This window comes from Terrapene carolina, unplaced genomic scaffold (assembly GCF_002925995.2).
Source record: "Terrapene carolina triunguis isolate 2854851 unplaced genomic scaffold, T_m_triunguis-2.0 Scaffold141, whole genome shotgun sequence".
In the NCBI taxonomy this organism is placed as follows: Eukaryota; Metazoa; Chordata; order Testudines; family Emydidae; genus Terrapene; species Terrapene triunguis.
In genome coordinates this window covers 4,855,286-4,927,374 of record NW_020664492.1, presented here as the reverse complement: position 1 = coordinate 4,927,374, position 72,089 = coordinate 4,855,286, and the positions used below count along the sequence as shown (strand labels likewise).

General features: G+C 42.3%; 1 protein-coding gene across 1 annotated transcript; it reads left to right on the top strand.

Moving 5' to 3' along the window:
• The first annotated feature begins 12,768 nt into the window (after positions 1 to 12,768).
• On the top strand, positions 12,769 to 67,033 carry LOC113406802 (receptor-type tyrosine-protein kinase FLT3-like). Its single transcript, XM_026653546.1, has 23 exons — positions 12,769 to 12,927; positions 19,750 to 19,955; positions 21,172 to 21,287; positions 26,902 to 27,019; positions 28,089 to 28,249; positions 30,175 to 30,314; positions 30,397 to 30,547; positions 33,869 to 34,037; positions 37,979 to 38,085; positions 40,837 to 40,948; positions 43,716 to 43,894; positions 46,196 to 46,302; positions 46,396 to 46,528; positions 46,619 to 46,723; positions 48,799 to 48,909; positions 50,948 to 51,101; positions 51,656 to 51,741; positions 53,679 to 53,803; positions 55,186 to 55,308; positions 61,599 to 61,710; positions 61,791 to 61,890; positions 63,628 to 63,733; positions 66,899 to 67,033. Exons 1-23 carry the CDS (start codon positions 12,769 to 12,771, stop codon positions 67,031 to 67,033), a joined length of 3,015 nt encoding a protein of 1,004 aa, XP_026509331.1.
• The last annotated feature ends 5,056 nt before the right edge of the window (positions 67,034 to 72,089 follow it).

Below are 72,089 nucleotides of genomic sequence, written 5' to 3'. Positions count from 1 at the left end.
CCAACTGAAAAAAAGCCTAAGCAAATGCAAAGAACTATATTGGTTGAAAGAAAATAAATGAAGTTTCAATACACTGTTTTGAGGAATGAAACTGCCAATCTTTTTGTTTAATTCTGTTTTTGTTCAGAACACAGCAGCCTATTTATTCAGTAGCATAATGATATCACCGCATGCTCTGCTCTTTTCACGGGCTTCCTGTTAAATCCTGATTCAGATTCAAAGTTTCAGTGCTCATCTGCAAAGCTCTCTATGGGATTGTTCCAATTTACCTCAAGAACTACTTCACTCTACGGGCTTGTCTACATTTCAAAAGTTGATCATGTTTGAACAGGATTGTAATCAATTGAGTTAAATGACACGGGGTTGCCCATGACAGACTTGTCAGTGTACACCAGAAAAAATCATGCTCACTGTCATGTCAACTAACCATGATTAATTATCATGATTTAAACCCTGGTGCCAATATAGTGCTGAACATGATTTATCCCGGCCTACAGTGACTGGCAAAGTTGTGGTCAGCAGCATCATACTCATGTCATCTAGCTTGATTATTTACAATATTGTTCAAACACAATATAATTCTGTTATGTAGAAAAAATCCTAATATGAAGGTATCCTCTGTGACAGCTATATTCCTCTGGAACAATGGAGCTATTTAAATAACATTACAGTGATGGGTGTGGTATAAGAACCAAGACAGATGGGTAGTTAAATGGATCTGAGAAGAAAATACAAAGGAGCCACATACAAGCATGGCCATGCATTGGTGGAGAGAGGGGGCATTAGAGGTATATTGCCACTGGGGGAGGTATATTGCCACTGTTAATGATATCATGTGCACCGCTCTCTGAAGCTGTGCAGCCACACTGGCTTGAGTTTAAGACAAGGGGGGCAATGGACCCTTCCTCGCCATCCCTCTGGGTGGCTTGCACCTCAAGAGACAGGAGGAGCAGTCCCTGTGCTCAGAAAGCAGAGCCAATAATTGTACCTGGTCATTCTATAGGAGACCATCTCAGTACTGCCAACTCAAAAGATCAAAAAATATGAGCTGGACCACCTCATGAGATCAAAACTCATGAATCAGGCCCCAAAAGATCATGAGATTGGCTGCACAAATTATTTTGGGGAAGTTCTATGGTCTGTGTGATCATCTAGTCTGACCTGTAGTACAACAGTCCCTTCTGCCCATGGAATCTATGAATAATTGGGTCATCAGTATAGCCAACTCTGATAGGATATTTGGTATTTTTCTTAAAGCCCCAGCCTGACTCCTGATTTTTGAATGTTTGAGGTTGCCAGTACTGTGTCATTACTGGAAAAGTTTGAAACTTCACACCCATGTATTTTCACTGCAGACCTATTAGTTTTCCCAGTAACTAGATTGTAACTAAACTGCATGAGCCTTTGCCTCCCACATATACTTCCATTAAGTGTGTTACTGGACCAAAGACTTTTTTTTGGCCATTCCTTGTAACCACCTTCCTCTAACTACTCTGCTTCTGTACTCTTTATGGGTGCAGGTTGTGCTGGAAAGAATCTTTAGTGTAATTCCAGTCTATTGGTAGGCTTATGTAGGCAGCCTTGAAAGAGTGTCTGCATTACTAAGAGGATCCATATTAATCTACATACAGCAAAACTACATTTTAAAATGTTACTTAGGTTGCAAGGTCAAGCACTGAAAAGTTAGAAAATGCCAGATCTAGGGTTGCCCATGCAGCCTTAATTCCGCCCCCTTGTGCATTCACCCTGTGCGCTGAATGGGGCAAGGGTCCTGTGGAAAAAATAGTATGTGGGCATGACTGCACCATAGTGTATCTGCAACAGAGTTCTTTTCTTTCCCCAGTAAAGTGACTGCTGCTGCTTTGGCAGTGATGTGAGCCTGGCACTTTGGAACGTTTGTGTGTTCAGTTATTATTTTGGCAAGTTGCCAAATTTTTCCTGAAGGACACAAACAAGGAATGGGAAAGGGCAATTTTTAACAGTTTGTGTCTCAGCAAAAGATAAATAGAATTCCATGGGACAAAGAAAAGACACTTTGTTAACCCGAGGGCATTCCCCCTGCTGACTACCAAACCTGTTGCAAACAATGGCAGTATTAGAGCTTCTCAAAAAAAAAGGTCACATAAAAACATAAGAAAGGCCATACTGGATCAGACCAATGGCCCATCTAGCTCGTATCCTGTCTTCAGACAGTGGCCAATGTTAGGTGCTTCAGAGGGAATGAACAGACCAGGGCAATTATTGATTTTGATCCATCCCCTGTTGTCCACTCCAAGCTTCTGACAGTCCAACGCTAGGGACACCCAAAGCATGAGGTTGCATCCCTGATCATCTTGGCTAATAGCCATTGATGGACCTATCCTCCATGAACTTACCTAGTTCTTTTTTTAAACCAGTTATAGTTTTGGCCTTCACAACATTCCCTGACAATGAGTTCCTCAGTTTGACTATGTGAAGAAGTACTTCCTTTTGTTTGATTTAAACCCACTTCTTATTAGTTTCATTGGGTGACCCCTGGTTCTTGTGTTATATATTGTGTTATATATTGAGTGGTAACAGCTAATTTAGACTTCATCATTTTGTAGGTATATTGTTGGAGTTATGTTTTCCAATGTGCATTACTTTGCATTTATCAACATTGAATTTCATCTGCCATTTTGTTACCCAGTCACCCAGTTTTGTCAGCTCCCTCTGTAACTCCTTGCAATCTGTTTTGTACTTAAGTATTCTGAGTAATTTTGTATCCTCTCCAAATTTTGCCACCTCACTATTTACCCCTTTTTCCAGATCATTTATGAATATGTTGAATAGGACTGGTCCCAGTACAGATCCCTGGGGGACACCACTATTTATCTCTCTCCATTCTGAAAACTGACCATTTATTCCTACCCTTTGTTTCCTGTCTTTTAAGCAGTTACTGATCCATAAGAGGACCTTCCCTCTTACCCCAAGACAGCTTACTTTGCTTAAGAGCATTTGGTGAGGGACCCTGTCAAAGGCTTTCTGAAAGTACACTAGATACACTGAATTACCCTTCTCCATATGTTTGTTGACCCCCTCAAAGAATTCTAGTAGCTTGGTGAGGCATGATTTCCCTTTACAAAAGCTGTGTTGACTCTTCCCCAACAAATCGCATTCATCTATGTATCTGATAATTCTGTTCTTTACTATAGTTTCAACCAGTTTGCCTAGTACTGAAGTTAGTTTTACTGGCCTGTAATTGCCAGGGTCACCTCTGGAGCCTTTTTAAAAAATTGGTATAATGTTAGCTATCCTCCAGTCATCTGGTACAGAAGCTGATTTAAGTGATAGTTTACATATCACAATTAGTAGTTCTGCAATTTTATATTTGAGTTCTTTCATCTGCTCCTGGTAAGAATCCTTTATAATGGAAAATGTTAGATAATTTAAATATAGGAGTCACCACCACCATCACCTATATTATCATACTGAAAACAGCAAAAACAATTGCTGCAGGCTAGCAACTGATACAGAAAGTAGAATAGAGAAGTCTTGTGTCCTAACACCTTGAATAATATTTTATGGTCAATGAACCAGAAACAGTGTGCTATTCCTGAAATTCACATTTAGTGAGTACTCATGTAATATTGTTATTCCTAACATTAAACTTAAGGCTGCTTTATCTGTGTATAACATTTCAGTTTTTGTCAGGTGGCCCCGGGATTCGAAGTGCCAGATGGCCGTCTGTGAGATCATGGCTGTCACATCAAAGGCACTTTATTAATTATTATTTTATTGACAAGAATCTATACAAACATTCAGATTTATAAGAACATAAGAAAGGCCGTACCGGGTCAGACCAAAGGTCCATCTAGCCCAGTATCCTATCTGCCAACAGTGGCCAATGCCAGGTGCTCCAGAGGGAGTGAACCTAACAGGCAATGATCAAGTGATCTCTCTCCTGCCATCCATCTCCACCCTCTGACAGACAGAGGCTAGGGACACCATTCCTTACCCGTCCTGGCTAGTAGCCATTAATGGACTTAACCACCATGAATTTATCCAGTTCTCTTTTAAACTCTGTTATAGTCCTAGCCTTCACAACCTCCTCAGGTAAGGAGTTCCACAAGTTGACTGTGCGCTGCGTGAAGAAAAACTTCCTTTTATTTGTTTTAAACCTGCTGCCTATTAATTTCATTTGATGACCCCTAGTTCTTGTATTATGGCAATAAGTAAATAACTTTTCCTTATCCACTTTCTCCACATCACTCACGATTTTATATACCTCTATCATATCCCCCCTTAGTCTCCTCTTTTCCAAGCTGAAGAGTCCTAGCCTCTTTAATCTCTCCTCATATGGGACCCGTTCCAAACCGTTAATCATTTTAGTTGCCCTTTTCTGAACCTTTTCTAGTGCCAGTATATCTTTTTTGAGATGAGGAGACCACATCTGTACACAGTATTCGAGATGAGGGCGTACCATCGATTTATATAAGGGCAATAATATATTCTCAGTCTTATTCTCTATCCCCTTTTTAATGATTCCTAACATCCTGTTTGCTTTTTTGACCGCCTCTGCACACTGCGTGGACATTTTCAGAGAACTATCCATGATGACTCCAAGATCTTTTTCCTGACTTGTTGTAGGTAAATTAGCCCCCATCATATTGTATGTATAGTTGGGGTTATTTTTTCCAATGTGCATTACTTTACATTTATCCACATTAAATTTCATTTGCCATTTTGTTGCCCAATCACTTAGTTTTGTGAGATCTTTTTGAAGTTCTTCACAGTCTGATTTGGACTTAACTATCTTTAGCAGTTTAGTATCATCTGCAAACTTTGCCACCTCACTGTTTACCCCTTTCTCCAGATCATTTATGAATAAGTTGAATAGGATCGGTCCGAGGACTGACACTTGGGGGACACCACTAGTTACCCCTCTCCATTCTGAGAATTTACCATTAATTCCTACCCTTTGTTCCCTGTCTTTTAACCAGTTCTCAATCCATGAAAGGACCTTCCCTTTTATCCCATGGCAGCTTAATTTACATAAGAGCCTTTGGTGAGGGACCTTGTCAAAGGCTTTCTGGAAATCTAAGCACACTATGTCCACTGGATCCCTCTTGTCCACATGTTTGTTGACCCCTTCAAAGAATTCTAATAGATTAGTAAGACACCATTTCCCTTTACAGAAACCATGTTGACTATTGCTCAACAGTTTATGTTTTTCTATGTGTCGGACAATTTTATTCTTAACTATTGTTTCGACTAATTTGCCCGGTACAGACGTTAGACTTACCAGTCTGTAATTGCCGGGATCACCTCTAGAGCCCTTTTTAAATATTGGCGTTTCATTAGCTAACTTCCAGTCTTTGGGTACAGAAGCCGATTTAAAGGACAGGTTACAAACCTTAGTTAACAGTTCCACAACTTCACATTTGAGTTCTTTCAGAACTCTTGGGTGAATGCCATCTGGTCCCGGTGACTTGTTAAGTTTATCAATTAATTCCAAAACCTCCTCTCGTGACACTTCAATCCGTAGTACCATCTTCTGGAAAATGTATATCAAACCTAACTAGATAAAATTCTTTCCTCCTGCTACCACTGAAAAAAACAAATCCTATGTTTCAGGGGCATTATTGTATATCTAAGCAAGATCTGATGTCACTTTATAATCCACAATCTCTGTTTTAGTTACATATAAACATAAGGTGCATTCCTCACATTGTGAATAGGAACATTAGTGTAAATGATTAATTCTCTGTAACTTGAAGTCTTTAAACCATGATTTGAGGTCTTCAGTAACGCAGCCAGAGGTTAGGGGTCTATTTCAGGAGTGGGTGGGTGAGGTTCTGTGGCCTGCAATGTGCAGGAAGTCAGACTAGATGATCACAATGTTCCCTTCTGACCTATGAGTCTATGACGCTATTACCTTTTCATTCTCTAGAAAGCGTGAGTTTCGTGGCTGTTCTTTCTGGATATAACACTGGTGTAGTTTGCAAACTTCAGAATGACTTTGTCTGGGAATATAATAATTTTGCCTCTGTTACTTTAGCTAAACCCACTCCTGGTTTGAAAATAAAATCTAACATATAATTCTAGTGGATCAACAATCTGCTTAATGCTTAACTAGCAGAAAAGTAACTTCTCAATTCAATATCTGCTCCAAAAAGCAGGGTCTTTGCCCTGGATATTAGCAGTTAAATTTGCTACCTGGTACTTGACTTTTAGCAGCATTTTTCAAGGTATGTACTTTCAGAACCACATTGCAGGATTGCAATTTAAATGTTGGGTGAAATCCTGACTCCACTGAAATCAATGAAAGTTTACCATGGACTTCAATGAGACTAGGATTTCACTCTCTGCATTTATTCTTACAGTTTTGAAGGGAAATGAATAAATAAATAACACAGGCATAGCTTCTGGGACACTGTTTTATTTCCATTCTGTTCTTTATACCATTACAATTCAGCTTTACCAGGTATGATTATCCTTACTCAGGATTCTTTACACAAAGTTCCAGATGAGTGTTTTCTCTCTCTACAGTTCCTACTCTGGGATATTGGGAGTGTGAATGACTAGCGGAAAGTGATCCATTATCCGGTATTGTAGTTGCCAGATATCACAATGCCAAACTACGAACAGTGTAGGCAGGGCCGGCCCACAACATTTTGGCACCTGAGGCGGGGAGCTCAAATGACGCCCCCTTGCCTGCTCGCTTGGGCCAAAACTTTGAAAGGTCTCAATTCTGCCTTCTTCCTGTTCTGCTCCTCTCATGGTACTGCTCTGCTACCTTCCCCAATAAAAGAGAACTAACAACTTAAAATGCCTTTTTCAAAAATTTTAAGTAACGCTTAACTTTCAAACACCTGAACAGCAAATGTAACTTTTCTTGTCTGCATCATAAACACTGACATTTTTATCTGTTTGAATAATCAAAGTGGTGCTTTCCGTGCCGCCTTGGTTGCAAAGATTTGAACTGCTTCCTGAAGGTCCACAGTCTGGGCCAGCTCATGCTCTATTGAGATGGTTGCAAGGCCGACCGGCCTCTCCTGTGTCATTGTGGAGCATAGATGTGTTTTTATTAACTTCAGCTTGGAGAAGCTGCGTTCTCCACTGGCAACTGTTACAGGAAGTGTTAGAAGTATGCGCAGAGCAACAAAAGCATTTGGAAAGAGGGTGGTCATCTTATTTGTGCACATATATTTCAGAACAGCCTTTGGAGTTGATCTTGCTGAAATGTGTCTTGAAAGGGCTTTCAGTTCATCACCTAAATCACTCACATCAATATCGCGCATGTCATCATGTGTCAACACTGTCTCTAGTGCCCTGCATTGCTGGTGTAGGTCTTCTTCAGGTATAGTGAGAAGTTTTGGAATATCATACAACATCCCAAATATACTGCTGTGTTCCTTGAGCTGCATGAAACATTCTTCAACTGACTGTATTGCACAATCTAGCAACTGGTTAAAGAATTCAACTTTGAATTGTTGTTTGGGGTCTCTTATGGGATTATCCCGTGCCTTGTAATCAAAATGTCTTCTTCTTCAGTGACTCTTGTATTCTTGAATGGGTGGTAAAATAGCTTCAGTGTGAAGTTCCTCTGCCAACTTCTGTGCACTCTTCAGAACGTTTTGAAATGCCTCATCTGACCAGTAAGACTGTAGGTATGACTTTGCTTTGTCCAGTTGTTCCATTGCTCCCGATATATCAAGGTCAACATTTATTTCAAACAGTAAGTCATGCCACAACACTAAGCCACACAGAAATTTGAAGTTATGTATGTTTCTGGTGATTCCATTTCCCTCTGCCACTGTTCTCCCACAAACAGTTCCTGTCATAGCATTATCCTCCATAATGGCAACTATGGCATCATCTATCTTCCCAATTTGGTGTTTGATAGGCTTTATCGCCTCCACTCAACTTTCCCATCGTGTGGCACTCAGTGGTTTCAGTGTCAGAGAGAATGTTCCCAGATGTTGCTTCAAAATTTGCCATTGATGAGTTGATGCAGAGAAAAATACATAGATGCTTTGAATTACATTAAAAAATTCAGCAGCCTCACTAGAAGCTGATGCTGCATCACTGACCACTAACTTCAATGAATGAGAACAGCATGGGACAAAAAAAGCTCGAGGGTTTAACTCTTGGATCCGTGTCTGCACTCCTCTGTTCTTTCCTCTCATGTTGGCACCATTATCGTAGCCCTGACCTCTCATGTCAGCTATCTCAATTCCTGTATCTCCCAGCTTTTTAAGAAGCACATTTGTCATACCAGCTCCTGTAGTATCATCAATGTGAATGGCCATTGTTTGGATTAGAAATCTGGAACAAGAAAGTGATTGGAAGGATGGATGGATTGAGCATTTGGGGTCAGATTCCCAGCTAGTATAAACTGGTGTAGCTCCCTTGAAGTCAATGAAGCTATGTTGGTTTATGCTGAGGATCCAGCTTTAGGTCTTCAACAGGTCTGTAAGGAGGATCCCTGATATGAAATGAAAAGAAAGAACATGCAAAAAACAAGTACAGCGCAAGGATGATAGAGAGGAATTTTGCAGAAACTGCCAATGAGAGGATCCTGAAATAGCAAGGCACCTGAGGAAGTTATACAGGCATCACATTTCCAAGATAGATGAACATAAGTTATCACATGAAGCTACCAGCATGACCAAACAAAATTTATGAGCATGTAAATGAAAATGACAAAATTATAAATTCCCATTAATGTCTTTGAGAGGCACAACAAAAATCAGCTTTTATCACGGACGTAGGGCTCTATGAATTCACGGTGTTACCTTTTGGTCTGGTAAATGCGGGGGCCACCTTCCAGAGACTGGTCAACAGAGTGTTAAATGGCTTGCAGCATTATGCTAGGGCATATATAGATGACATTGCTGTATTCAGCAACACCTGGGGTGACCACAGAGAGCACCTGGAAGTCGTGCTATCAAAGCTCAAAGAGGCTGGGCTAACTGTGAAGCCCTCCAAGTGCAAGATAGGGGCAGCCAAAGTCCCTTATCTGGGGCACTGGGTAGGGGGGGGTAAAATATCCCCCGACCCTCTTAAGGTGGAAGCCATCGTGAAATGGCCTGTACCCCAGACTAAAAGGCAAGTCCAATCCTTCATAGGCTTGGCAAACTATTACAGGAGGTTTGTGGTGGGGTTCAGTGACGTTGTGTCCCCAATCACGGACTTATGCAAAAAGCATCAACCTAATAAGGTCATTTGGTCAGAGGCATGCCAAAAAGGCTTCAACAAGGTAAAAGCACTCCTGTCCGCAAAGCCTGTGCTGGCCAGCCCTGACTTCGAAAAGCCTTTTGAGTTGTGCACTGACGCGTCAGACACAGGGTTGGGTGCTGTGCTGATGCAGACAGGGGAAGACAGTAAGAAGCATCCCATTGCCTTCCTGAGCAAAAAACTGTCCCCGGCCGAACAGAATTACTCTGTTATAGAGAAGGAATGCTATGCCATTGTGTGGGCCGTCAAACAATTAAGACCTTACCTTTTTAATAGGAGGTTCAGAATTCTAACTGACCATTCACCTTTAGTATGGCTTCACCGAACTAAGGGCACCAACTCCAAACTGCTACGCTGGAGCCTGGTCCTACAGGAGTTTGACATGGAGATTACTCATATTAAAGGAAAGGAGAACTGGGTAGCAGATGCCCTGTCTAGAAAAGAGGAACTTTAGGTATACTGCCTCCGCCATGGACAGTGTCCAAGTCTCTGGCAGTAAGTTCAGGGGGAGGGTGTGACAGCGTACCCCATAAGGCTTTATGGGGAGGGGGTGCTTATAAATGTATGTATGACATAACTGGAATACGTTTTGTGCTGCCTGTGCCAGGTAACATATCTCCGTAAAGGTTATGGTCTACTATATCTATTCATCCTATTTGTACATATATATATCATTTTCTACTTGAGGTTAAGAATATGGGCTGTATGCTTGCTTGGTTTCTAAGTAAGCTTTGGGAGGCATTTGGTCAGCTTCTTTAGGAAGGAATTCGCCAGGTTAAGTACCTGATCAGGGAACAATGCATCTTGGAATGCTCCAATCCACATAAGAAGTCTTCCTGGAGACATGCAAGATTCCATGTGGGCAATGGCTTCAGCCTGTAAAGACTGAGTCATGCAGGGACATGTGACTTGCCCAGGTGACTCCAGAACTCCATCTTGGAGCTGGACTTTGCATAGGAGGGAGGAGGGGGGTCTCCTCCCACAAGAGAGAGTCTATTTAACTCTGGGAGAGACCCCTCCATTTTGTCTTCAGCTGGCTAAAGAAGGAGCCTCTCCAACCCCCCAGGATGCTTGAAGGAAACTGAAACAAAAGACAGTAACTACAGGGGTGTGAGAGATTGCTGGACCCAGGCTAAAGGGAGATTAGTCTGTAAAAGGGAGCATTCTGGAACTGGTGAGGAAATTATTTGTATTTAGTTTGATTAGGCATAGATTTGCGCATTTTATTTTATTTTGCTTGTGACTTACTTTGTTCTGTCTGTTACTACTTTGAACCACTTAAATCCTACTGTCTGTATTTAATAAAATCACTTTTTATTTAGTAATTTACTCAGCGTATGTATTAATACCTGGGGGAGCAAACAGCTGTGCATATCTCTCTATCAGTGTTATAGAGGGTGAACAATTTATGAGTTTGCCCTGCATAAGCTTTATGCAGGGTAAAACGGATTTATCTGGGTTTAGACCCCATTGGGAGTTGGGCATCTGAGTGCTAAAGACAAGCACACTCCTGTGAGCTGTTTTTGGGTAAACTTGCAGTTTTGGGACAAGTGATTCAGACCCTGAGTCTGTGTTGGAGCCAGACAGGAGTGGCTGGCTCAGCAAGACAGGGTGCTGGAGCCCTAAGCTGGCAGGGAAAACAGAAGCAGGGGTAGTCTTGGCACATCGGGTGGCAGCTCCCAAGGGGGTTTCTGTGATCCAACCCGTCACAGTCTTATCTAAACCTGTGGTTCTCAAACCGAGATACGCGTATCCCAGAGGGTACGCAGAGGTCTTCCAGGGGATACATCAACTCCTCTAGATATTTGCCTAGTTTTACAACAGGCTACATAAAAAGCAATAATGCAGTCAGTACAAACTAAAATTTCATACAGACAATGACTTGTTTGTACTGTTCTATATACTAAACACTGAAATGTAAGTACAATATTTATATTACAATTGATTTATTTGATAATTGTATGGTAAAAACGAGAAAGGAAGCCATTTTTCAGTAATAGTGTGCTGTGACACTTTTGTATTTTTATGTCTGGTTTTGTAAGCAAGTAGTTTTTAAGTGAGGTGAAACTTGGGGTATGCAATCCAAATCAGACTCCTGAAAGGGGTACATAGTCTGGAAAGGTTGAGAACCACTGATCTAAACTGTCTTTCACTATCTGCAATTTTGGTGCCTCCATCACCTGCCTTGATATTCTGTTTCACTGCTCAGTTATTCTTGCTGTGACTGCATTTTCCTAATATCTAGCCTAAATTTTTCCTTCTTTAACTTCAGACTCTTGCTTCAAGTCCAACCACCTTAAGAATCAATGTAAACAATGTGGCAGAGGCTTTTTAAGTGTTTTAAAGAACAGTTCTATGATGTTATTTTGGGATCCCGTGCTTATTTATACAGTTGAGGGCCAGCTTGAAGAGCTTATCAAAATCACACACAGATCACTCCTCTGAGTTAGTTCCTTATTTTTACTTCTCTTTTTCTTTTTTCTGTGCATGCTTAGGGCTTGGGTTACTGTATTACACCTATAGGGCTAGAGTGTGTTTTTTTTTTAAGCCATGGCCCTTCATGGGGCTAGTGCGGAGCCACGCCACAACACACCCTCAAGAGCACGAAAGAGATTGTACCTCACAGCAAGCAGAATCTTTCTGGTGTTGCTCCTTGGGCACATGGAGAGTATAATTTGCTCGATCCATTGGGATGTTAACCCTTAGTGCCCTTGCCAGACTCCACGGGCCACTGTGAGGTTGGGGAGGGGAAATCCAGGGCCTTACCTCCTTCTTGCCATTCCCTGCCTCTTTTCCAGCATCCTGCTCCCCAGGAAAAGCAGAAGCAATGGTCCCTTTGCTCCCCAGAATGCAGGGAGCACAGGGACAGCTACTAGGAGTGTGTGTGTAAGTGGGGGAAGCTTCTTACTCTCCCATCTGCCTTGGCATGGTTGCCCAGAGGTTGCTCACAAACTGGGACATAATGTTGCTTATGATCATTTTATCCTATCTTTAAGATTATAAGTAGAAATGTAAATCATAAAGAGTAAGGAAATTCCTCACGTTCTATGTAGGGCTAAGTACTGCCCTGGCTAGTGCAGCAGGAATGAGAATTGCCGGGCAGGATTCTATGGGTGAGCTGGGAGTGGGATGAGGACGTGTTTGGGGCTGCACTTTGCTGCTGCTCTGATCAGAAGCACCCTGGGTTCCTGGGTGACAGATGAATCATCTTGGTGACAACAGGCAAGTTGAAACATTAGCTGGCAGCTGAGAGATTCTGACCTGATGCTGCTGAGGCATACGCAGCATGACCCTTTAAGAGATTCTGACACATAAGAGAACTAGAAGATGTAGCACATGGTTTGTAATGGGTTTTTTATTTTGCATTTATTTTTATTCTAAAGCACTCTCCAGGATCCATAGGAGGCAGTCATGCAGTCACCCAGTTTGCAAGTATAAAATCAGATTGTGCAAGTGCACGTATGTACATGGACTTTTGCCTCCTTTTTTGAAAAAATCTCTCTCTGTAGGTTTTATTGCATTCTATTTTCATTAAAATCATGATTATCCCCATCCCCACGTAGAAACATGACTGTATTTGTTTTCCATTTTGGTTTTGCAGTTCTTGCGATTACAGCAATGACTTTCACTTCTGCAACAAGCCAACATATATCAGAGATTACATGCATGTTAATCAACCAGCAGAGTAAAGATTTAAGAACACTGGAGTCATCAGTATTTCTGGAGGTAAGCTAACAGTGAATGAATAGCCAACCACAAAAAATAAAAATAAAAAAAAATAGCCTCATCCGAGATTAGGAAAAATAATAGTAGAGAAGGAAGCTTTGAAATCCATGCTGAGTTTAATATTTTTGAACTAGAAATAAGATAAATATCTAAAACGGAACGTTTGATCAATACTATGAGATTGTCTCACATAATTTGGCCTAAATTATTCACCTCTGAGTATATTTTGAAATGTATAAAGAAAAGGAAGTGTACGATTAGAAAGACAAATAATTTGGACATGGACTACAGCATCAAAGATGGATGTGTGGATCAAAGATCAATTTTCCCTTCCAGTGCTGAATTATTGGAGGGCTTGAAGGTCAACAACAGACCCTGTGCAACTGAAACCTGCTATTTCTTTTAGAGACTTAATTACAGAGACAATCCTATACAATCTTTTAATTCTTGGACAAATAAATGGATAGTTCTGCCACACCCAGAAGTAAATTAAGAAGAAGGTCCATGATTTTCCAGTGCTGGGTACCAAAAACGGAACACTCAAAATTGCAGCAACATGTTCTTCTGAATGCAAGAACATGAAGACTGTCCACCTCCTCTTGTCACAGAAAAATCAGATAGCACACATTTTTATGAAGATTCCTAAGGGTTTCTATGGGATGGTAATCCCATTTCTGTAATTGTATGTTCTCATCTGTATAATGGTGCTTTCTACAATATTCCACCAGTATTCACGTTCTGCTGCTTATGTCACATACTTTTCCATATCAGTCAGCTAATTGTTAATGTGATAATCCCATTTAGTAAATTCAAGTTTTGTAGGGCTGGACTGTGCCATTGTATTTCGATGAGCAGAGTAAGGGGGTTTCTCTAGCTACTCCCCAAATGGGCAGGGAAGTGGAAGAGATGGGCAGGCATTTGGATGGAAACTTGGCTTCTCCCCCTGTTCCCCTCCATCCCTCAGTGGGAAGAGTAACTGGCCAGGCAAAATGGAAGGAAATAACATACACCCTTTCATGTGCTGCAGTGAGTTATTTACTTTCACACACACCCACCCCCCACCCCCACGCCAAGCAGAAAGAAATCTCGGGGCTGCTCTTAGAATGGAGTAGTTACATGCCACCCTTTTACTCAGGCTGAGCCTAAAGGTTCAACTATTCTTCACTGGCTTTCAGAACCAGCATAGAATATTTATTTTTCCATTTGAGGTTCTCCTTTAGCCAGTGCTTAATTTGTGCCGGGGCTTGCCAGGGCTAAGCATCGGCACCTCTAGGCTTGGCAGTTCATAGCCCTGGCACCTCTGGGCTTGCTGCATCAGTTATGAATGTAAAAACATTGCTTGAGCCCTGGCACCTAATTGCTTGAGCCTCAGCACCTCTTTCATTATAAATTAAGCACTGCCTTTACTGATAGACAAAAGTGAGTAAATGCATGATAAAGAAGGTCATGGTGTATATAGTCTGTTCCTTGGTACAGTACAAAGCATGGAACAGAACTCCAGCAATATACAGAATGACACACAGCATGGTGCTAAGAGATTTCCTTACCTTGGGTTTGCAGTAGAGGCCTGAAGGAAAAGGATGGTCTTGCAGTTCTTTTATCCATGGAAATACCTAAAGGTAGGTGAAATCTGGAGTGAAAGCTTGAGTGATGTGATCTTAGGCCTGGACTACACTACAAAGTTAGGTCGAAGTAAGCCCCTTGTGTTGACCTAGTTGTTGTGCATGTGTCTACACTTAAATTTGTCTCCCACCGATGTAAGTGCCACATTACAGGAATGCAGTAACACCACCTTCACCAGAAGCACTGAGCCATGGTTGACGTACTGAGGATGGCGTAGCACGAATGTAGACACTGTGTTACCTATGTAGAGCCTAACAGTCCCCAGTAGCTTTCCCACACTGCCCGACACTGCCCACTCTGGTCACAATTGTGAAATTTACTGCCCCAGGGTCACAGAGACCACAAGGCCCCCCGCCTTTAAAACCCTGTGAAGTTTTGAAATGCTTTCTCCTGATTGTCCAGCACGGCGAGCACACCTAGTAGCTCTCCATTGTTGTGCACGGCTGCCCAGCTGGCCATGCTGGCTACACATGGCAGACGTGCTCCTGCCTAGAGTAGACAGGAGATATTGGATCGCCTGGGCCTGTGGAGAAAAGAGGCTGTGCAAGCACTGCTACAGAAACATGGACATGTATGAGAAGATTGCACGGGGGATGCTGGAGAAGGGGGATGACAGGGATCAGCAGCAGTGCCACTTGAAAGCCAAGGAACTGTGTCAGGCATATCAGAAGTCCAGGGATACCAACAGTCATTCTGGTGCCGAGTCACAGACCTACCACTTTTACAAAGAGCTGCATGCTATACTTGGCAGAGACCCCACTACTGCCCCACACACCACCATAAATACCTCCAAGAAGTCCAAGTCACAGGACCCTGGCATGAACAGTGAGGACAAGGAGGAGGTGGAGGAGGAAGAGGAGGATGGGGGACGTGCAACCGGGGAGTTCAGCTATGCTCAGAGCCAGGACCTGTTTGAGACTCTACCGCAATCCAGTCAGTCCTAGCAGTCGAGCTTGGGCGAGCCTGATGCCGAGGCAGATCCTCGGGTAGGTGTGTACATTTATTTCCCATTACCGTGATGGTACCCACAACTTAACAGGACACAGCTATCGACTTTTCATGAATTTACTTGTACTAGAAGAGGTAGCGGTACAACTGAGAGAGGCAGCGCATGATTCTTGCATTTGGGGAGGCTGGGCACAAGTGCCAGAAGCTCCCTAGAAGTGGGAGGGGCCACCGGCACCTGGACTGTAGCCCCACTCACCGCTCTGCTCCGAGGTCCGGCCCACACTCCACCCCCACTTTGCTCTGAGGCCCTGCTCGGCCTCTTCCCCAGAGCCCCTGCCCCTACTCCACCTCTTCCTGCCCCCGTTCCGCCACTTCCCTCAGGGCCTCGCCCCCACTCTGCTTCTTCCCCCGAGTTCCCCTTCCCCCGCCTGCTGCTTGCTCCTCTCCGGCCCCTCCCCAAGTCCCCTGCCGCTTGCTCCTTTCTGCCCTCTCTTGCCTTAAGGGCAAGTGACAGGGAGAGAGGCGGAGCAAGGGTGGGAAGAGGCGGAGTGAGGATGATACCTCGGGGGGAAGAGGCACAACGCCGGAGGGGCCACGGGGGAAGAGGCCGAGCAGGAGTGGGGCCTCGGGGCAGAGCGCAGGATGGGCCACAGTCCGGATGCCGGTGGCCCTCCACTTCTTGGGAGCTTTTAGCAGCGGCACTCCAAAGGTGGCGGGCTGACGCACCTCCAAAGGGGGTGCTTCTTATACTGGCATTTCTCCCAAGCCCCTTATACCCACCACTCAGTGGTAGCATTGTTATCTGCTTTTTATTCCCCTCCAGAGTTAACCAAGGGGGTGGTGTGTGTGCATGCAGAGCAGTTTGTTTAGGTACAGAGAGATGGCCCTTGCATTCTCCTGAGAGATCTCGATGAAACTTTCATGGAGGTATTCTCAGTCCTCTACCAAAGGTTTCTAGGGATGGCAGCCTTATTTCTTCCTCCCCGATAAGACACTTTCCCACACCAGTCAGCGATAACTTCAGCAGGCACTATTGCAATACACAGGCTAGCGGAAAATGGGCAGCAGCTGTGCTCTCTGTGCCTTTGTTACCCTCAGGGGTGAGATATCAGCTAAAATCACCACCGCCTGTGGAAAATGGTGGCAGTATTCAGTGCCAGTGCCCTATACTCATAGTTTCATGCAACTAAGCACTTTTCCCTCTTCATTTCCCTCACTCTTGGTGGACCCTTGTGCTCTGCAAAAGCAATCCCAAGCAGAAGTGTCAATAAGCCTGTCTTGTTTCAAGCTTTAGGGGAGCAAGGGAAGGGAGTTCTGAATCTTAACCTTCACTTTACATTGTGACTGTACTGACAGTGTTTACCTCTTTTATCTGCAGCTCCTGCCATTGCCATTGCGGCTTTGAGGAATTCCCCACACACACCTGCAGAATGATTGAGCTAGATAAGGAGAAAGAAGAGGACATGGGATGACATGTTCAGTGAAATCCTGCAAGCCAGTGCTGCATCAGACTGTGAGCAAAAGGTCTAGAGGGTGAACATGGTAGACAGCCTGAGGAAGGAAAGTGTGGACAGGAGAAAGGTCCAGGAATCCCAGCAGGAAAAGGAGAGGGAGATGCACGAGGATATAATGGGGCTTCTCCAGCAACAAAGGCAGATGCTGCAGACTCTTGTGGACTTAGAAGTTCAAAAATCACAGGCTCAACTCCCTTCGCAGCCTATGAAAAACTCCATTACAGCACCTCCCTACAGTCCCCTCAACATTCCATGTGGCTTCACGGGCTGCTGCCCTATCCATACCACTCCATCCAGCGGGACATGAGGGACAACCACCGCTTCACATACACTGACCTGTGAAAGCCACAGTTGCTGTATGTGTAGGTAAAATGGACATGAATGTTCATTCCCTTGTTAAGCTCTGTTCCATTATTTTATTAAGTTTTTAATGTATTTGCTTTTACATTGCACAGATTTTTCTTTTCCCTGGTTTTGTTACTGAATAAAATACTATTATCTGGAAAATAATTCATCTTTATTAGTGCTCAACATATGCTGCTGAGCGCCCAGCAGTTTTGAAAGCACCCACTTCCTTGTTACTGTACAGTGTGACCCGACTCATAGGATCAGTAATAAACACAGTGTACTAATCAGTGTACTGTCAAATTAATAGGTGCATTGTCAGTGTTATATTCACAGATGTACATCAAGCACCACACAATTCCTAACAGGCCCCAAAACATAAGGGCCAGGTAGAGCACAGTACACCACAATGTATTATTGTGGCTCACTGTTAAAGTGCTCTTTCAAAGCCGCCCTGATCTATATAGCTCCGTGTTGAGCTCTTCTAATAGCCCTCATATCTTTCTGTTCAAACTCAGCAGACAGTTGTTCCACCTCTGCCCTCCACTCTGGCGGCAACTTTCCCCCCTTTGCTTCATAAATATTATGCAGGTCACATCAGGCAGCTATAACCATTGAGATGTTTTTTTCACTGAGATCCAATCTTGTGAGTAAACAACGCTAGTGTCCCTTCAGTCTACCAAAAGCTCATTCAATTGTCATTCTGCACCTGCTGAGCTGGTAGTTGAATTGTTCTTTGGTGCTGTCAAGGTGGCCATTGTACGTCTTCATGAACCAGGGGAGCGAGGTACAGGCTGGATCCCCCAGGATCACTATTTGCATTTCAATATTGCCAGTGGTAATCTGTTGGTCGGGAAAGAAAGTCCCTGCTTGTAGCTTCCTAAATAGTCCTGTGTTCTTAAAGATGCAAGCATCATGCACCTTCTCTGACCAGCCAACACTGATGTCAGTGAAGCATCCTTGGTGATCCACCAGCGCTTACATAACCATAGAAAAGTAGCCCTTTCTGTTGATGTATTCTGTGGCAAGGTGGTCTGGTGCCAAAAATACGTGTTGAATATGTGGGAACCCCATTACTACAAATCCATCCACTATGTTTTAAACATTGCCAAGAGTCACAGTCCTGCATAGCAGAAGAAGATTGAATGACCCTCCACACTTGCATGACAATGGCCCCCATAGTGGATTTTCCAACTCAAAATGATTTCCCACTGACCAGTAGCAATCTGGCACTGCAAGTTTCCACAGCGTGATCACCACTTGCTTCTCCGTGGTCAGTGCAGCTCCCATTCAGGTGCTCCTGCGCTGGAAGGCTGGGGCAAGCTTGGCACACAGATCCGGGAATGTAGCCTTGCACATCCACAAGTTCTGCAGCCGCTGCTCATCATCCGAAACCTGCATCACGATGCGATCCCACCAGTCAGTGCTCATTTCTTGGGCCCAGTAGCCAAGATTCCACAATCTGCAGCTGCTCCACGAACACCACCAATAACCTTGAATTGGCTCTCGCTCTCTGGCCTCCAAGAAATCGTCATGTTCTATGCTGATTCAGTTCTTCTTACGGCTCTGCAAATACTGAAGGATCATGCATCTTGTGCTTGCAATGCTTATGACAATACTGCAGAGCTGTGCAGGCTCCATGCTTCCATCAGAGATGAAGGACAGTGTGGAGGGCCACACAGGTTCATTGGACTTTTAAAAAAAGACACAAAAAATATGGGATATAGATGACAGAATATGGGATATAGCAGACAGTTGCATGCTGGGACGTTGACCCTTTGCTCCCAGTCAGCCCTGCACAACTCATTTCTGCCCCACCATGCAGTGCCAAAACATCCCAAAAGAGTGCACTGGATGGTGGCGGTTTGCACACTGGAATACCTGCCCATGGTGCACTGCGCTGTGCATCGACACAAGCACTCCTGGGGAATATGTTCAGCACTTATGCAAGGATCCAAGTGTTTCGCACACACGCATGATAAGCTCTGGCAGCTTTATGCCAATGTGACTTGCGTGAACCAAAGCTTGTAGTGTAGACATGGCCTTAATCATTAGGAGAAAGTAGCACATTACTGACTGAACTGCTACTAACTATACTGTCAGCCCAGAAAGCAAAACTTGTTAGTATAGCGCAAATCTTCCTGCATTTGTTCATTCAGTAGAATTAAACATATTTGATGAGCTAAATTGAAGAGGGAAACAAGAATGAAAGTATAGTATTAAGATTACTTTTGTTTATAATTACTATGCATATATATGTGTTATCAATAGGCATAGGCATATTTTTAATAGAGTGAAGTCTTTTAATAGGTGAACTTCCTTTTTAAATGTTTAAATCTGAAAAATCCAGTTACCACCATTAGACATAGCAATCTGTTTTATTGCAATGCAGATGCCTAGTATTTCGGAAGATCTTGGTTGTGATTTGAGTTCTCAAAGCACAGAGAATGTCTATGAAACAGCAAAAAGTGTGGAAGTTGACGTGCTAGGAGACATTGAATTAAAAGTGATCATGAATATTTCAGAGACCATTTCATGCCTTTGGGTCTTCAAAGAGAACCAAGCTGACTGCAAACCCTCACTGGACTCAGAAAACCGGTAGGTAAAGGGCTGTACTGAATCAAAAAACCTAAATGGGATACTTTCATTAGAGCATGCAGATGGAATATTTTCCATATGAGAAGGCTTATTTATCATTTCTTTTCACATTATTTGTTATATTCCTAAACCTATCTATCTTAATTATTATCACCACTAAACTGCATGTTGATAAATTGCTGTTTATGCACTAGGAAAGCAATGAATGCTGGCTTTATAGTTTACAATATAGTGATTCTTTGCATTTGTATAGCACGTTATATCTGAGGATTTCAACAGACTTTACAAACATTCATCAATTCAAGCATCACAGTGCTCAAGTCAAGGAAACCAAGGCACAAAAAGGTTAATGCAATGCCTTGCCCAAGGTTACACTGCAGTTCAGCATCAGAGCCTAGAATACCACCCTAATTCTCTTGACTGTGTTCTAGCCACAAGTCCATACTTCCACCCAGAGAGCTGAGAATAGCTGGGGTAGGACCAGAGGCCTAGTGTAGATGATTCCCTTGCAGGGTGAAACCCATGGGATGGCCTCTTGGTGAGGAAATCTCCATGGGAATCCTGTTGCATGGGCCCCGATTCAGGAAAGTACTTGAGCACATAGTCTATCCCTACTCAGGACAGTACTTAAGCAGAACTTTGAATCCCACTTGGGATGAGTGCTTAAGTGCTGTCCTGAATAGGGATGATTACATGAAACAGGACCATTGTCTATGAAAGCACTTTGGAGATTGAATGTAGTGCATGTGTGTTAAGTACCACTAGCCTAGAATTCTGTTTGCGTGGGTTAAGTGTAAGGCCAGTGCATTCTTCAGCCCACTACCCTCGATCTCAGGGGTTCTCAACTTTTTACTTTCTGAGCCTCCCCCCTCCCTCTCCCAACATGCTATATAAACTCCACGGCCACCTGTGCCTGCATATAAAAGCCAGGGCCTGCTTTAGGGGGTAGCAAGCAGGGCAACTGCATGGGGCCCCAGGGCGCCCCCCCCCACTCCCGAAGCTAAGCTGCTCGGGCTTCAGCTTTAGCCCCGGGAGGCAGGGCTTAGGGCAGCGTGGCTTTGGCTTTCTGCTCTGGACCCCGGTGACTCTAATGCCAGCCCTGCTTGGCGGACCCCCTGAAACTTGCTCACGGCCCCCCAGGGGGCCTCAGACCACTGGTTCAGAACTGCTGCTCTATCTGACATGAATGTTCTCTAATGTATTTTCTGTTTTACAGATCTGTTGTTTCGCTGGCCTTTTCAAAAATAAAAGAAACTCAAGCTGGAAAATACACCCTTGCAGTTCAAAGTGAAAACAATAACTACACAGTAATGTTTACAGTTCTCGTAAGGAGTAAGTATGTGTCAAAGCAAGGGGCTCAGTCTATCCATAGCTTGAGAAGGGGGAGGCTGAAGCCTGTACATGACCAAGCCCTCTCTAAGCAGTGAAACTCTGTCAGTTCTATGAGACTTCCATGAGACTTCTCCCTTCCTCAATTGTCTCTCCTCCCTCTCTTTCAGTTCTTGTATTGTGGGCTATTTTCCTTGTCACTTATTTCATGTATGGCTGCCTCATTTCCCTTGGTTCATTGTGAAGGTTAAAATGGTTCTGAGTCACTACGTGTTGTTAAAGATGACATGCAAAAGATTGTTTTTAAATGGGGCTTGGGCTCATTTCTCATTCTTTGTAATGTATTACGCACACACACACACGCACACACGGACATGCACATGCACAAACACAAAACAAACTATATTAAAAGAACATTATTAAGATTGCAAAATCAAGCACTCAAAAGTTAGGAAATGCCAGTTTGAAAGTTACCTGTATAACCTTAATTTGCCCCCCCCCCCCTTGTGCAAATGCATTACGGTACAGTCCTTAATTACATGATCCCCTGCCTCATTCAGTGCCCAGGATGGATGGTGCTCACTTAATGAACAGCTATTCAGTATTTGCTATCCTCATTGCAAAAGTGGCCCCATGCTTTATTTATACTATTCAAATTCTGCTCTGAATCTAGAATTACTAATTTCCTCATGGGCTTTTCTGTCTTGCTCATCACTATAGTATCTGAGAGAGTAACAAGTGTTAATTTATTTTCACAACACCCCAGTGAAGTGGGGGAGTATTATCCCCATTTCACAGATGGGGAACTGAGGCACAGAAAGATCAAGATCAAAAGCATCCACTAATTTTGGGTGCCTAATTTGAGAAACCTACAACCTGATTTTTCAGAGTTCTTAACATTACATAGTGCTTTACGTGTTCAAAACAGAACTCCCACTGATTTCAATTGTAGCTGTGAGTGCTCCATACTTTGCAGGATCTCAAGTTGGGCACCTAGAAACACACAATTAGTGACCACCTGTGAAAAGTTTGGTGACTGGTGAGTCACTTAAGTGACTTGCCCTAGTCTCACCAGGCTCCTTGTCTCAATCTACTCCTTTCCCTACTAGGGTGGGCTCTTGACCCGCTTTATTTTCAGATCAGATTCTTTCCTCCTCTGTGCTTCCTGGGTGCCAGCAGAGGGATCACTGAGAGAACCAGAGAGACAGGTTCCCTGCTCTCATTTTCAGTACCTTGAGCACCTGGCAGGAGCCATTACAGGGAAAGAGTGGCTTCACCCCTGTAACCCTGGCTTGCAGCATGCTCAGTCACTCTGTGAGAATGGTCCATGTGTACTCACAAGGAGCTGTGAGAGGCTGAAGCGTACTCAGTGAAGACAGAATCTTCAGAGATTTTAACTGTAAACTCTAGTCTCCACTGAGCTTGTGTGAACTGTGATTTTTTATAGGGTTATAACTTGGCCAAATGTGGGTAGATTTTCAGAGGAGTGGCAAAAGGCACATCCCTGGCAAACCTGCCAAATTTCAAGTCTAAGCTCCCAAGCATCAGGGCACTAGAGCTTTTTTAAAAAAAGTCTTTTTTTTTTTTAAATGGACAAAACAGTGTATATTTCCCTAGCCTCGTTCTTAGAAATGACTGAACTGTTTGGCTGAAATTAAAAAATCAGCCTTGGGCTGAATTCTCCCTTTGGCATAAAAAACTCTCCTGTCAACATAGCACTGTGCGCACTAGAGCTTATGTCTGTGTAACTTATGTTGCTCAGAAGGGTGGAATATTCACACCCCTGAGCGACATAGGTTTTGCCAACATAGGCAGTAGTGTAGACAGCCTTATAAACAACAGGGTCTTATAATAGGTAGTGTCAGGCAACCTTTATAATAGGTGGCACTAACAGCCCTGTCTATAATAAAGAGGATCTAACAGGTTTTGTTGTTATTTTGTTTTTAAGATTTTTTCTGCTTGTTTTTTGTCATAGAAATAGCAGGAATATCAACTCAATTCTTCCCTAGTTTTGTTGTAGGAATTTTGTTGTAATTTCACTTGTTCTCCAGTCATCAGAGTTTTCCACGCTAAACAGAACCTACCTTTCTAAAATTAAAATAATGCAGATAAAAAAACATTTTAAAAACAATCTTATACAGATTATAAAGACACAAGCAAACAACAACAAAATGCACAAACCCAATTTTTCCCTTTGCAAGTTGCCTTTAAGATACCTAAAGTATGAATCAGGAGCAACTGTCAGTCTTCTCATCAGAAATTTTAACTTCATAATCACAGTTGAATTTAAAACAAAATCAGTGTTTTCAGTTTTAAGTGAAGTCATCATCAGTCTTGGTCAGGGCCGGCTCCAGGCACCAGCCCACCAAGCTTGTGCTTGGGGCGGCATCTGGAGGGGGGCGGCGCGGCGCTCCGGCCGCCGGGGAGAGCGGGGCCACGGCCGGGCTTGCCGCCCTCCCCCCGGCGCTCTGGCCGCCTTCCCCCCCGGCGCCCTCCCCCCGGCCGCCGGGGGGAGAGCGGAGTCCCCGCCGGGGCTCGCTGCCCTCCTCCCAGGGCTCCGGCCGCCCTCCCCCCCCCCCCCCCCGGGGGGGGGGGGGGGGAGGGTGGCCGGAGGCTTTTTTGCCTGGGGCGGCAAAAAAGCCAGAGCCGGCCCTGGTCTTGGTGCAATAAACTTTCAAGCATAGTCCAAATTGGGAAGCTGGCGGGCTCAGGGGATTGGTAATGGTTTATGGAACTTTACATCTCTAGGTTACAGATTTATGGTGGTGAAGTCATTAATGACATTTCCACTGTGTATATGAAATGAGTTGGTTAGAAGTAGCACTCCTGAGTAGTAGTCTCAGTAGATTCTTCAAGGGTTTAATGCAAATAGATTCAGAAGCTGATTTTCAGAGGTATGAGAACTCATAGCTCCAGTTGAATTGAATGAAAGCTACAGGTGTTCAACACCTCTGAAAATCAGGCCCTAGATTACCCTCTGATTCCTACAGGCAGTTCCTTGAAGTCAGGGAGATGACACATTTACCAGGTCAAGGTTGAAGAGCTTATACAATGAGGACCTTAGACAAACAGTTCTTTACTTTCCTCAAGCATTAAAATCACTTGAAAAAAATATTATAACAAACAAAATGACATAATATATAATGAACTGAGCAAAACAATTTGGCTTAGTGTTGTTAACAGCCTAAATATGAGGTATGGCAAAGCTCAAATATCCAAAGACCAAATTTTGTTCTTGAATGCCTGTGCATTGCTCTCATTGAAGTTATTGCTGTTGTTGGGAGTATGGGTATCTGAGGGTAGATTTTTTGCCTTCTGGTTTCATCTTGTACTTTGTTTATGCGTAATACAATCAGCCTTCTCAGTCTGACACCTGCTGTCATAACAAGAAATGTTGACTGGCTACTGCTTACATACATGTCTAAATCAGTGTTGGATTCTTACCTCAGGAAGTCTGTCAAGATTATTTAAAGTGACAGACTTGTTTGTTTTATACATCTATAACTCAGACATAAAATATATATATAAAAAAAAGAACAAGGAGTACTTGTGGCACCTTAGAGATTAACAAATTTATTTGGACATAAGCTTTCATGGGCTAAAATCCACTTCATCAGATGCATGGAGTGGAAAATACAGTAGGATTTACATATATGTATATGTACACAGAGAACATGAAAAGATGGGGGTTCCCAAACCAGCTCTAATGAGACAAATCAATTAAAGTGGGCTATTATCAGCAGGAGTAAAAAAAACTTTTGTAGTGGTAATCAGGATGGCCCATTTCAGTTGACAAGAAGGTGTGAGTAACAGTAGGGGGGGAAATTAGTATGGGGAAATAGTTTTTAGTTTGTATAATGACCCATCCACTCCCAGTCTTTATTTAGGCCTAATTTGATGGTGTCCAGTTTGCAAATTAATTCCAGTTCTGCAGTTTCTCGTTGGAGTCTGTTTTTGAAGTTTTGTTGTTGAAGAATTGCCACTTTGAGGTCTGTTATTGAGTGACCAGAGAGACTGAAGTGTTCTCCGACTAGTTTTTGAATGTTATAATTCTTGACATCTGATTTGTGTCCATTTATTCTTTTGCGTAGAGGCTGTCCGGTTTGGTCAATGTACATGGCAGAGGGGCATTGCTGGCACATGATGGTATATATCACATTGGTAGATGTGCAGATGAACAAGCCCCTGAAGGTGTGGCTGATGTGATTACGTCCTATGATGGTGTCCCTTGAATAGATATGTGGACAGAGTTGGCAACAGGGTTTGTTGCAAGGATAGGTTCCTGGGTTAGTGTTTCTGTTGTGTGGTGTGTGATTGCTGGTGAGTATTTGCTTCAGGTTGGGGGGCTGACTGTAAGCGAGGACTGGCCTGTCTCCCAAGGTCTGTGAGAGTGAGGGATCGTCCTTCAGGATAGGTTATAGATCCTTGATGATGTGCTGGAGAGGTTTTAGTTGGGGGCTGAAGGTGACGGCTAGTGGCGTTCTATTACTTTCTTTGTTGGGCTTGTCCTATAGTAGGTGACTTCTGGGTACTCTTCTGGCTCTGTCAATCTGTTTCTTCACTTCAGTAGGTGGGTACTGTAGTTTTAAGAACGCTTGATAGAGATCCTGTAGGTGTTTGTTTCTGTCTGAGGGACTGGAGCAAATGCGGTTGTATCTTAGAGCTTGGCTGTAGACAATGGATCGTGTGATGTGGTCTGGATGAAAGCTGGAGGCATGTAGGTAAGTATAGCAGTCAGTAGGTTTCCGGTATAAGGTGGTGTTTATGTGACCATCTCTTATTAGCACGGTAGTGTCCAGGAAGTGGATCTCTTGTGTGGACTGGTCCAGGCTGAGATTGATGGTGGGATGGAAATCATTGAAATCCTGGTGGAATTCCTCAAGGGCTTCTTTTCCATGGGTTCAGATGATGAAGATGTCATCAGTGTAGCGCAAGTAGAGTAGGGGTGTTAGGGGATGAGAGCTGAGGAAGTGTTGTTCTAAGTCAGCCATAAAAATGTTGGCATACTGTGGAGCCATATGGGTACCCATAGCAGTGCCGCTGACTTGAAGGTATACATTGTCCCCAAATGTGAAATAGTTGTGGGTGAGGACAAAGTCACAAAGTTCAGCCACCAGGTTTGCTGTGACATTATCAGGGATACTGTTCCTGATGGCTTGTAGTCCATCTTTGAGTGGAATGTTGGTGTAGAGGGCTTCTACATCCATAGTGGCTAGGATGGTGTTTTCTGGAAGATCACCAATGTATTGTAGTTTCCTCAGGAAGTCAGTGGTGTCTCGAAGATAGCTGGGAGTGCTGGTAGCATAGGGCCTGAGGAGAGAGTCAATAAAGCCAGGCAATCCTGCTGTCAGGATGCCAATGCCTGAGACGATGGGGTGTCCAGGATTTCCAGGTTTATGGATGTTAGGTAGCAGGTAGAATACCCCTGGTCGGGATTCAGGGGGTCTGTCTGTGTAGATTTGTTCCTGTGCTTTTTCAGGGAGTTTCTTGAGCAGATGGTGTAGTTTCTTTTGGTAACCATCAGTGGGTTCACAAGTGTTAAAAGTGTCCTACACATTAGAAAGATGGATACAAAATATTGCAGCATGTCTGAAAATATTTGCATTACTTTTAATAGGTAAACCAAGGAAGCCCTATTTTGTAAAAAGTGAAAACTTGGCCATTATAAACTGCACATCCGAAAGCTACCCTACACCAGATATTGAATGGTTATTTTGCAGAACACCTGATGACAGGTATGGTGCATATAATGCTACCTTTTTTTGTTTACTGAATTTTAAGGTGCAAGTCTTGATGTCTTCCTAAGCCAACAGACTTTATACAGCATGATGTATTTATTTTTGATGTGATTGAACCTGAACAACTGAAGGAGAACTGTGGAGTCAGATTTTCAAAGGAGAATGTAATGAATGCTCCCATAAAATTTAACACACACACAGTGTCCTCAAAAAACTACATGCAAAAATTGAGTGCATGAGTGCAATGGGTGAATTCGCATTTTTGTATTAGCTGTAGTGTATTCTTGGAAAATTGGGCCAATGTATACTTTTGGAAACTTTAGGCACCCTAGTCTGAAAATTTTGGCCCAAGTCCAAGCATTTTCACTTGACATAGCTAATGAGTTAAATATATTTCTAACCCCATAGCCCTCTATTTTCCATTTCCCTAAAACCTAGCTATTTTGAGAATGAGTGGGGATTAAAGGTGGGAAGGGTGTCATCAGAAATTTTCTATCTAAATTTGCCTTTCCTTGTAGCTTTAAGTTTTATGTATGATAAGTGGTTCTATTGGCAACATGAATATGTTCCAAGAAACATATCAGGTCACGAGTAAGTAAATTCAACCTTCAGTATGTTGTCATACAGAGTGCACATGTAACAGTGTGGATCTCTGTCCCTCTCGAGTGCCTGGACCACACAGGGATTTATGAGCCTTCAGCAGCCTTCAGATTACCAGTACTGTGTCTTCTAGCTGAAGAAGTAGAGGCTTATAGTCCAACATCCTGGGTTCAGTGCAGTCCCAGAGATGTAGGGTGAAATCCTGGGCTCATTGAGTTTTGCCATTAACTTCAAAGGAGCCAGAATTTCACTCATAATATTACAAATGTTTACACCTACCAGTATAAGCACGAATAGTGTATTCAGGTAATATCAGCTCATTCGGTTTATAATTTCCCTAGCTCCATTGCCCTTGTGTTTTGTTTTATAATCTCCACATTTTCTAGTTCCTTTTATTCAACTACAAAATATTCCAGTTTCCTTACTATTGTTCGTATTCAGTAAATAAATGTATGTGTAATTACAGTTGCATCCATACAAATCGTAAAGACAGTAAAAGAAATGGGAAAGTATATGGAGTACAAGAGGTGCCACGCGGATATTCAGCAAATAAGTTATTTCAGACAGACATACGGTGCTGCGCAACTAATGAGCTGGGCAGAGAATGCACCAAGCTGTATACAATAGGTAACATAGCTATAAGATTTATTTAAATAGGGGCCTAATCCTGCCATTGATGTTAATTGCAACTATTCACTTCAGTAAGGTTTGCAAGACTGGGCTGTAAATTTGTCATCACTGGAATAAATATGTTTAGAGGCACATTACTAGGCAAAACTAATGTAATGCTGCTATATTTCTGTCTCATATTTATCTCCTAAATTCTAATGCTTATTTATAGTTAGGGCCCTACCAAATTCACAGTCCATTTTGGTCAATCTCATGGTCATAGGATTTTAAAAATAATAAATTTCACTATTTCAGCTATTTAAATCTCAGATTTCACAGTATTATAATTGTAGGGGTCCTAACCCAAAAAGGAGTTGTGGGGTGGTCACAAGGATACTGTAGGGGGGGTTGCGGTACTGCTACCCTTACTTCTGCGTTGCTGCTGGCGGCAGTGTTGCCTTCAGAGCTGGGCAGCTGGAGAGCAGTGGCTGCTGGCAGGGAGCCCAGCTCTGAAGGCAGAGCCATCGCCAGCAGCAGCGCAGAAGTAAGGATGGCATGGTATGGTGTTGCACCCTTACTTCTGCACTGCTTCTGGCTGGGCGCTGCCTTCAGAGCTGGGCACCTGGCCAACAGCCACTGCTGTCTGGCCATCCAGCTCTGAAGGCAGCACAGAAATAAGGGTGGCAATACCACGACCCCCCTAAACATGGGCGTCGGGTATAATAGGCCAGGGCACGCTGCCACCAGACACCCGATTGCAGGTTTGGCAGGTGAAGTTTTTGCTTTATTATGCCTCATGCAGGTTCCGGGGCAGCTGAGAAGGTGGTATGTGCTATTCAGCTTCCCAGGTTCATCAGTAGTCTCCCTGGACTCCAGAAAGATTGCTGATGAAGTCAGGAAGCTAAGTAGCAGATACCGCCTCCTCAGCCACCCCGGAACCTGCATGGGGCATAATGAAAGCACAGGTTCTTCTTCAGGAAGAGACACTGCGTTTTTTTCCGGGTGGCTTGGGGCCTGGGGAGGTGCGGCTGCGGCTGGCCCGGGGCTCCTCCAGGCAAGTGGGGGAGAGGGGACGACTTGGGCCTCATCTGGGTGGGGGGGGGCCTCAGGGCTCTTCCAGGCAGATGGGGGTGGGACATGTAGCTCCGGTTATAGGGGGGACAAGGGGTCTTGGGGCTCCAGCTGCAGGGGGTGGGGGGCTTGGGGCTCCAGCCGGGGGGGCGGGGGCAGAAGGGGTGGAGCTGGGGGCTAGCCTCCCTGAAGGGGGGCTCCACCCGCTACCCATGCCCCTAAAATAACCTTGCAATCCCCTTGCAATTCTCTTTTGGGTCAGGACCCCCAATTTGAGAAACGCTGGTCTCCCCTGTGAAATCTGTACAGTATAGGGTAAAAGCAAACAAAAAACTAGATTTCATGGGAAGAGACCAGATTTCACGGTCCATGACGTGTTTTTCATGGCCATGAATTTGGTAGGGCCCTATTCATAGTACATTTAAAAACAAATTGTTGTGTTATTTTACATTTCATAAGTAACTGCTATTTTTTCACACAGATCTTTAACATCTACTTTTAATAAAAAATATTTTTAATTTTTTTTTAACACTGATAGTCAGTTTTTTTTAATAAACTTACTTTGATTGGCTTAATTCTGTGCTGAATTGCACCCTGTGTGAATACACGGTTATTGCTGGATTTGAAAGTCAGGACAGAATTTGGTTTTATTTATTTAAATGTTAGACTATTATAATTCATTTTAATGTTAGTTATAAATCTGGAAAAATAGTCTGTTTATCATTACAAATACAATAATAGATGCAAAACTATGGGTGCTTACAAATGTGAAAATGAGGTGTGGGAGGGAAGGAAAAGTTTAAATAAATAATTTTCCCCATAGTAAAATATAATTTCATTTGTTGTTTCACCGGTGTGTTTTCATTTTGCAGATCTAAATGAAAAACTTGGAGGATCTTTACCTGAACTCCTTCTTAAAGTTGGGGAGCCATTACTGATAAGATGTAGAGCTTTTTATGAAAACTATAAATTCAGATTGAAATGGCATTTTGAAAACAAAGAATTACAAGAGGTAATAAAACAGGATTCTTTTCACATACATAATAATGGACAGTACCACACAATATTAAATACAAACCTTTATTAAAAACTAGGGGCACTGGTTTGAAGAAACAGATTATCAAGACTCCTCTATGGTACGGATTCTCTATGCATTTGCCTCATCAATGGGAAGAAGTGATAATGGACATTACACCTGTTCTTCCACAGAACATCCAAATAAAACAACTTTGGTTACAGTCTTAGGTAATTCAGATTAATGTTGTTAACTTTGTGCCATATTTTTCTTTTAGTCATTCAGCTGTTTGTTTGCATGTGTATACACTATGTTTACAGTTATTACGAAAAATCCTGTTTCTACTTGAAGTTGAAAATGGAGATAAACCAGAACTGGATTATCCATATCCCTGCAGGTACCCCACAATCACACCTGCTCCCAGGTTATTTGCATTACTCCTCAAGGACAGTAGTTCTGGGAGTGACACCATGTGGCGGGGCAACGACTCACCGGCGCGGCGCCTCCTGCTGGTCATCTCGGGAATTAGCTCTTTCAGCCCAGAGCGCCCTCTACAGGCCGGTGTCTCACCTGCCCCTGGCCCCATGTCCCTCCCGGTGCCCTTTGCCCAGGGGTTCTGCCCACCACAGTACCCCCTCGCTCTGGGTCTTCCCCCCCAGGGGAACCCCCAACTCCCTATCCCCACCTTGCCTCAGTGGCTACTGCCAGTCTCCATTTAGCCCCCACTCACTGGGGCAGATGGCAGTCTGTAAACCACTCATCATCGGCAAGGGAGGTTGGACCAGCTGTCGCTGCCTATTCCTGGGCTGCCCCTCTGCTGCCCTAGTACCCTTTTGTGGCCCCTTAACTCGGCCTGAAGCCTGGGGCTTCACTAGGTTGGAGCTCCCCAGCTCCCTCTGCCCTTCCCCAGCACTGCTCCACCCTAGGTACCCTCCTCAGCTTCCCAGGCAGCCAGGTCCTCTCTCTCTAGAGAGTTAGAGAGAGTGTATGTCTGTCTCTGGCCCTCAGCCCTCTTATAGGGCCAGCTGTGGCCTTATTGGGGCATGTCCCCACCTGTGGCTGCTTCCCGCAATCAGCCTAGCATTTCTGTGCCCCAGCCCTCTCCAGGGTTGCTTTAACCCCCTCAGGGCAGGAGCGGGGTGATCACCCCGCTACACACCACCATAACATGAATTTGAAGTCTAGCCTACACAGTGTTGTCATCCTTTCAATATTATTTCCAGAAACAAAAGAATTCAAGATGGCAACTGCAACCATTTCAAAGGGAGACTGGGGATGTAAAATATTGGACCTATCCAGAGGGTTTCCAGATACCCAAAATTTCCTATAATTAAAACTTTCTGTGCAGGTTTCACCAATTATCCTTTAGAATTATCCTGTTGACCTTCTAATAAATACAGGAGATAAATTTTAAATTAAAATTCAGATTGTCCAGTTAAAATTTAAAAAGCCAGAATATGCAAAAGTTAAGGTTTCTAAATCAACAGTAACTTGGTCACATTGTATTTATGCAATATTTTATTCCTGTTTTTCTTGTTAAATATGTATCTTAATATTTAATAATTTGTGCTAGCAAATATACATAATATATACATAATATATATATATAACAAATGAAACAAGCCTATGATCCTGAGAAATAAGGAGTCATTCAAATGGGAGTTCTCAATTTCTGAAATGCTCACATTCAGCTTCAGTCTTTTACTGAGCAGAACATTTTCCTATATCATGGTAACTAAATACAATAGACTGGCCACTCTGTTGTACTCAAAGTTTCTGAGTAAAGGAAGGAGAAATTCAAACCCAGCCTCTGAAGCTGCTTCTTACAGATGAGACAAGTCTCTCTTCGTCTTCTTCAAAGCTGGGGGATGGCCTAGAAAGACTGCATCCTTGGATCCCAAATTTTAACTATGGAGTTTTTTAAATGTAATGTTCCCATTCTTCACGCTGGAGCATCTCAACCCTGACTAATTCAATTTGTAGATGAATGAGGTGGATCGATTTCCTTCCTGGTAGTCTCAAAGTAGATATGCGCAGTATTATTGTAGAAAGAAAATACTTCAGCCAAAAAGCATAAATTGCTCGCTCTCTCTCTCTGCTCCTTTTCAAGTACGCCCGCTAATCTCACCTTTTTAATTTTAGCCTTATTCTCAGATTGTCAAATGTGGCAGAGAGGTTTTTAAACACAGCAGAAACCAGGCCATTCACCACAGCTGCAGAGTTCTTCATGTCTGTTATTCTCACATCCAGTTTCTGGATGTTACCTGACATTTTGTTTTATCAGCATTGCATAAAGAATTCTGTGCATTATCCAGTCTTTGTTCCAGGAGAGATGAGCTATTTTAAAATAAATGGTTTAAGCTGCTGAATACCAGGTTCAAAGGTAAAAATAATTACAGAAACAAGAAAAGATCATATTCAGACTTAGGAGTTTCAACTTGACTCCCATGGCCCCTAAATAATTACACTTAATACACTTTGAATAGAAATCCAAAAACTGCCACACGTAAACAGAAAAAGGAACGGCTGTGAAGATCACATCACTCACTCCTGCACTCCTTTCTTTCAGCTATAAGAGGGAAAACTGTTTTGTTTAAACTCTTTTGTAGAGAAATGGTGTCACTTTATTTCAAGGTAGTTGTAGGCGGTATGGAATTAGCTGTTAGACCCAATCTATTTGGATGATGCTCATAGCATAACTTCAAATGACTTTCCACCTGGAAAGATAAAAAATACTCCCCTTGGTCCCATTTGTACAGCCAAGATGTTTATAGCTCACAACAATTGGAGAATTCACATAAAAGGAAGCATTTCTTGTTTTAAAGCATTGTCTATTTTTATGGTTTATGTGGGAATTTCCACCCTATTATTTGCTAAATGAGGACTTCAGCTAGAGAAAACTGTGCTTTACAGAGCATGTGGATGTGGCCAGAAGAAAACCATTTAAAAAGAAAAGCCCAAACCAGCACTATTTACTACAATTCACGTGTGTTTTTTTTTCTTTCTTTATGGACCTGATCCTAAGCCCATTGATGTCACTGGAAAGGCTTCCATTGATTTCTGTGAACTTTGGAGCAGGCCCTGTGAAATGTAGCCATCAAGAGATGCTTACACTGGCAGTGATGTATTACTTTATATTTTATAAATCTTAAGTTATTAACATTTGGAATAAGTATTTACAATTGAGTGAAAGAAATTTACACAGGATGATCACTGTAGTCGATTCAAAATGACTTGCAGGGCAGAAAGATGGATGAGTTCCTGTATTTTTAAAGGTCTTTGAGTCTTTTATTAACCAAGCCAATCAGATTGGTTCATTCAAAGACAGAGCATTTACACATAGACTGGAGTGGAACATCAGGACAAAACCTGCATGTTATCACCCAGTATTACACCTGATCTTTTTGTAGATGAACAGAATGGTCACTAGTGATTTTATGACCAATGCATTCATAACTTGCAATAATAAATGCGAATAAAAATGTGCACATTTTCAAATTCCTTAATTAAATGGCACCTTTTATAACAGAATTTTAATATTTTGTTTACAGAAAAGGGATTTATAAATGTAACTGACTCAAGAGAAGATTTTGAGATTGATCTGTTGGAAAAGTTTTGTTTTGAAATTAAACTTAAAGCATACCCACCAATTAGATGTATATGGATTTTTTCCCAAAAATCATTTCCTTGTGAGCAAAGATACAATGCGGATGGATACAGGTACTTAACTATTCTGAATATTTGTCTGTTATAGTTTGTACAAATACTTATTTTATTTTTTGTCTTTTAAAAAATAGAAATATTTGTTCATTTTTTCTTTTAACATGTAGAGTGTGGCTTTTGTTTTTAAGTTAAATGTTATTTTTAAAATATAAATAGATCGAGATATTGGTAAAGCAGTGTTACCAAAGTGTTCTGTAATGTTATTCGAGTCTTCAAGAGCAAATCATGTAAATATCTTGTGTTATACATTTGATTAGTCTTGTGTGTTATAACAAATACTTTCCTAAATTATGCACATAACATACCTCTTTCAATTATTTTGTTATATCCTCAGAAAACTCAGTTTCTTGATCTTAGACATAATTCTCCTTTTATGAACCCATTCCGATCATCCATGACTGAATTATAACCTTCTAGGTGTTCCCTTAGTCTTATTCCATTCTTAGCTCATGTTCCCAGTATCTTTCAGGCTGCTAAAGCCAAGCTTATTGGCACGTAGTTTCCTAGACCTTTAGTAGATCCCTTAGGCCTTCTCTACATTACAGAAATTTTACTAGCTGTCCAATTCACAGATTTTTCCCATGTTACAAAAGAGGTTTTGAAAAAAATGTGTTAACTATTTTTTCTGCTACTTCCTATAATAAAGTTCTGGCATGGATTCTGTCTAGTCCTAACGATGTATCCATTCTCCAGCCTAATTTCTTGATATCATTATCTAATTCCTTCTGAGTTTCCTTTCAACTTTGCAAACTAAAGTCATACAGCATTCTAACCTCTAACTTTGTGAAAAGTCAGGCAAAAAGTTAACGTTTTAGCAGTGTTAACTACTCTTGTCTATGCCTGGCCTGTGCCAGGTCTGAGGACATAATGCTCCTGTGCTGATTTCTTGTTCCTCATATTCTTAAAACATTTAATTCTTTGCTTAAAACTCTGTTGCAAACTTGCTTTCACTTTTTAGCTTTGCTTTCTTTATCGTTTTGTTACACTTCACTTTAGTCTTAAGCCTTTTTGGTCCTATTTTGTAACAGACCTGGCTATTCATCTGAATCAGATTGGTTATTTGGAGTCAGACCTTCACATGGTACAGAGACAGCAGAGATCAGCCTGGTAAATGATCTTCTCCTGGCAATGGAGGCAAGAGATCTGTCTTTGTTGATAACGTTCGTTTTGTCAGCAGACTTTGGTAGAGTTGATTACTGGGTCTTGGTGACTAATCTGCAGTCCCTGGTGTGAGTAGGCTGATCTGTTCTTCAGTGGTTAAGATCATTTCTGGAGATGAGCTCGCTAAAGGTAGTCATGAGCATTTACTCATCCTTGTCCAAGAGATACCACTTTCATGCTGATAATACTCAGCTTATTTACTTTCCAACTATTGCAGACTGTCTCCTAGCTGTCTATTTGTCTGGCAGACAGTTGTGTTTGGAGGACAGACAGTTGATTCAACCCAGATAAGAGTAAAGTGATGCTGATGGGCCAAAAATAGTATTTTGAGGAACTCTGAGATGGTTTAGGTAATTCTGATTTACAGGAGGGTGGGGTCACCACTTGATCTCAGGAATATAGCAGTTGCTCTAGATTGCTTTTTCAGCATGGAAATGCATGTTGCTATCCAGGGACGGCTCCAGCATTCTGCCGCCCCAAGCAGAAAAAAAAAAAAAAAGCCGCGATCGGCGGCGGCAGTTCAGCGGCAGGTCCTTCGCTCCTAGAGGGAGTGAGGGACCTGTCGCCCCCGAATTGCCGCAGGTGCCACCCCTCTCCCTTGGCCGCCCCAAGCACCTGCTTGTTAAGCTGGTGCCTGGAGCCGGCCCTGTTGCTATCATACTCCAGAGTGGTGACCACCAACTCCAACTTCTGTGAAAAGCCCACCCTTTTCTGTCTATTGCAGGCTTGGCTTTGCTTGTTCACACCATAGTCACTTCAGGCAAGATTCTTGTAACTGAGTCCTAGTCAAGCTGCATCAGTTACAGGACATAGCTGCCCAGGTGCTCCATGCATAAAACCCAGGGAATAAGTTTTGTTTAAATGTTGTTTTTAAAAAGTTTTCATTTACAGCATCCCAGATAGTCATATTTAGCGCTTTAGATTTTCAAAGCACTGTACAGATTTCAGCCAACACAATGCCCCGTAAGAAGGCAGGTAAAATCAATACAGGTATTATTATTGTACACATTTTGCAGATGGGTTCAATGGACAGAAAAGTAAATAAATTTAAAAATAAATATGCAATCACATTCTATAGCACCCTGTTTGATTTGTTATTTTCAGCTTTGCATGTTCCGGTTTATGGTTGAGTAACCATATCTCCCATCACTTCTACTTTGCTCCTTTCATATCCTTTTTATTGATTTTATTTCCTTTTTTGATTTCTGTTATATCCTTATCAAGTTGTTCCTCCTTATTGCATTTTATAATAAATTTGTACTATGAACTTTGCTCCTTAACATTTAATTTCATGCTATAAAAAATTTGGCACCATCTTTAGTTCCTCTAAGTGCTAAGAGCAACAACAGGTTCTTTCAGACTTTCCATTTTCTGTTCTCTCTTTATAAAACAGACCATATCTCTGTGCTTAGCACACTGCTGCTTTTCACTTCCTTACTATGGGTGAATCAATTCCATGAAGGCAAATGCTCTCATGTACATCTTGTTCTTTCACCTTTCCTTGTGCTTACATGCAGACACCCAAGAAATGACTCTTGAAAGGCTCTTCTTATTTCTTTCCCGTGACTAGTGATTCTTGATGTATCGATGTTTGGGTGCCCAACTGGAGACACTCTAAAGAGGGCTTGATTTTTAGAAAGTGCTGAGCACCTAGACATCTCATAAACAAGTCTGTTTTTCTTTCTATCACCTATAATGTCTTGAAGGTGTCCCAGTTGAGCACTCTACAACTGAGGCACTCAAAATCAATAATCATGAATGGAAATCTTGGCCTCAGTCAGCAGGCAAAATGACACTTCTCTTCAGTGTGAATTTTCTTACTTTAGAGCCACATATGGATAGGCTGGCTTCATAACTGTGTTATGTGTCTTGTCTAATAAAAGCTACTTAGTTTCCCCCCGCCCCCCATCTCTAGGTTTCTTTTTCAGGGCTGACTGTTTCTTTCTCCTGTACACCTACCTGCTGATTCTGGCTGTTTCTTCTCTTCTGACTTATAGATTTTCCTCAGATGCCTGCCGTCTTTACCGCTATTCACTGACTGAAACTCTTCTAGCCAAAAAACCGTATTCCCTTAAGTCAGGACATCTGTACCTTAGATCAGGGGTTCTCAACCTTTTTCTTTCTGAGGCCCCCCAAACATGCTATTAAATACTACATGGCCCACCTGTGCCACAATAACTGGTTTTCTGCATCTAAAAGCCAGGGCCAGCGTTAAGGGGTAGCAAGCGGGGCAGTTGCCCAGGGCCCCATGCCACAGGGGGCACCATGAAGCTAAGTTGCTCAGGCTTCTGCTTCAGCCCCAGGTGGCGGGCCCCAGGGCCCCACGCTTCACCCCGATGCAGTGGGACTTCGGCTTTCTGCCTTGGGCCCCAGCAAGCCTAATACTGGCCCTGAAACCTGCTCACGGCCCCCTAGGGGGCCCCAGACCCCTGGTTGAGAACCACTGCACTAGAGCACCAGTAATTATATGCAAGGAGCATCTCCCTTAAGTACTCTTCTAACACTGATGAACCCACAAAAGTTCCCTCTCAAATCTGACAACAATCCAGACAAAAATAAAACAATCAAATGAACAGATTTGGGAATCACTCCCATTTCCTTTCATTACAGCACATAGAGAATATAATTATGTCTGGAGACTGGTTTTACATTTCTTTATTCAGAAAAAAATTATTTTGGATTCTTTGTTAATGACTTGATTTTTAAAAAAATATTTGAATCTTGACTACATGTAATCTGTAAATGTGCTTAAGCATTTCCCCCCCTTTTCTCAACAGCATTTCTTCAAGGTTCTGTGATCATAAGTATCAGTCAGGGGAATACGTATTCTATGCAGAAAATGATGATACATATGTGAATAAAACAATGATGTTGTATGTGAAACGTAAGTAAAAAAATGCACAGGTTTGATTAAATCTATGGGTGAGAAATCCTGACCCCTTTGGAATCAATCAATGGAATTTTTGCCATTGACTTCAATGGGGCCAGGAATTCACCCAATAGGTTATTTCTTTCCCACCCCTCTTTCATCCTACCAAAAATAAACATTAACAATTTATCACCTTGTAGATCAGGAATTTTTCGGATAGTAAGAGTGAACTATAACTAGTTGTCAAATATATTAGACAATACAAAAAAGCAAACTGTTTTTACGAGGGGGAAAAAAGGTTGGGTAAGTGGGAATTTTGAGATTTAACCAATAGTAAGGCTGCTTGCTAATGTCTTCTGTTTCCTAACGTCTCTCATCTAACTGTGTTTTTATTTGTGCCTCTCATATACAAGTCTGTTTTTCTTTCTACCACCTATTTGGGAGATTTTTTTTGACTTGCATATTGCAGATTTTGGAGTACAGTAAGGGTACATCTACATTGCAATTGGAGGTGTGATTACAGCTCAGGTAGGCAAACCTGTGCTAGCCAGCACAGCTAAAAAGAGCAACGAAGACACAGTGTCAGGGACCCCAGCTCTTCACTACTACTTTTAGCAGACTAGCTAGCTCAAAGCTAGCGTGGGTAGGCCTACTTGAGCTGCACGCACACCTCTGATTGCAGTGTAGACCTACCTCAGATAGTTTGAGTCCCAGTGAAATATTGAAAACTAAATACCTGTCCTGAAAATATTACTGCAATGATAGATGTCATCAAAATGGGAAAGGTTTAAAAAAGCAGGAGGGGGAAAATAATGTAAGCTCCTGTCAGAATTTTTTCACACTCCTCATGTAGCAGCTGCTGTCATGTGCTTCTGATATGTCGACACTGCCTCGCAGTTTGGACTACAGGGGTGTGAATAGCAGGGCATGCCAAAGTGCTGCCCTGGTAACTCCCCCAGGTAGATGCTGCGGGTGTGAACTAAAAGGTTCCTAGTTCTGATTAATGTAATCCTGTTTAAAGAGGACTGTGGTAATGCGAACTAGGAACTTTTTAGTTTGCACCCACAGCATCCACACAGGGACCCTACAGCGCAGCACCTTGGTACACACTGCTATTCACACCCCGTAGTCCAATCTGCGGGGCAGTGTAGACATAGCCTCACAGTTTCTTGTTTCATTCTCACTGAGCACTCTCTAGGCCTTGTTCACCTGTAACCTACACCTGTTTTGCACCAATAGAGCTCCACGGATTTCAATAGAAGTACTCCTGATTTACACCAATGTGAGAGGAGAATTGGGTCCTATGTGACTGGATTGTTAACTAGAAATCCCCAAGCCCTATAAAACCTAGCAGAAAATACCGAAGAAATCTCAGCCATCAAATATGATCAGGAAATAGCCTTTTACAAAGAATTCCTACCTCTAGTGTGCCACCAACAGTGTGGACAAAAATAGAGCAAGAAAATGAAAACTTCTTAAGAAAACTACAGTGGGCAGGCACCAACTGAAATACAGTTACATTACTTCAAAAAGGCAAAATAGTCTTAATCCATGAGAGTGGGATAGAATGATATGAGAAAATTCACTCATTAGGTATAACTTGCCAGACCCTGCTTGTGGCTTCTTTATGCCATTCACGAGTTCACAACATTCATCCCAGAACCCTATGATGGGGTGTATAACCCTCCCCTAGAACTAAAGATGTTAAAGAGCAACTCTGGGTCCAGATGACCCCGCCCAGCCTCACCTGCAGAGCATGTTCCAGATGGAGATGGAGCTTAAAAGAAAATCAGACAGCTTAGAAGGGGACTAACAAGGCAGGTAGCTCCTGAGAAGGGATGCTGCAAAAGCCATTGGAAAAGGGGTGCCTACCGGTTGCACCCAGACAGACAGGAGGGGCGGTTAGTACCATTTTTCCATTACCTATTTGCTACAGACTGCAAAACTTGGCCAATAGAGTCAGGGGTAGGAAGTGGCCCAAGGAGGGCAGTGTTAAGGTGCTCTTGGGTGCCAGATCCCAGTGGAGTGGGAGGGTCTGGGCTCCCCTACCCCGCCCCTCTCTGCATTAAGAAGGGACTTACCCCGTGATACTTCCAACAAGCGCTGACCATCACAAACCCATGAACATTTAGTACCTGTTAGTGCTGCACTATCATGTGTTATGTGTTGCATCCAGTATTTTTTGTTGAAAAAAATCTTAGCTTTGCTACATGTTAGTAATATCATGTCATTGCTTTACATTAACTGTCAACAAAAAAAATGCTCTTCAGTGAGAGTCAGGCAATCAGAATTTGCCTTTTCACGTGTAGCATAGTTTGGAGGAATGATTGTCTTGCAGTTGGGAGTCAGGAAGTTCTGAGTTTTAATCCTGGCTCTGCCACTGATTCACTGTGAGACCTTGGGTCAATTACTTCACTTTCCTGTCTCCATTCCATTATACATAGAAAGGAAATAACAGTACTTACCTATCACAGGGGTGCTATGGAGATTAACATGGCCCCTGATGATGGGATGCTTTATAAATACCTAAGTAGATTTTGATCACTTTGGGTGTGGTGTAACCATAGGTGCTGGTGCTGGGGGTGCTGCTGCACTCCCTGGCTTGAAGTGGTTTCCATTATATAGGGTTTACAGTTTGGTTCAGTGGCTCTCAGCACCCTCCACTATACAAATTGTTCCAGCATCTCTGGGTGTAACCCTATAGACATAACTGTATTATTGACTAAAGTATTATATTAAACTTTTTTTGTGATATGTTTGTTACAGGGAAACCTGAAGTAACAATACAGTCAACATCAAAAGATATTTCTTGCTTCTCTGATAGTTACCCTGCACCATCTTGGACCTGGAGGAAATGTCCAGGACCCGATTCTTCTAAGTAAATAAAGACATTTTCTGCCCTTTTTTTTTTATTTCTATATTCTTATTTGTGATGTTTCTTTGGCTAAATAAAGACTAGCCAGTGACTAGGATACTGTAAGATGAACTTTGGGGTACATGTAAAATAATAGTCTGGTACAGGGATGAATCAGACTAAATTAGAGTTTTTCCTTGACTTTAATAGAAGCAACATCAGGCCCATAAGCATGTGTATCTGAAGCTCTTTATATTGAAATAAACACAGCTGTGTCTAGAGCAATAGTTAGACATTAATTTAATTGCACAGTGTCCCAGTATGAATACTGGATTCCATATAAGCTTTCCTTGGTGCATTTAGTGGTCCTAATGAATCAAAGTATCAGGACCAGTGGATTTACCAGGGAATACATCAAAGTGTCAAGATATTCTTTTGGTTTATCTAGCCATTTCAGTACCTGGAAGTGCATTGAGGATCTGATCTAATGCTCAAGGAAGTCAATGAGTCATTCCATTTACTGCAATGGAGATTGAATCAGGCCCTAAAACTTCAAGGTACCAGGGTGTTTCTTGCACTGTGTCGACATTACTTTACTCATTCTAAAAAGCTCATTCCAAAAATAATCCTACATTCAAATTAAGGTACCAGGTCAAATATATTAATGGAATGTTATGAATGAGATTTAAAATATTTTAGAAAGTTGTTTTTAAATATTATGATAATTTTTCTATCCTTGCATCCAAGTCCACTTCTTTCTATGAGTCTAATTGTACAGAAATCAAAAGGAGAGGAAAACATATAACTGGTAAATTTAAAATATTTCTTAAAGTAGCTTTTCATATATAAAATGCTGAGACTCTAAAACCCAATGTCTTGGGAACATGTAGGTCTAGAAAAAGTGTTGTGTGTCCCATTAAAATGTGGCAATCTCCTCTTTCCTTTGGTATAAAATTCCTCTTTCTAAATATTAGACTTAAATTTTGCTTCTCATTTGGGACTGAATGTTTTCCATTCTAAGCCTTAATCAAGTGTAATTTTGAGGAGGAAACTGTATGCGTTAGAGGAAAGACATAAACATTTTTATGGCAGGTTAATCTTTTTAAATGGCAGCTATTTTGAAGCTTCTGAAAACTCTGGAGGGTTTGAAGTAGCCCCAGCGGAAATGGATTAGTGGGCAGAGTGATGGAGAAACAGTCAAAGTGAAACCCAGATGGAAGGCTGGGAGCAGAACCTGGATAATATCCCTTGAATTTATTTATTTAGAGTCATAGGGCCAGCTCTTCAGCAGACGTAAACGTGCATAGATCCACTGGAAGCAACAGAGTTATACTGATTTGCACCAGCTCAGGATATGACCATAATATACAAAAAAATACCTATCCTTGGCTCTAGATGCCTTTACCAAAATTAAAAATTAAATCAAATGAAAAAAAACCCAGCATCTACTCCCAACCCCCACAATAATAATAAGAACTTAAGAACAACCATACTGGGTCAGACCAATGGTCCATCTAGCCCAGTATCCTGTCTTCTGACAGTTGCCCATGCCAGGTGCCCCTAGGATGACCATATGTCCTGATTGTATAGGGACAGTCCCAATTTTGTTTTTTTTTTCTTATATAGGCTCCTATTACCCTCCACCCCCTGTCCCGATTTTTCACATTTGCTGTCTGGTCACCCTAGGTGCCCCAGAGGGAATGAACAGAACAGGTAATCATCAAGTGATCCATCTCCTGTCGCTCATTCCCAACTTCTGGCAAACAGAGACTATGGACACCATTCCTGCCCATTCTGGCTAATAGCCCTTGATGGACCTATCCTCCATGAACTTATCTAGTTCTTTTTCGAACCCTGTCAGTGTCTTGGCCTTCACAACATCCTCTGGCAAGGAGTTCCACAGGTTGACTGTGCTTTGTGTGAAGTAATACTTCCTTTTGTTTGTTTTAAATCTGTTGCCTGTTAATTTCATTTGGTGACCCCTTGTTCTTGTGTTATGAGAAGGAGTAATTAACACTTCCTTATTTACTTTCTCCACACCAGTCATGAATTTATAGACCTCTATCATATCCCCCCTTAGTCGTCCTTTTCCAAACTGAAAAGTCCTGGTCTTATTAATCTCTCCTCATATGGAAGTTGTTCCATACCCCTAATCATTTTTGTTGCCCTTTTTGTACCTTTTCTAATTCCAATATATCCTTTTTTGAGATGGGACGACCAGATCTGCACCAAGTATTCAAGATGTGGGCATACCATGGATTTACAGAGCAGCAATATGATATTTTCTGTCTTATTATCTATCCCTTTCCTAATGATTCCCAACATTCTGTTCGCTTTTTTGACTGCTGCTGCACATTGAGTGGATGTTTTCAAAGAACTATCCACAATGAGTTCAAGATCTCTTTCTTGAGTTGTAACAGCTAATTTATACCCCATAATTTTGTATATATAGTTGGGATTATGTTTTCCAAAGTGCATTACTTTGCATTGATCAACATTGAATTTCATCAGCCATTTTGTTGCCTAGTCACCCAGTTTAGTGAGATCACTTTGGTACTCTTCGCAGTCTGCTTTGGACTTTATCTATCTATCTATCTATCTATCTATCTATCTAATGTATACATGTATAATGTATGTAGATGTATATATCATCATGTATAATAATATAGTGAAAATCAAGCCCAGCAATACTCTCCTCTCTAGCACAAACATCAGCCACCTCTCATGATTTGGCCTCCCCAAAACCCTGTGCAAGTTGTAACAATCATAACTGGACCTCATTTCTTTTTAGTTGTACAGAAGAAATCACAGAAGGGATTTGGAATGACACACATGAGAGGAAAACCTTTGGGTCCTGGCATTCCAGCAGCATTTTAGATATACAGGATACAGTGATAGGCTTTTCTGTTGAGTGCTGTGCAAACAATTCTGTTGGCTCATCCTGTGCGAAGAGATTCATTAACCAACAAGGTACTGTACCGCTTCTGAGATAGTGCAGGCCATCTCAAGTTAATTAAAGACTACAAAGAGAAAACTATGTTATCATCTGTATTGTTGGTTCACATTTGAATATTCTTTGCAACTAAAATATAGGATTCCACACAGACTGTGAGTGGAATTGTGGGTAAAATGTGTGTTTCTTCTGGCATGATCTTTTTCTTAAGTTCAGTGATATGGTGTTTGGGACCAAATCTAGCAGTCCCAAAGCAGACTACTCTTCCATTAAAGTCAGCTGCAGAATCACACCCTGTGAATCTAGAGGCCTGCTTTTTATTCCTATGAGTAAGCTATACCCTGGAAATTAAGTTACAAATTGATGTTCAGCCCTTTTTGCTTATGGAAATATATGAGATCCTCCTTTTATGTTTGATTACAAAGAAGAAGCAACGTGGCTATCAGGTCATGTTCTGTTCGGATGTCTTCTCTGAGACTAAAGATTTTCAGCCCATAGATATTGCATGAGGACAAATATTTGAGCTACAGAAAATAACATGCAGTATTATTTAGGAAGAGGGCAAATCTTTAATTTATTCAGTTTGAACATAAAGATTTCCTTTGTCTTGAAGAGACAAGATGTTGTCTTAATTTAGTAAACGTATTGACCACAAGTGATAGGTATTACCCGGTACCATTCCACATATATAGTGTCATAAAGGATATTAAAGTTGCTCAATTTTGACCTTCAGAAGACATGTTGCAGCTATAGTAAAAAAGGAAGTAGACAGAGAAGAAAGAGTAGAAGGTAGCAGAGTCAGCCTGCTTTTGTGAGAGAAGGTCACACACTTTCACCTTGAGTGTCTTAAAATCATAAAAATGTAACAAGGAAAAGGCAGGGAATTCCGATTTTAATACCATTAGTTACTGAGTCATTTTAATTTGTCTTTCTGACACCCAGCCTGGTAGTGATGTGCACTGATTAGTGGTGTACATAGGCTGGAATGTCTATGAGAACATGTGTAGAGTACATTTAAGTATTATGAATCCAGTCATCTAATGTCTAATATTTTGAATTTAATGAACAATGAATTTATGTAAGCATGGGTCAAACATAATTAGTTTACACTGGAGTAAACTATATGGATAGCACACACTGTATGCTGGTGTTAATTTTCTGAATGGGCAAGGATGTATTTATCTGTATGATGAAAAAGTTAGACCTGGTAATTTTGGCATTATGGTGTTAACGAGGCAATAGCAGAGCAACATTCTAAGCAGGTTTGGTGTAATTGGTCCTCAGTTAACTGGTGGCTCTTTATATTATATCTGCATTGAGGCAGGGGTTATGCAGTTAACCTTGGAATGACTTCTTATTTGTTTGGCTGTTTGTCTTTAGATTCCCAGGGATCTGGGCAACATGCCATAATGGCATCTGGTTGAACAATGATGTCAAAGGGGTTAAAGAGTCATATAACATTCACTTTTTGAATGAAAATAAGTTTCAGACTTACCCAGTTTATAAGTATTGCCCATCTTGTTTTGTTATGAATACAACTCATTTACAGTGCTAATTGAGGCCCTGACCCAAAGACATTTGAAGTCAATGGTTATACTTCCATTAAACACGTCTTCCTGCAGTAGAATAAACAAGAGGGGGCTAAGGGGAAGAAATATTTATGACTATCCTCTTAGGGGTTCCTCTCTGTTCATTCCACTTTGGGCTGTCAGTCTGTCCCATGTGGAATGGATCATGGTGCCGACCAGAGATCCAAAGCAGATCAGGTGCATCTATGTGGAGATCTTTTGCCTTCACTCTGGCTCCATGTCCCCAGCATTTCCTTTGCTACCTGGCAGCATAGCTACATTACCAGGGACTCCCCAGGCTGCAGCTGTCCCTGGAGCCTCATTAAAGGTATCTTCCCATCACCAACATGATAAGCTCTGTGGTGTAAAGGGGGAACAATGTGTATTCTCCCAGCTCCACCCTCACCCAAATCTGGGCCACCCAGACCCTGCCCCTCCCTCTGCATAAATCTTTGCACCTTGGATCACCTCTACTCCAGAGGCAACTGAACCCTCCTTCATATGGGAGTTGGTCGATCCACATACAGAGGATCTTACTCATGTACTGAGGTTTGAAGGGCATGATCTGGCTACCTGAGAGATGTTGATCACCTGTAATTCCCATTAGCAATTCTCAGGCTCAGGCCAAAAGGGAATGGAAAATAGTGGCGATAATACAAACACGACAGATTTGACTCTGTTCCTCGTAACCTAACATTATATTCCAGTTCTGATTCGCTGTTTAGTAACATGTATCTTTTTGAATTACAGGAGCTGTTTTTTCCCTCCAAGATAATGTTTCATTCTATGCAACTATTGGATTTTGCCTTCCATTTATAGCTGTTTTGCTTATATTTATTTTTCATAAATACAAAAAGGTAAAAGCAAAAAACTTAAATGAATGCTCTCCACTCCCCTCTGTTGGAAATCTATTTCTCTGTTGGACTAATACAATTTTTCCATTTCTGAAGCAATTTAGATATGAAAGCCAAATGCAAATGATACAGATAGTTGGTCCTTCAGATAATGAGTACATCTACATTGATTTCAGTGAATTTGAATATGATCTCAAATGGGAGTTTCCAAGAGAAAATCTGGAATTTGGTGAGCAATCTGCTATGTAAACGATCAACTCATCATATTAGTTTGCATTGCACTAAACTAGAAATCACCTTAACTCATTTTGTCTTGTAGGGCAGGCACTTGGCTCTGGTGCCTTTGGAAAAGTGGTGAATGCGACAGCTTATGGAATTAGTAAAACCGGAGTTTCAGTCCAAGTTGCAGTCAAAATGCTAAAAGGTACAGTAAATCACAGAGAGATACTGCTCTCACAAGCAGTGATTTATTGTTTGTGTTTTAAGATAGAAACAGCACCAGAAGCCCCTCTAAATCAATTCCCTTAGCAATTGCACCTCACTGTCCTTTTATACTTTAATACTTACTTAGCTCTAAAAGTTATTCCTTTTGCATATTCTTATTGCTGCATTTTGTAGTTTATTCCATGCATTAACTAAATTCTAGAGTGTGTCTCTAAGGTACAACCAATAGTATGGGAAAGGATAGAACTCTGCCACTCCTGGGGGGCACTGGGAGGCATTCTCCCTCAAGGGAAGGACTCCTGGGCCTCCCACATGGCAAAGATTGCATATTTGCTACAGCATCCTTTCATGGGATACATCCTTCTCTTCCCAGTGTGGCTGACCAGCTCTGATGACTTGGGTACAGGGATCTGGAGGGAGCCTAGCTAACAGCTCTGTTGTGGACCTGCTACTCACGGATGCTGTCTTAGTCCACATTACCCAGCTGGGTCTTGTCTTCCCTGCTTTGCAGGACATTTAGTTTCTCAGCTTTTCCACAGCTGGAAAGAACTTGCCCCATCAAACCATTGGGATGTGGTGAGGTCCTGCCTCCTGTGATATGGTCACCCAGTACCCCAACTGCCATATATGGCATTCAGAGGTGGAAATATGGACTCCATCCAGAAGAGAAGGCAGGGCTTAACAGTCATGTAGTGTCAGCCCTGAGAGGGCTTCTCACAGGGCCAGTCCTAAGAGGGTTTCCCACCTCCGAATTCTAGAAAGGCTCTCCCGTTGGAGAAACCAGCTCTGCCATGCAATTTGGCCCCCTTCATGCTGTGGTAGGGCAAAGTTTTAGCTCTAGTAACTTTTTAAAAGTTCTTTCTATATTTGATTGATATAGAGAGAGTGCTTCCTGTTCATGAGGTAAAGTGACATTATTTTGGGCTAAATGAACTCTGATGCAAAGGAGATGTTTATTAGCACAGGTATCATTTTTACTGAGTGAACAGAAAACACCTTCATTTTGTTGTTACACTGAAATATACTTTCCATTTTCTCACCCTTACTCTCTGATTGGCTACTATGGGTCCCTCATCTCCATGGACTACTGCCTTCAGAACAGACATGACTGCCTCAGTTTCTTACCCATCCAATACTTCCCCTCTCTTGCATAATGAGGAGTTATTAGTTCCTCTCTCTCTAACTAAGAGTAATTAAATTAATAAAGTAAATTTTATTTATTATCTAGAGTTAGATGAGGTCAGTTTGCATAATGATTCTACATTTATTGAAAAACAGGTATAAAGTCATTATTTAAATGATTGTACACTAATTGGCTAACGGCCTTTATTAGCCAATTGGAATACAATTATTTGTATACTTTATGTGGATGAGAAATCATAGACATAGACTCTCTCAGCCAATCAAAATGCAGGGAATTGCGTAAATGAGAAATAAGTTATGAGTCAATAGTTGTACTGCTTCTCTATATTGTGACTGAGACAATTCCATATCATTTTAAGTTGTAAGCTATGGTTTCCCTCAAAATTGCATGATCCAGTTTTGAATCAGGAGAGACAATAGGGAAAAATTATGGGCCAAATTCTGCTCACAGTTACAACTGTTTAAATCCAAAGTAGCCCTACTGAACACGTTTCAATTTTATAGCAATATAAACTTAAAAAGGAATTTGGTTCTATATCTGTCTCCCTGTCTCATATTTAAAGCAAATTCTGGCTACTTGTCAGAATCTGCCAACCGTTCTTTATTTTGTCACTTTCATAATATCTGTTTTTCCAGACCACGAAATCATCTCACAAAGCTTGTAGCTGGAACACAATGAGAGAGAGAGAGAGAGAGAGAGAGAGAGTTCCAGCTGTGATATATAGCAGATAGAATATCTATTTATCTTAAAGTATTACTCTTTAGAACAATTTTCTACACAGTCATAGCTTTATATCAATGGGATTAATGTAAAAGGAAAGCTTTGTATGCCACACAGAACCTAAACTTTTTAGGTTTCAAACTCTATCCTGTAAATATTTTTCTAAGTTTGTGCTGCTGTTGTATTTACAGAAAAATCTGACCCTTCTGAAGAAGATGCTCTAATGTCAGAGCTCAAAATGATGACTCATATTGGAAGCCATGAAAACATTGTGAATCTATTAGGGGCTTGCACCACATCAGGTAATAAACACCACATTGAAATATACTAACCTAAATCAACGTAAAGAAGACTTATGAATGGAATACAAATACCTCAAAAATTGGCCATTAGCAGTAATATGAAACATCTGTGAATCCTGATAAATCCCAAATCCCATGGTTTGTTTGTTTTTCCAATGTTGTGCTATACAGTGGCCCAGATGCAGAAAATAAAGTGAGGGTAAAACAAAAGAGAATCTAAGGGCTTGTCTGCACAGAAAAATGGTACTACTTTAACTATACTGGTATAGTTGGTAGAATTAAAATAGCACAGCGCACCTACTGTGGATGCAGTTATACTGGGATGAATGTGTTTATACTGGAACAGTTAATTCCTGTGAGGAAAGGGGAATAAGGAATACTGGCATAAGGCACCTTTATATCAATATAACTGTGTCCACACTGGGGGTTGTACCTATTTATTTTTTGCAGTAGAAAATCACCAAAATAGTTACAATGGTACAAAAACTGTTTGAAGACCAATGCTAAGGGGCAAAGAAGACTGGATAGCCTGACGGATTGACAGGAAAGGAAAGGAAGTGGAGATGGGTTAACAAATGAAATGAAAATAAGAGAGTGGAATGAAGGATGAGGAGTGAGTGAAGCAGAGAAGGGAAGAGAAAGGAAAAGTAAAGAGGGGAGTGAACAGAAGAATAGAGTGAGAGTGGGAAAAAAATAAGAGGGGAAAGATTGTGGATTACTGTTGTTATTTATTGTTTGTATTGTGCCCAAGAGCTCCAGTCATTGACCAGGACCCCATTGTGCTAGCTGTTGTACAAACACAGAATAAAAAGATGAGCCCTGCCCCCAAATAGCTTACAATTTAAGTAATGTAGTCGTACTATTGAACAGAGAGAGGATAAGGAAGCTATATAGTGTGAGCAGGACCTGGCGTTTGTATTTGTAATTGATTTGTTACATCCATCACTCTAAAAAATAGGGAAGATTTGAGTCATGGGTATTATTTTAAGGCAGAAATAATAATAACAATGAAATCTAATTTCCCCAGCTCATAAGAACAATAATTCTGTCATGAAAAAAGAAGGAGGGAAGTTAAATAGATCATTGCGACTAGCTTCGCGACTAAGCCTGGGAGGATAAGGGGAATTCAGAGCCGGAGCTCCAGCCCGAGCTGCAACTTCAAAGTGCTGTCTACACAGTTATTTTTAGTGCAAGCCCAAGTCTGTCAGCCCAGGTCAAGAGGCTTGCTCCCAAGTGCTGTGTAAATATACTCAAAATGCCCCACCAATGAGTATGCCCACATATGTCGGCACCTTCGTTCTAGATTATCTTAGAACAGAGTTGATTGCTAGAGTGTACGGACAAAATAATAAAACACTATGAATGAAAGTGGCTTAAATCAAACAACAGTAACTCAAAAACAACAAGGAGTCTGGTGGCACCTTAAAGACTAACAGATTTATTTGGGCATAAGCTTTTGTGCATCCGAAGAAGTGAGGTTTTTACCCATGAAAGCTTATGCCCAAATAAATCTGTTAGTCTTTAAGGTGCCACCAGACTCCTAGTTGTTTTTGTAGATACAGACTAACACGGTTACCCCCTGATACTTAAGAGTAACTCAGTTTGTCATAACAAAAAATACTGTTAAGCAGGGTCCCAAATGTAATGACAGCATGTGGGTAAAGCAATATGAAAAGCTGCCGATTCAGAAGGGCTTTTCTCTCCAGCAAGCAGTTTGAGGGAGTAGTGTATATGTCCAAAGTCCCAGGAAGTCTCTCACACTCTCAGAGGAAGGGGTCTGGGCTTTAGGGGAAAACCACGTTCTTTGCCATCCCCCCAAAAGCCATTATGTCATTTTCCAAAAGCAGTTGGACTCTATCTCAACTTTATTTATATGGAAATTGTATAAGGTTCAGGCATTTAATATAGACCATACATTGGGAGAAAATGAGGGTTCATTACGGCTTCACCAGGGAGGCGCTCCTTCCCCCCAGAAAGATTGCTTCAGTACATCCAGTACCCGGACAGTAATAGATATTCATTCCATAAACTATCTCAGGACCAGTTTACTTGATTTTTGAATACTGTTGCTATGGTGACCTGCTGAACTACTTAAGGAACAAAAGAGAAATATTTCACCGCACGTGGACAGATATCTTCAAACAGCACAATTTCAGCTTTTACCACAATTTCCATTTGGATCGAAACTCCAGGTAAAATGTTCAGTAACAGTTTGAACTATAAGTAACCTATTATCAGTCAAGCGCTTGCACTGATACAACTCTGCAAGCACGTGTCCCGGAACTCTTTGCAAAGAAAACTGCTGTAAATTGGCGTAATTCCTTTGAAGAGCTGAGGATTGGGGCCAGTATGTAAATAAACAAATCTAGCTTAAGGAGTGAATTGAGGAGTGTCCTTTAACAAAGAACACCAGTGAATTCTAGGCTCATCACACTCCAATCTTTCGAAACCCACCGGGAATTGGCTAAAAAATAGTCCTATTTTTGCTGCAGTTCTTCTGATTGCACTGCAAGCATCATGAAACCCCTTCTGTGGATTTTGGCATTTTAAAGGGTCATGCTAGGTGTATAATAAGTAATAATTCAGTGCCAAAGGTTGTAATGGCAGTAACTGATGCCCTTTTCATTACAAAGCAGTTCACATTTTAGATGATTATTTTATTTGAAATATGCAACTTTTTTAAATATGCCCCCTACTCCAGACAGGGGACAACATTAAAAAATGGATCATATATTTCATTGTGTAGAATGGATGACTTTGGAGGAATGCAACTAAGGCAAGACTCAGATTTGACCTCTGGATCAAACGGGATTACATTATATTCGGAGGAAGGTGAGAAATTAAGCATTTTCTTCTGAGTAACAATTGTAAAAAACAAATTTGCTTAGTTTGTATTAGAGATGTGTATAGAAATTGAAAGAAATCAATAGACCTAGATTATAGTAAAAATGTAGGGACATATTTTTATTTATTTATTTATTTATTTTTTAAATTTATTTTGGAGTGGGAACAGCAATTCCATACATGATTGGAAAGACAGAAACATTTTGATGGCAGATTGATTTTTTTTAAAGACCTATTTCAGAGATTTGGAACTTTGGAATTTGGCCTCATGAATGTAAGAAAGTTGCATGGGTTTAACAAAAGGTGTGAAAACTGACTTAGAATCATAGAATCAGAGCATATCAGGGTTGGAAGGGACCTCAGGAGGTCATCTAGTCCAACCCCCTGCTCAAAGCAAGACCAACCCCAACTAAATCATCCCAGCCAGGGCTTTGTCAAGCTGGGCCTTAAAAAGCTCTAAGGATGAAGATTCCACCACCTCCCTAGGTAACCCATTCCAGTGCTTCACCACCCTCCTAGTGAAATAGTGTTCCTAATATCCAACCTAAACCTCCCCCACTGCAACTTGATACCATTGCTCCTTGTTCTGTCATCTGCTACCACTGAGTTCCATCCTCTTTGGAACCCCCTTTCAGGTAGTTGAAGGCTGCTATCAAATCCCTCTTCACTCTGCTCTTCTGCAGACTAAATAACCCCAGTTCTCTCAGCTTCTCCTCGTAAGTCATGTGTCGCAGCCCCCTAATCATTTTCATTGCCCTCTGCTGGACTCTCTCCAATTTGTCCACATCCCTTGTCATGGGGGGACCAAAACTGGATGCAGTACTCCAGGTGTGGCCTCACCAGAGCCAAATAGAGGGGAATAATCACTTCCCTCGATCTGCTGGCAATGCTCCTACTAATACAGCCCAATATGCCATTGGCTTTCTTGGCAACGAGGGCACACTGCTGACTTATATCCAGCTTCTCGTCCACTGTAATCCCCAGGTCCTTTTCTGCAGGAAACTTACATAAACTGCTGCAAAAGACTGGGTTGCCACTCTTATTTGATTTCATTTTTAAATTGATTAAGAATCAGTTTAAACTAATCAGAAGTAAGCCACACTTTAACCAAAAGAAGAGAGTCCACCCAGGGTATTGCAATGGCTTAACTAAATTGGTTAAAAAAATTACTTAATTGAATTGAGTGCAGCCTTCTCCTATAGACAAGGCCTATCGTTCCAGCGGAGATGGACTAGTTGGTAGAGAACAGGTAAGATGGTTATAGATGTAAGAAAAATGCATCTTATCATATAAGCTGCACAGCTATCACATCAGTATCACCTCTGTAAGTGTAAGTGTGTGTGTGCATATGTGCATGAGAGAGAGAGAGAGAGAAAGAGGATCTCATAATTTTGCCAATAACAATAAAAGTAAAGTCACAAATTGTATTTTACGTGTATTAGTTTAGTTATAATTTTGACTGAAGCCTTAGCTCTTGATCTGCTCTTATCGAAGTCAAGAGGAATTTGCTAGTATAAGGACTAAGCCAATGTTTAGTAAGGATCTCAGGATTTTGCTTACAATTATTTGATGTATTTATTATCAGTAATCGAAATAATAACAATAAAAGTGGTACTAGACTTTGAAGACATCTACTCTTGACGCCTTCCCTTTATCTGTGTGAGAAGAATAAGTGCACAATGCACTGATTATGCTTCTTGATACTGTATCAGACAAGCCAATTGTAATGATTTATTGAGATAAATGGAGAAAGGGATTAAGCTACAGAAACTTTGCTTTACTTTACTTCTGAATGAGTGTGTCCACCCAGAGGTTTAGTGCACTTGAACTCCTGCACTTCAGCTTCACACCTTCAGTTAATTCATCTTCACTTTCCCGAGTGTCTCCAGGTAGTCACAAGCCCAAGGTCTGCTTATGTTTTACAGAAGAAATTAAATATATCAATAGAAGGGTGTATGAAGAGGAGGACTTCAATATGCTCACTTTTGAAGATCTTCTCTGCTTCTCATATCAAGTTGCCAAAGGAATGGAGTTTCTTGAGTCAAAATCGGTATGTTTAACCTGTGAACAATGTTTAGCATGTAAAGAATAGAAAGATAGATCAAATTAGCAGCAGGCCATCTGAAATAGAAAACTGTGAAGTGACAGGTTTAAACCATATCTTTATTACAGGTTTTAAAATAACCAAAATAAAATACTCCTAGATTGTGCCTTAAGGCTTGACTGTGTGTGAGCCAGGTCTGATGCATATGTGACTAGAGGCGGATGATTGTTTTGTGGGGCCCTGGACCAGAGCAAGTGGGGGCCCCTCCGCACTACTTCTGCCCGCAGTCCCCTCAGCCCTCCCTCCCAGCACTCTTGCTGGGGAGCGGGGTGAGGGTGCGGGGCACAGGGGCGCCCATGTTTCAGGCTGGGGACCCTGGGCACGGGCCCCATAGGCCTGTACATTAATCGGCCACCGATCTCCAATAAGATTAAGTAGAGTTTAAAGGGCTATGTCCTCCTTTGTAAGGGAGATTGGAAATGCCTCATTCTTCTGTCACAGGGCAGAGTTTGCCTTAGTGGAAGGGGTCAGAGGTTCAGCTTCTTAAACCCATGGGTTCTTGGTGAGCCATACAGATATCCTGGGAGATCTGCTGGAGCAACAAGGACCTTTGTGCTGAGGACCTAAGCCTACTCATTGTTCCCCAGCTGCTAGGGCACCTTGCAGATGTCAGCCCAACCACTTCTATAGAAGCCATGTTGCTTGCGGTTCCCTGATTACTTCTGACTATAAAACCAAACGTTAGGATGTGTCTGTGTCTCCACAGCATAGAGAATGAACCTATCCACATTACTACAGATTGGGTCTGTGGGGAGTAGTGGATTATGCCGTGGAGAATAGCTAACTTCCAACCCCCACCCCTTACCGCAGTGCCCTCTCCCACTCCCAGCCTAGATATACAGGCTTCAGTTCCTTCTGCTTGCAGAAGTGAAGAGGGGGGTGGGTGGGCTCTAGCCGTCAAACAGAAAACATCTGTGGCTCAAGCTATGTATTAGCATTCTGGTGCCCTTTGAAGGTTTAGGTTTATCCAGTGTATAATCAAACTGTATTTCTGCTGTTGTTTTTTTCCCTTCTGAAATGATAGTTGCTGGGGAGAGAATTAAATAAGCCACTCACCGCTCTAATCTCAGCCTTCTCCCATTCCTCATAATAAACAGGTAATATTATTCCATAAACAACTAGTAACTATGACGTTAGTTCTGACATCCTGGCTTCCATTGTACATATTAGCATTGCAAAACCAAGCTATTTCACTTTTCCATTAATGCAGATAAAGTTGTTTGAGCAGGGAAAGGTGCAAGATTTTGCAGATGAAGCCAAAAACAATGAATAACAACTTCCATCTGTTGTAAAACAATACACAACCCTAATCCATTCTTTCTTTACAGTGTATTCACAGAGACCTGGCTGCCAGGAATGTATTAGTGACCTGTGGAAAAGTAGTGAAAATATGTGACTTTGGCCTAGCTAGAGATATAATGAATGACTCTAACTACGTCATCAGAGGCAATGTAAGCTCACGCCTACTTTACATTTTTCACATAATTGTAAAAACTATAAGGAACTGTTGAGCTGATAAATGCATATACAGTGGGATAGAGAGTAACCTCACTGTGTCACTGAAAAAGTTTTCTTGCCTTGGCAAATGAAAATAGTAGATTTGGTATTAGCCTAATCAGATTTGGGCTGGACCCTGCAAATGTTTGTATAGTAATCTAAACATTAGTTAATTTAAGAATACGACACTGTGGGCCAGATCCTCGGCTGGTGCAAAGCAGAATAGCTCCAGGGAAATCACTGTATCTAAGTCAATATGGCATAACCAGCACTTTATAAAACCCACTCTGTTTCATATACTAGAGAAGAAGAGTGAGGGAAGCAAGATCTTAGAAAAGAATGCAGGCTGAGTCATCGTTGATTTCAACATGAGCTCCAGAGTAGGAATTTTTTTGGTGTGTGTGTGTGTGGGGGGGGGGAGGGATAATTAGAGCTTGCTCTGTTAATGAATGTATTATTTTAGACTAATGTAAAGGCTTGGGGAGGCTTTTGAGGACAGGGATCAGTAAGGATAGAAAACAAAAGTTCTGTGGCCACACTTAAGAATTCGTAGGGACACCCAGGTTGGTTCCTTTGATCTGTGTGAGAATGAGGACTTGGATGGGGTTTCCCAGGTGTGACAAAGTGGGGTTTTATTCATCTTGTTACATTGCATGTGAGTCTTACTGTCCTATACTAAAACTGTGTGTACCTTCATTTCCCTGTTTACTGCACCAATTCTTGGGTGGTGGGAGTTAGATGTGTGATTTTTGCTGAGGCCTTCAGGGCAGGTGAGGCTGCCCAGTGCTCTGTACATATGCTATGGTGGTGCCTTCGTAACCTGAGACCCAGGAGGGGTGTGTGACCAGGTGACACCTTTTGCCCTGGAAGCAAGACAAAGAGGAGCAGCTCTCTCTTTATATAAAGCTAGATTGTAACCTTACAACCTGCCCTAAGTGAGGGGCAGCACACAGCTGCACTAGCCCAGGAGCAGGCCAGAGAACAAACTGTGTCAGAGACTCACAGCTCCTCTCCTGATTCCTCATTGCTCTGGGGCTGGAGCAAGTTACTTCACCCCAGTCCACATGTGTGCCCCGCTGGCTACTCAGGTCAGTGAGTAGGCTGTCAAACCAGAGCTCCTCCCACTTCCTGTCTTCTCCACTCCCCATCCCCGTCAGCTTGCTCATAGGCCTGGTCTACACTATGACTTTAAATCGGATTTAGCAGCGTTAAATCAAATTAACCCTGCACCCGTCCACACAATGAAGCCATTTATTTCGAAATAAAGGGCTCTTAAAATCGATTTCTGTACTCCACCCCGACTAGCGGAGTAGCGCCAAAATTGATATTGTCATTTCGAATTAGGGTTAGTGTGGCCGCAATTCGATGGTATTGGCCTCTGGGAGCTATCCCACAGTGCACCATTGTGACCGCTCTGGACAGCAATCTGAACTCGGATGCACTGGCCAGGTAGACAGGAAAAGCCCCGCGAACATTTGAATTTTATTTCCTGTTTGCCCAGCGTGGAGAGCACAGGTGACCGCAGATAGCTCATCAGCACAAGTAACCATGCGGGCCGATAATCGAAAAAGAGCACCAGCATGGACCGTACGAGAGGTACTGGATCTGATCGCTATATGGGGAGAGGATTCAGTGCTAGCAGAACTTCGTTCGAAAAGACGAAATGCCAAAACTTTTGAAAAAATCTCCAAGGGCATGATGGAGAGAGGCCACAATAGGGACTCAGATCAGTGCCGTGTGAAAGTCAAGGAGCTCAGACAAGTCTATCAAAAAACAAAGGAGGCAAATGGTCCCTCCGGGTCAGAGCCGCGGACATGCCGCTTCTACGTCGAGCTGCATGCAGTTCTAGGGGGGGCTGCCACCACTACCCCACCTCTGACCATGGATTCCGAGGCGGGGATAATCTCATCAGCTACACCTGAGGATTCTGCGGAGGGGGAAGAGGAGGAGGAGGACGAGCTTACGGAGAGCACCCAGCACTCCATTCTCCCCAACAGCCAGGATCTTTTTCTCAGCCTGACTGAAGTACCCTCCCAACCCTCCCAAGCCAGTATCCAAGACCATGACCCCATGGAAGGGACCTCAGGTGAGTTTACCTTTTAAAATATAAAACTTGTTTTAAAAGCAAGCGTTTTTTAATGATTACTTTGCCCTGAGGACTTGGGATGCATTCGCGGCCAGTATAGCTACTGGAAAAGTCTGTTAACGTGTCTGGGGATGGAGCGGAAATCCTCCAGGGACATCTCCATGAAGCTCTCCTGGAGGTACTCCAAAAGCCTTGCCACAAGGTTTCTGGGCAGTACAGCCTTATTCCGTCCTCCTTGGTAGGACACTTGACCGCGCCATGCTTGCAGCAAGTAATCTGGTATCATTGCATGACAAAACCTGGCAGCGTATGGTCCCGGTGTTTGCTGGCATTCAAGCAACATCCATTCTTTATCTCGCTGTGTAATCCTCAGGAGAGTGATATCGCTCATGGTAACCTGGTTGAAATATGGGAATTTAATTAAGGGGACAGAGGTGGCCGTTCCTACTGGGCTGTTTGCCTGTGGCTGAAAAGAAATCCTTCCCTGCAGTTAACCAAGCGCAGGGGGAGGGGGGGAATTGGCCCAGAGCTTTTCGCGTTTGGCTAGCAGGGATCTTCCCTGATACCAGCCACGTGGTGGGGGGAGGGGTAAAGCGATCATCCCAGAGAATTCATGGCGGGGTGGGGGGTGTTAGTTTGGTTCCTGCAGGGATCTTCCCTGATACCAGCCACGTGGTGGGGGGAGGGATAAAGCGATCATCCAGAGAATTGGATGGGGTGGGGTTAGTTTGTTTTCTGCTGCTGAAGGTTAACAGGAAAACCGCAGCACTCAACGGGCTTTGCTTGGTATGTGGGAAAGGAGGGCGCAGAAGCCGAAAGACAATGGCTTACCATGGCCGCATGCAAGCCAAATTCTGTTGCCCAGACCTGCATCTGTGATCTCTAGCAGCAAAGCCACAGGCACTCAATATTAAGAGGCAAAATGCGACCTTGCACAGAAATCACATGTGCTATGTAATGTGAATAGTGTTGGTCACCGTGAAAGAGTATAAGCATTGTTCTGCAAAATGTATCTTTTAAAAAAATTCTCTCCTTTTTTCCCTCCCTCCAGCAGCTGCAAATTCTTCAAGCCTCCCTCCTCCGTCCCGAAGGCTATCTCAGATAAGGCGTCAGAAAAAGAAGACGCGAGACGAGATGTTCGCAGAAATCATGGAATCCACCCGCAGTGAAAGAGCTCATCTGAATGAGTGGAAGGACACGGTTTCAAAGTATAGGAAAGAAGCCAGTGAACGTGAGGACAGGAGGGACCAACGTGAGGACATGAGGGACCAACGTGAGGACAGGAGGGACCAACGTGAGGAGAGGAGAGACGCTCGAGATGAGAGGGGGCGGCAGGAAGATCAGAGGAGGCAGGTTGCAATGCTGGGGCTGCTGCTTGAGCAAACAGACATGCTCCGGTGTCTGGTGGAGCTTCAGGAATGGCAGCAGGATAACAGAGTGCCACTACAGCCCCTGTATAACCCCCCTCCCCCCTCACCATGTTCCATAGCCTCCTCACCCAGACGTGTAAGAACGCCGAGGGGGGAGGCTCTGTACACCCTCCCATTCCACCCCAGTGGACAGCCCAAGCAAAAGGCTGTCATTTTTTTAACCTTTTTTTAGTGGCCTTTTCCTTCCCGCCGATCCTCCTCCCAAACCCCACCCGGGTTCTCTTCCTCTTTTTATAATCAATTAATAAAGAATAAATGATTTTTAAATGATAGTGACTTTATTTCCTTTGAAAGCAAGCTGGGGGAAGGGGGAGGGTGGGTTCCTTACAGAGAATGAGTCAATAAAGGGGGCGGGTTTTCATGAAGGAGAAACAAACAGAAATTTCACACTGTAGCCTGGCCAGTCATGAAACTGCTTTTCAAAGCTTCTCTGATGCACACTTCCTGGTGTGCTCTTCTAAACGTCCTGGTGTCTGGCTGCGCGTAATCAGCAGCCAGGCGATTTGCCTCAGCCTCCCACCCCGCCATAAAGGTCTCCCCCTTACTTTCACAGAGATTGTGGAGCACACAGCAAGCAGAAATAACAATGGGGATATTGGTTTGGCTGAGGTCTGAGCGAGTCAGTAACGATCGCCAGCGACCTTTTAAACGGCCAAATGCACATTCTACCACCTTCTGCACTTGCTCAGCCTGTAGTTGAACAGCTGCTGACTCCTGTCCAGGCTGCCTGTGTATGGCTTCATGAGCCATGGCATTAAGGGGTAGGCTGGGTCCCCAAGAATAACTATTGGCATTTCAACATTCCCAACAGTTATTTTCTGGTCCAGGAAGTAAGTCCCTTGCTGCAGCCATTTAAACAGAGTAGTGTTCCTGAAGACGCGAGCATCATGAACCCTTCCCGGCCAGCCCACGTTGATGTTGGTGAAACGTCCCTTGTGATCCACAAGTGCTTGCAGCACCATTGAAAAGTACCCCTTGCGGTTTATGTACTGGGTACCCTGGTGCTCCGGTGCCAAGATAGGGATATGGGTTCCATCTATCACCCCACCACAGTTAGGGAATCCCATTGCAGCAAAGCCATCCACTATGACCTGCACATTTCCCAGAGTCACTACCTTTCATAGCAGCACCTCAATGATTGCTTTGGCTACTTGCATCACAGCAGCCCCCACAGTAGATTTGCCCACTCCAAATTGATTCCCGACTGACCGGTAGCTGTCTGGCGTTGCAAGCTTCCACAGGGCTATCGCCACTCGCTTCTCAACTGTGAGGGCTGCTCTCATCTTGGTATTCTGGCATTTTAGGGCAGGGGACAGCAAGTCACAAAGTTCCATGAAAGTGCCCTTACGCATGCGAAAGTTTTGCAGCCACTGGGAATCGTCCCACACCTGCAACACTATGCGGTCCCACCAGTCTGTGCTTGTTTCCCGGGCCCAGAATCGGTGTTCCATGGATAGAACCTGCCCCATTAACAACATGATCTCCAAAGCACCGGGGCCTGCGGTTTGAGAGAATTCTGTGTCCATGTCCATGTCCTCATCACACTTGTCGCTGCGCTGCCGTTGCCGCCACCTCCTCGCCTCGTTTTTCTGGTCCTGGCTCAGCATAAACTGCACGAGAACGCACGAGGTGTTTACAATGTTCATGACTGCTGTCTTGAGCTGAGCGGGCTCCATGCTTGCCGTGGTATGGAGTCTGCAGTGTTCACCCAGGAAAAAAGGCTCGAAATGGTTGTCTGCCGTTGCTTTCATGGAGGGAGGGGTGAGGCAGTACCCAGAACCACTTGCGACAATGTTTTTTGCCCCATCAGGCACTGGGATCTCAACCCAAAATTCCAATGGGCAGGGGAGACTGCGGGAACTATGGGATAGCTATGGGATAGCTACCCACAGTGCAACACTCCAGAAATCGACGCTAGCCCCGGTACATGGACGCACACCACCGAATTAATGTGCTTAGTGTGGCCGCATACATTCGACTTTATACAATCTGTTTCCAAAATTCGAATGATATAAATTCGGATTAATCCCTTAGAACTGGTCTACACTACGACTTTAATTCGGATTTAGCTGCGTTAATCTGAATTAATCCTTAACCCGTCCACACAACGGAGCCAGTTACTTCGAATTAAAGGGCGCTTAAAATCGATTTCTGTACTCCACCCCGACGAGCGGAGTAGCACCAAAATCGATTTTGTAAATTCGAATTAGGGGTAGTGTGGTTAAAATTAATGGGGTAGTGTGGCCGCACACCACCGAATTAATGTGGTTAAAAACCGAATTAATGTGCTTAGTGTGGCCGCGCACAATCGAATTTATACAATCTGTTTCCCAAATTCGAATTATCTAAATTCGAATTAATCTCGTAGTGTAGACGTACCCATGGTGTAGACATACCCTTAGTGAGTAGCCCCATCTCTCCTCCTCATGGCCAGTATCATATTCTAAGCAAGATCAAGAAGAAGAGTAAGAGGGGGCCTTAATCTCCTGCATAGCAAAGTAAAGACTCTGACAATGTAGCCCACGTAAGGCAAACAATCTTAGAACCTGTCATACAGTAGCCTCACCTACAGCTCGATGAGCTGTTTGCAGCAGCTATTTAAAATGAGTCTCTATTTTTCTGTCTGCAATCAGACTTTGATCGTACGTGGGCAGTGAGTGCTCTAAGGAGTTGGCTATATTGTGTGTAGAAAATACTAATCAAGCTTCTTTTCCGTCTCTTTGTACAGGCTCGGTTACCAGTCAAATGGATGGCTCCTGAAAGCTTATTTGACAGGATATACACAATTAAGAGTGATGTCTGGTCTTATGGAATATTACTGTGGGAAATATTCTCTCTCGGTATGTTCTATATCACAACAGAAGAGCACCACTTTTCCCTAGCCTCCTGTATGCTAATATTTCCACAATATTTCTCATAGGTGTGAATCCTTACCCTGGAATTCAGGTTGATTCAAACTTCTACAAACTCATTCAAAGTGGATTTAAAATGGACCAGCCATTTTATGCTACAGAAGAAATGTAAGTGTATGTTCTGGATACTGCATAGGGTGGGGATTAATTGTTAATCAAGTAATTATTTTTCCTAATGCTATCTTTATATTTATTCCACTCCTTTGCCCTCTACCCTGCCTAACAGAGTTATTCCAGGCAAAATCACGTCTTTCTCTAAGGCTGGTGCAGGATATTTGTTAATGTAGCTTTTGTCTAGAAGCAGAAATTATTATAGTGTCATGATCAGCAATGAACGTTGTATTTGTTTGAAAAGACCAGTTTACTACCTGTTTTCAATTGGTCCTTAGATTCTCAGAAAACTTCCTCTTGGGTTGGTATTTCAGAATCTTCAGCTCCATTCATGCAGAAGGGTTTATTTTCTATAGCAAGGGTTACACAAAATCCATTTTAGATACACCTCTACCTCGATATAACGTGACCCGATATAACACGGTAGAGCCGTGCTCTGTGGGGGAGGAGCTGCGCACTCCGGCGGATCAAAGCAAGTTCAATATAATGCAGTTTCACCTATAACCTACGATTTTTTGGCTCCCGAGGACAGCATTATATCAGGGTAGAGGTGTACTAAATAAAGCTCTCATTAACTTTCTCTTCTTTTTTTACTGAACCCAGCCATGTCCAATTCAATTCCAGGGAGATGTCAGTGCCTTTAGAAGAGGCGAGTGATAACACAAAAGGATTTGGGTGGGAGCAGGAGACAAGAGATGCAGGGGCATTGTAACTCTTGTGCTTCTCAGTGTGGACATTACAATCAACATGGAGTCTGATGTGGATATTCAAATTCCATGGAGATTACACCTTGCAAACACCTGTGTCTGTGTGCTCTGCCAAAGGGGAGGAGTCCAGGGGACAAAAAAGGAGAGAGGGGAGAAGGCAGAGGGCTGCAAGACATTGAGCATGAAAGAAAGGGAAGGATTTTGGTTTCTCTGGGCTCCCCATTGCAGATCTTTTGACATTTACCGGGACAGCCTGTAGACATGCTGATATCCATGAGGCCAAGTACACATATTGCAAAGCTATGGGCATTGCAATGTCTTCAGGCTCTGCCTGTAGATATTATAATGCCTGGGAAGTTGCATATATACATTACAATGTTTATGAGTCCAGCAGGGATTTCTGTGGAACTTATAAACCCCACAAGGTCTTATGTTGACCTTATAAATTCTCAAGGGACTTCTGCAGAGATTATAAACATTGCATGGACTCCTGTGAAGACTCTGTGTGGACGTCATATAAATTCTACAAAGACTTTTGCAGGATTATGCTCCATAAAGATCCCTATGGAGATTATATGACTATGACATTCACTTAAAGTGGAGGCAGGATCAGCCCCATAGACACAGTCCACCATTTCTTAGGAGGGAAATGTTCTCCTACTAGTCTCAATGTGGAGGGTAGACCAACTGAATCATGTTAACATTGCTAAGATCTCACATGATAAGTGATATGTAATATAAGTAACTAACAACCCCGGGTGAAATCCTGCCCCCTGTGAAGTCCACCAGGGAATTTGACATTGACTTCAAGGGGTGAACTACAGAGTTTAATGTATGCACTCTCATTCTTTTTATTTATCTTTCTGAACAAATAAATCAAACCTGAATTCTTTATCAATATCTTTCTGATACTCCATAATACAGTCTGTTGATCTTTGGCATTTCTGTAATGTCAGTTACCATAGTATTTAACCATTGATACATTTTCTTTGCAAACTGTCACATATTTCTTCTTTTGTTCCTGCAGATACTTTGTAATGCAGTCCTGTTGGGCTCTGGACTCTAGAAAAAGACCTTCCTTTTCACAGCTGCGTTCCCTTTTAGCACGGCAGCTGGCTGATGCAGAAGGAGCGGTATGCAATCATGCAAACACAAAAAATGCTCTGTTTTGCAGTTCTGTATTTTAAATGTATCTTTAGAGTCCATAATAAGGTGTTTGGAAATGATGGCTCCTATTGCTGATCCACTTCATTAGAAAGGATCCCCAGGGACAGCCCATTATGTCATGGAGCTGGTTTCTTCCCCTAGCTGAGCCATTCACAGAGGACGGAGCTGAGATGTAGGAGGAATCCTTTTTGCAGAATGTTTTGTGTGTTGCTCTAATAAACCGCCTGGGACATAGGGACTTCCTCTTTCCTGCCTGTTTCTCCAGTCCAATGCAGGAAGGTCACTAACTGTCTCTCTGTGCCCACAGAAACTAGTTCCCCTTTTGTAAAAGCTAATGCAGCTGGCTTTGTGGTCTACTGGCAATGCTGATGGCTGCTATATGTGGGGATCTGAGTTGGGACATATTGCAGGGTGTGTGAGGGGCTGGGAGTGCTGTGGGTGCAACATGCTTAAGTCCTGGAGGAGGGAGAGCCTTATGTCATTCTCAAATGACCCCCCTCTGCCAGTAGAACTAATGTTGACAGGGTCTGGAGGGAGCAATAGTCCACCCTCCTTAGATGGAGATGTGTTATCCTGATGCTGACAAATAGGAATATGACAAATAGGATCCTAGAGGAGCTTATTTTCCCTGCCAGAAAAGTTATCCCAGTGAAAAGATGAACTAACGCCTTTCAAAGCCATAGGTTCCCAGCTGGCTTCCTGCACTTAGCAGGCCAAACAAATTTCAAGGATGGAGTGTCCTTGATCAGCTTTATGCTGATTATAAATTAACCTTGCTGCTTCTGCCTTAAGCCTTGCTGCAGCAGTAGGCTGACAGTAGTCGTTAATTTAACCAAAAAAGGGTCCCTTCTCCTTTTGTAGCTCTCAATAGACTCATTGAGCATGCTCAGTAGAGTGCACATACTGTCATCACTAAGTGATGAACTGTACAAAGGGGCTGGGGTTTGTATGTTGCACGTGAGCTTTTGAAGGAGGGTTGCATTGAAGTCCAGAGACAAAATTCCACTGTTGAACTAAAAAAGACATTTTTTGCCCTTGCATCTTTTATCAGCTGAGATATTTTTCCTCCCAGGGAAGAATTTCCCACAGGGGCTGAATGTTTATTGCTCCTATTCCACATTTTTGCTGAAAAATAGCCTGGATGCACTATCACAGTCTGAATTCAGATGGCAGCAATATACAAAACTGTTACAGACCATCTAGCATATTTTCTGGCTGTTATTAGCAAGCCCTAAATGTGTTGTTGCTGCCCCAGTATTTTCTTGATGTTTTTGTTCTTATACATGTGACAAATGCTACTCATGTCACTTCCGGCACTTCTGGAAGGTGCTCAGATTCTACAGCGATGAGGGCACTATAAGAACTTAAACAGAATGATAGATAACCAGTGTGATACTGGTTGCTAGGAAACTGTGTGCAATAGGTAACACTGTTATAAATGATCATTACTAGAGATTAAACATAAAGAATTACATATAATCACTAGTCCGTTTCAGTGTTCATACCATATGAATCTCCAGTGCACTCATCTTATGAGGTAATGTGTGCTACTAAGGTTGTTGCAGCAGGGATCCTCTCCCTGTGTGTGTATTGGGTGAAGTTAAGGAGGAGGTGACTCAAAGGGCAACCCCCTTCTGCCTTCCACCAAAGCAGTGGGGATGTAGGGCGAGAGGTCAGTCATGATCCAATCCCTCTCCATTAAAAGCAGGGGTCTTCAGAAGACCACTTGTGGGCTGACTTCACCCCTCCAGAGATGCAGGTGGTGCTGTGAGAGTAGATCTGGCCTCAGTTCTTCACAGGTGCCAGGGTCAAAGGTAAAGAAGAACCAGTAATAGCAACTAAATGTACACCTGGCCTGTGAGACAAGATGGGTGAGGAAATATATTTTATTAGACCAGCTTCTGTTGGTGAGCGAGACCAGCTTTCAAGCTTCTCTCTCTGATATCCTGGGACCAATATGGCTACCACAACACTGCGAATGGTTGAGCTGTTTATTGAGTGCAACCATGAGGCCAAGTTCTGTCTTATTCATATGGCCTCATTGGAAAATCTGAAGGGAAAGCATGTAGTAGGGGCTCAATCCTGCAACTCAATCCAGAGCATTCTAGCTCTGATCCAGCAAAATACATGAGCACATGCTTAACTTTAAGCATGGGACTAGTCCTGTTGAAGCCAATGGGACTATTCAGGTGCTTAAAATTAATCACATCCTGAAGTGGTTTTCTGCATTGAGGCCAAAGTGCTCAGTACCTTGTGGGATTGAACCTTTGTTAAGGTGCCTGGCAGATCTCCAGTCCAGGGCTAGCTCTCCTAAACAGTCATGAAGAATCTATTCTGCCTGACCTCCAAAACAAAAGTAAGGAAGGTATGTAATGGATCATAGTCACGGAGGCCAAGGAGACGGTCCATGTGTTTGTGCAAGGGAATACCCAAACCCAGCTCTTACACGCAGCCCCTTGAAATATTTAATTGTATTCCTAGGTCTTTGCATTCCAGGAGACTGATTTTCTTCAAGTTTCTCACGTCAATAGGACTTAAGGACATCCTTAAGCATATGCTTCAGTGTCTTGCTGAATTTTGGGCTAAATGCACCTGTTTGGCAGATGGGGATCAGATCACTTTCTCCACAGGATTTGAATTTGACCTCATGGTTTGGAAAACGGATTTTTATCCCCCAAACAAATTAACATTATTTAAAGCAAAATGTTCAAGATGCTGGCAGCCAAGCTGCATCTGCTAAAACATGAGCACGCATCCATTTTCATGCACAAAATTCACATGTGGCTTTATTATAACTAGTCCCTTAGTAACAGCAGTGAATTAGTAAATGCAGTTGCACACATTGGTCAGGCACAACTTATACAACTACTTTTGAAAATATGGTCTTAGATGGTTATTAACTTTACAAGAGAGTGCTTAGCAAAGATTTACTCTCCAGTACTGTGACTGCAGTGCATTCAACTTTACAGCTGGTATTCATTATTGCATTACTTGCTATTTTGCTAATATAGTTACAGTGAATTTAGATATGCAAATTCAGTATTATGAGGGAAAACTGGATGCTAATATACTCTGTTGTGTTTAGAGCAAACAATAATTTATATGACTTACTTTCCCTTCCTAATATATAGGTCTATCAAAATATGGAGAGCAATATTTCTACACACCCTTCCAATTCCAAAACCAGACCACCTGTGAGCAGGGAAAATGAGCACCTTCCATCCACTGATCCATCCCAGGATGAAGATTCTCAGATAAAAAAATAATCCAGTTTCTGGACTTTACCTAGAAATTCATATAAGCTCTGTATATGATTAATGTTTTATGTCACCACTATAAGTAAACAGATTATTAGCTGCTGCTATATTAGCATTTCTTACAGGCAATTCCATCATCTCATACCATGAAGGGAACCTTTATTCAAATTCATTATTTTAAGTCCAGAAAATGCATTTACCACAAGCCAGAAGCAGTATGTATTTTTAGTCAATGACTTTTTGATGCATCTACAACTGAAAACCTTCCAGTGACAGCTTTATGGAAGCTGTATTTAATCAAGGCATTACATTCAAACTACTGTATGCTGCATTGTAAGCAAACATGAAAATCTTAAGGCATTTTCAAACTTGCGAGCTTTAAAGTCAAGTACCTAAATCCTAGCGCTCTGATTTTTCAGAAGTGCTTCTTACACACAGCTCCCATTGAAGTTAATGAGGCTTGAGAGTACACAGCACCTTTGCAAATCAGGCCACTTGATTTAAAGACCTAACTTTAAGCACCTGTGTTTGAAAATGTTGGCCGTTATTGCCAAGAACCTAATATGTTTTTGAGTATTTCTGATCATTTGGTTTTGAATCTTTTCATTCCTTTACATTTCCTGTTAGATGTACAGCTTGAGTTCTTATACTTCTGCCAGATGGACACACTTCATTTTTAATCAGGCTATTCTTGGTACTAATTTAGGGGCATAATCTCATCTCTATGATTCAGCAACTTATACAACTCACAGGAGTTTTAATGAAAGTTACATGTACGAATCCCACTGCACTGAGATGAGAATATACCTCTCTATCTCCTTTCCTGCTTTCCTATGAGAAAAATCCCTGAGGTGATTGTTCTTCATATAGATTTGGAGATATATTATTTTCCTGTTGATGATATGGGATGTGTTGGCGCAACTTCTAGGAATGCTAACCAGAGATGTGTGCATAACTCCCAGTGAATCAAGAAGAGAATATGCTTTTTTAACCATTTTTCTCTTTCTGCCCTACAAGAATTGCTAACCACGTTCAGCACTTTCTTTGGTAACTTCAGTAGGTGTATCATTATTTTGATTAAATGGTATCCCATAAATTAAGCTGCTATTTACTAACGAACTCCTGACAATGATTAATAAATCTGTTCGTATACAGCAATAATGCATTGCATATCTTGGTTAACATTTATTACTGAATTATCAGATGACAATATTTTATACCAGATATAAAATCCTACCTTTGAAATGCAAATGTAGCAATAAACTTTTTTGAAATATATTTTTCTTTTGTTTCTGGAAAAAACAAACACGCTTGGTGTATTTCAAAAGGGTTTTTTTCCCAATATATGGAAATAGGAATAATTTCAAAACACTAAGAAAAGGGACTGAACTGTTTAGCCTGGTTGAACACACATCTTAAAAGCAGATGAAAAGAAAGGGTTGTGAGCCTTCCACAGATAGAGGGGGCCATTTGAACAGGTTTTTGGCCATTGTGATTTGTAGAGCTCTACGGGATGAACTGTACATGTAGTGCATGCCATTCATGTTACCTGCTGCATATAGCACACACATGTGTGTATACATATTTTGGGTAAGATTGTGCCCTGCACTGAAGATAGGACAATTGGAACCTCCTTTACAAATCTTGCATGGGCTACCTGGATCTTGGATCTGGGCACACAGCGATAAGTTGGTGTTGTGTATTTGCTATTCCCACCTCCAGCGTGTGAAGGATGGCTGGAGCAGAGCAGAGCTGGAGTAAGGGGGCTTTGAAAGGGAATAATGGCTCTTAGAGCCAGAATTCTCTCCCTGGATGTTCCTGGTTCAGCACAGCAAAGTGCCGGCCCATTCACAGGCTTGTGCAAAACCACAAGATAGCCCCTTTTAAGTGGCTACTTTACAATTTTCTCTCTCTCTCTCTCTCTCAAAAAAATTAACCTTGGTGTTAAACATGTTGGGTGTTATACAGCAACATGTAGGTGCACAACAGTGACCAGAGAAGATTTATTACATGAGTGTCACAACACTGCAGTCTGATACGGAGAAAGGTACTAGTCATGCGTACTGTGTGCAGCTAAAATGTTATTTGAATAATGCCTCTCGGGGCTTCTGGGATGAGGAGGGAGTAATATATGATTTTGTTTCTAGTGCGTTTTTCCTGCATTTCACCCCAGAAGAGAATAGAATGGCAAAGAAATTTCTCCTTAATAAGGGATAACAAAATAAAATGCTAGGGATGACAGGTAAACTAGTCCAATAGTTAGGACACTAGCCCAGCGCCTAGGAGATCAAGGTTCAATTTCTTGCTCTTCCACAGCTTTCCTGTGTGACCTGTGGCTAGTTGGTTGTAGCCTCTCTGTGCCTCAGTTCCCCATGTGTTAAATAAGGATGTCACTTCCCTACCTCAAAAGGTTGTTATGAGGATGAATACATTAAGGATTGTGAGGCTCTCGGCTACTGCTGTGAAGAGGGCCATATAAGTACCTTAAATGGCTAAGCTTTGTACAGGATGGGCTTTATAGCTTTAAATAAGGATCAGTGGAGCTGCCCAGAGGATTATGGGACATCAATAAAGCACATGGAACCATCTTTCTAGTGAAAGTCCCTGCTAGAAAGATGAGACAGAGAGAGAGCACTGAAAACTTCAGAAGAACCATTAAACTAAGAAGCATTTGAACAGCAGTGATCCTGCCACAGCCAAAAGAATGATAACATAGGTTTAAAAATTAATTGGATCTGCTACCATAAAAAACATCATATGCTCCCCCCAGGTTCAAAAAACCGTTATGAAACAGAGAACAAAATAGGAAATACGATAACAAACCAAACTAAAGTGCAAGATACACTCGATACTACCCCCAACCTTCATGACTGAGGCGCCTAGTTGCTGCTGTGATCCAATTGATTTGTTTTTATTTTTCTGCTAGGGGCAGTACCAAGTGACCTTGGTCAAATTAGCCAGACTTTTGCCTACTTTTGTAAACAATTGTAAAATCATCATCAACAAGAGAGAGTCCCCTTACCCCTCAAATAGATATACCTCCCTTTTTGACATAACCATGAAGAGAAAAGTCATGACACCTATGCCAGACGAAAGGCATTTCAGAATCTACATCAAGCCTAAAATGATGGGCTAAATGCATAGCTTGTGAATGTTAAAATACTGTCAAGTATTATAAAGTGTCCATGAGGAGTCGCAGTTAATTACAATTACACTTTTATTGTACGCTAGCGTTGAAGAGGAAAAGCCAGGACATCCCCCATGCATTGTTTTAATGGACACTAGGTGGCACCCTAAGATCACTTTTTTAGTTTTTCTGTCCCGGGTTAGCCCTGCACTACGGTATAGTCGTAGCCATGTATATATGATTTATACAGCTTTTGCATATCTAAAGTTTTGTTCAAACATAACAGTTAATCCTCTCAAAAACTTGGCACCCTGCTCCACCTATCCCTACCCAAGTAAGGTCCATTGACCTCAATAATCAATATTAACATTTTAAAATCCTGTAACTGCAATAAAAGAAAAAAAGAACTATTTTAAATAGCTCTGCCTTGGAGCTTTTTGTCCAAATTCAACATGGCTACTTAATGTGAGTCAAGATGGCTCATTTGCTTCACTCTCTTTGCTATGATTAATTGAGATGGGACAAATTCTGCCCTCAGTCACAATTATACCTATCTCAGGGGTAACTCTGGACAGGATTTGGCTCTATAGGTTTATCATTCAGCTAAGTTTTCTACATAGAACCAGCGTTGTCTAAGTGGTATGGACAGTGGATTGGGGGACTGAAACTCCCGGGGTCTGGGTTTTTTTCTCTGCAACGGTGAGAACTTGAGCAAGTCACTTACACAATCTGTTTTCCCAGTTTCTCCTTAGGCTAAACAAGGGCTGGCAATTCTTTCTTGCTTGTTTTGCCAGGGCTTTACTCTCCCCTTACAGGATCTAAGTAACTCTTATTGGAGTTAGATGCACACGAAGTGCAGGATCGAGCTCATTACCTTCCAAAAGGCATTTTCAAATTGTCATACTTTGGGATCTAAAACCATATTTGACCGAGGGGCTGAGGCCCTGCTTTGTCTGAATGTAGAGTTCAGACAACTTAGCCTGAGGAGGGCAGCATGGGCCAGAGACAGAACCCGCCCCTTGGATGAATCACATCTGAGCTCTAAGGTTAGTTGTGCCCTAACTCTTCCTGGGGCCTTGGATAACTGCCTCAGTTCTCCAGATGTGTAAAATGGGGAGATAACTGCTTTGCCCACCTCAAAGGTGTGCTGGTGCCTAGGTGGGCACATTATCTCAGATGATAGAACTGCCTGGAAATCCGGTGTTTAGAGAAGGAAACAGAGGTCTGATCCTGCTCCCATTGAAGTCAACGGGAAAGTATCCTTTGGTTCCAATGGGAGCAGGTTTGGGCCCCATAAGAAGGTTTTGATTTTGTTTGTTTTCATCTTCATGTAGCAAAGAAAGAAAGAAAGAAAGACTTGGGAGCAGAGACGAAGCATGGGAAATGTCATCCTGTAAGAAGATTATGGATAATTATGAGCCAGTTTAATTCAGGAGGTTGTAATTTAAACATGTTACTACTTTGGCTATAGCATCCACCATTAGCTACTGCTATAATTCTTAGTGAGCCTGAGCCTGCTCTCATTAAAGTCAAATAAGAATTCAGATACTGTCTTAATAGGAACAATTCTGGTACTAGTAAAAAGCAACAGAGGGTCCTGTGGCACCTTTAAGACTAACAGAGGTATTGGAGTATAAGCTTTCGTGAGTGAATGCCCACTTCATCAGACGTCTGATGAAGTGGGCATCTTGCGTCTGATGAAGTGGGCATTCACCCACGAAAGCTTATGCTCCAATACCTCTGTTAGTCTTAAAGGTGCCACAGGACCCTCTGTTGCTTTTTACAGATTCAGACTAACACGACTACCCCTCTGATACTTAACTGGTACTAGTAGTGGTTCTAATTATTATTCATACAGTACCTGGGCAGTTCAATGGTGTTTAAATGACAAATAAAATCACCCTCTTGTACAAGCCCCAGTCCTACAAACCTTTTCTC

Excerpts from the sequence above, each read along its gene's own strand:
- LOC113406802 (XM_026653546.1), top strand. The coding sequence starts at position 12,769 with ATGACTGTATTTGTTTTCCATTTTGGTTTTGCAGTTCTTGCGATTACA. Across the intron at positions 46,303-46,395 it reads TTTTTCATAAATACAAAAAG|CAATTTAGATATGAAAGCCA; the intron begins GTAAAAGCAAAA and ends CCATTTCTGAAG. Across the intron at positions 55,309-61,598 it reads ACTACGTCATCAGAGGCAAT|GCTCGGTTACCAGTCAAATG; the intron begins GTAAGCTCACGC and ends CTCTTTGTACAG.